General features: G+C 43.4%; 3 protein-coding genes, 1 long non-coding RNA gene and 1 pseudogene across 5 annotated transcripts; all 5 read left to right on the plus strand.

The window, feature by feature from the left end:
• The first annotated feature begins 6,058 nt into the window (after positions 1 to 6,058).
• Positions 6,059 to 8,876, plus strand: LOC127347278 (F-box/FBD/LRR-repeat protein At5g22660). 2 transcript variants are annotated; one of them, XM_071819675.1, is made up of 5 exons: positions 6,059 to 6,182; positions 6,251 to 7,184; positions 7,299 to 7,454; positions 7,549 to 7,724; positions 8,418 to 8,876. In XM_071819675.1, coding segments are annotated over exons 1-5 (1,302 nt in total). In that variant the 5' UTR covers positions 6,059 to 6,147; the 3' UTR covers positions 8,419 to 8,876. The 2 variants fall into 2 exon arrangements, with proteins under 2 accessions (XP_071675776.1, XP_051229445.2); XM_051373485.2 differs by lacking the exon at positions 8,418 to 8,876 and having other exon boundaries at positions 7,549 to 7,826.
• Positions 8,877 to 10,053: 1,177 nt separating this feature from the next.
• LOC127294139 (uncharacterized) lies at positions 10,054 to 34,004 on the plus strand. The gene is made up of 8 exons (XM_071829201.1): positions 10,054 to 10,147; positions 10,235 to 10,725; positions 30,824 to 30,839; positions 31,063 to 31,193; positions 31,611 to 31,766; positions 31,882 to 32,028; positions 32,338 to 32,372; positions 33,516 to 34,004. Exons 2-8 carry the CDS (start codon positions 10,273 to 10,275, stop codon positions 33,595 to 33,597), a joined length of 1,020 nt encoding a protein of 339 aa, XP_071685302.1. The 5' UTR covers positions 10,054 to 10,147; positions 10,235 to 10,272; the 3' UTR covers positions 33,598 to 34,004.
• Positions 34,005 to 37,124: 3,120 nt separating this feature from the next.
• LOC127347280 (uncharacterized) lies at positions 37,125 to 38,871 on the plus strand. The gene is made up of 4 exons (XR_011742874.1): positions 37,125 to 37,762; positions 37,875 to 38,125; positions 38,310 to 38,465; positions 38,585 to 38,871. It is a non-coding gene; the product is annotated as an uncharacterized lncRNA (long non-coding RNA).
• A 9,177-nt stretch (positions 38,872 to 48,048) lies between these two features.
• Positions 48,049 to 50,421, plus strand: LOC127347281 (aspartic proteinase Asp1-like). Its single transcript, XM_051373488.1, has 8 exons — positions 48,049 to 48,143; positions 48,647 to 48,764; positions 48,946 to 49,172; positions 49,262 to 49,498; positions 49,587 to 49,734; positions 49,855 to 50,049; positions 50,141 to 50,213; positions 50,303 to 50,421. Exons 1-8 carry the CDS (start codon positions 48,049 to 48,051, stop codon positions 50,419 to 50,421), a joined length of 1,212 nt encoding a protein of 403 aa, XP_051229448.1.
• A 4,394-nt stretch (positions 50,422 to 54,815) lies between these two features.
• On the plus strand, positions 54,816 to 59,325 carry LOC139839157 (uncharacterized; annotated as a pseudogene).
• Positions 59,326 to 72,089: the final 12,764 nt, after the last annotated feature.

Below are 72,089 nucleotides of genomic sequence, written 5' to 3' on the forward strand. Positions count from 1 at the left end.
AGACAACCCATGGTTTTTACTACAGTACTTTGTTTTTATTTTGTGTCTTGGAAGTTGTTTACTACTGTAGCAACCTCTCCTTATCTTAGTTTAGTGTTTTGTTGTGCCAAGTAAAGTCGTTGATAGTAAAGTTCATACTAAATTTGGATTACTGCGTAGAAACAGATTTCTTTGCTGTCACGAATCTGGGCTGTTTTCTCTGTAGGTAACTCAGAAAATTATGCCAATTTACGTGAGTGATCCTCAGATATGTACGCAACTTTCATTCAATTTGAGCATTTTCATTTGAGCAAGTCTGGGGCCTCGATAAAATTCGTCAATACGAACTATTCTGTTTTGACAGATTCTGCCTTTTATTTCGCATTGCCTCTTTTGCTATGTTGGATGAATTTCTTTGATCCATTAATGTCCAGTAGCTTTATGCAATGTCCAGAAGTGTTAAGAATGATTGTGTCACCTCTGAACATGTTAATTTTATTGTCCACTAACCCTCTAATGAGTTGTTCTAAGTTTGGTGTGGAGGAAGTTTTCAAGGATCAAGAGAGGAGTATGATGCAATATGATCAAGGAGAGTGAAAGCTCTAAGCTTGGGGATGCCCCGGTGGTTCACCCCTGCATATTCTAAGAAGACTCAAGCGTCTAAGCTTGGGGATGCCCAAGGCATCCCCTTCTTCATCGACAACATTATCAGGTTCCTCCCCTGAAACTATATTTTTATTCCATCACATCTTATGTGCTTTTCTTGGAGCGTCGGTTTGTTTTTGTTTTTTGTTTTGTTTGAATAAAATGGATCCTAGCATTCATTGTATGGGAGAGAGACACGCTCCGCTGTAGCATATGGACAAGTATGTCCTCAGTTTCTACTCATAGTATTCATGGCGAAAGTTTCTTCTTCGTTAAATTGTTATATGGTTGGAATTGGAAAATGATACATGTAGTAAATTGCTATAATGTCTTGGATAATGTGATACTTGGCAATTGTTGTGCTCATGTTTAAGCTCTTGCATCATATGCTTTGCACCCATTAATGAAGAAATACATAGAGCATGCTAAAATTTGGTTTGCATATTTGGTCTCTCTAAGGTCTAGATAATTTCTAGTATTGAGTTTGAACAACAAGGAAGACGGTGTAGAGTCTTATAATGTTTTCAATATGTCTTTTATGTGAGTTTTGCTGCACCGGTTCATCCTTGTGTTTGTTTCAAATAGCCTTGCTAGCCTAAACCTTGTATCGAGAGGGATTACTTGTCATGCATCCAAAATCCTTGAGCCAACCACTATGCCATTTGTGTCCACCATACCTACCTACTACATGGTATTTCTCCGCCATTCCAAAGTAAATTGCTTGAGTGCTACCTTTAAAATTTCATCATTCACCTTTGCAATATATAGCTCATGGGACAAATAGCTTAAAAACTATTGTGGTATTGAATATGTACTTATGCACTTTATCTCTTATTAAGTTGCTTATTGTGCGATAACCATGTTTCTGGAGACGCCATCAACTACTCTTTGTTGAATTTCATGTGAGTTGCTATGCATGTTCGTCTTGTCTGAAGTAAGAGAGATCTACCACCTTATGGTTAAGCATGCATATTGTTAGAGAAGAACATTGGGCCGCTAACTAAAGCCATGATCCATGGTGGAAGTTTCAGTTTTGGACAATATCCTCAATCTCATATGAGAAAATTAATTGTTGCCACATGCTTATGCATAAAAGAGGAGTCCATTATCTGTTGTCTATATTGTCCCGGTATGGATGTCTAAGTTGAGAATAATCAATAGCGAGAAATCCAATGCGAGCTTTCTCCTTAGACCTTTGTACAGGCGGCATGGAGGTACCCGATTGTGACACTTGGTTAAAACATGTGCATTGCGATGATCCGGTAGTCCAAGCTAATTAGGACAAGGTGCGGGCACTATTAGTATACTATGCATGAGGCTTGCAACTTGTAAGATATAATTTACATGATACATATGCTTTATTACTACCGTTGACAAAATTGTTTCATGTTTTCAAAATCAAAGCTCTAGCACAAATATAGCAATCGATGCTTTTCCTCTATGGAGGACCATTCTTTTACTCTTTTAGTTGAGTCAGTTCACCTATTTCCCTCCACCTCAAGAAGCAAACACTTGTGTGAACTGTGCATTGATTCCTACATACTTGCTTATTGCACTTATTATATTACTCTATGTTGACAATATCCATGAGATATACATGTTACAAGTTGAAAGCAACCGCTGAAACTTAATCTTCCTTTGTGTTGCTTCAATGCTTCTACTTTGAATTATTGCTTTATGAGTTAACTCTTATGCAAGACTTATTGATGCTTGAAGTACTATTCATGAAAAATCTTTGCTATATGATTCACTTGTTTACTCATGTCATATACATTGTTTTGATCGCTGCATTCACTACATATGCTTTACAAATAGTATGATCAAGGTTATGATGGCATGTCACTCCAGAAATTATCTTTGTTATCGTTTTACCTGCTGGACGGCGAGAACTAAGCTTGGGGATGCTGATACGTCTCCGACGTATCGATAATTTCTTGTGTTCCATGCCACATTATTGATGATATCTACATGTTTTATGCACACTTTATGTCATATTCGTGCATTTTCTGGAACTAACCTATTAACAAGATGCCGAAGTGCGATTCTTGTTTCTGCTGTTTTTGGTTTCAGAAATTCTAGTAACGAAATATTCTCGGAATTGGACGAAATCAACGCCCAGGGTCCTATTTTGCCACGAAGCTTCCAGAAGACCGAAGAGGAGACGAAGTGGGGCCACGAGGCAGCCAAACCCTAGGGCGGCGCGGCCCCTGCCCTGGCCGCGCGGCCCTATGGTGTGGGCCCCTCGTGCCGCCTCCTGACCTGCCCTTCCGCCTACTTAAAGCCTCCGTCGCGAAACCCCCAGTACCGAGAGCCACGATACGGAAAACCTTCATCGAGACGCCGCCGCCGCCAATCCCATCTCGGGGGATTCAGGAGATCGCCTCCGGCACCCTGCCGGAGAGGGGAATCATCTCCCAGGAGGACTCTACGCCGCCATGGTCGCCTCCCGGAGTGATGTGTGAGTAGTCTACCCCTGGACTATGGGTCCATAGCAGTAGCTAGATGGTTGTCTTCTCCCCATTGTGCTTCATTGTTGGATCTTGTGAGCTGCCTAACATGATCAAGATCATCTATCTGTAATTCTATATGTTGCGTTTGTTGGGATCCGATGAATAGAGAATACTTGTTATGTTGATTATCAAAGTTATGTCTATGTGTTGTTTATGATCTTGCATGCTCTCCGTTACTAGTAGATGCTCACGGCCAAGTAGATGCTTGTAACTCCAAGAGGGAGTATTTATGCTCGATAAGCGGGTTCATGTCTCCGTGAATGCAGGGAAGTGACAGAAATCTCTAAGATTATGGATGTGCTGTTGCCACTAGGGATAAAACATTGGTGCTATGTTCGAGGACGTAGTTACTGATTACATTACGCGCAATACTTAATGCAATTGTCTGTTGTTAGCAACTTAATACTGGAGGGGGTTCGGATGATAACCTGAAGGTGGACTTTTTAGGCATAGATGCATGCTGGATAGCGGTCTATGTACTTTGTCGTAATGCCCAATTAAATCTCACAATACTCATCATAATATGTATGTGCATGGTCATGCCCTCTTTATTTGTCAATTGCCCAACTGTAATTTGTTCACCCAACATGCTGTTTATCTTATGGGAGAGACACCTCTAGTGAACTGTGGACCCCGGTCCTATTCTTTACATCGCATACAATCTACTGCAATACTTGTTCTACTGTTTTCTGCAAACAATCATCATCCACACTATACATCTAATCCTTTGTTACAGCAAGCCGGTGAGATTGACAACCTCGCTGTTTCGTTGGGGCAAAGTATTTTGGTTGTGTTGTGCAGGTTCCACGTTGGCGCCGGAATCTCTGGTGTTGCGCCGCACTACATCCCGCCGCCATCAACCTTCAACGTGCTTCTTGGCTCCTACTGGTTCGATAAACCTTGGTTTCATACTGAGGGAAAACTTGCCGCTGTACGCATCACACCTTCCTCTTGGGGTTCCCAACGGACGCGTGCTGTACGCGTATCACGCGTCCCGGCCTCCTCCGCCTGCCCCGCCGCGCCCCGGCCTCCTCCGCATCGGCTCCTAGCCGCCGCCGCCCCGGTCAAGGTATGTTCTTTTTTTTTTCTTTTGTTTCATTTCTTTTGTTTCATTTTGTAGCACTAATTGACGGTTGATTTTTTTGCAGATGGAGATGAACAACGACGTTGTCACGGACTCGATGTCGGATTCGTCGGATTGGTCGACATCCGACGATTCCGACATTGATGAGTTGTTGCAAGACGATGATGTCGAGATGATGAGCCTCCTCGTCGAGGTGCAATCGTTTGAAGACCGCGCGAAGCTGATGGATCAGAGGAGAGGGTCGACGATGGGGCGAACCACCATCTACCGGAACCGCGCTCTCGGACACGAGCATTTGATGGAAGACTACTTCGCCGAGGTACCTACATACCCTCCTCGCCTCTTCCGCAGAAGGTACCGAATGCGCCGTAGTCTATTTGTGAAGATTGTCACCGACTGTGAGGCGGCCTCCACATATTTCAAGCGTCGTAGATCCGCCGCCGGTATCATGGGGTTTAGTGCATACCAAAAGATATCGGCGGCAATGCGGGTACTGGCCTATGGTGTACCTGCGGACTACACGGACGAGTATCTTCGCATTGGGCAAGATACAACCACGGAATCCGTCCGTAGATTTGCTAAGTTAGTTATCCGGTTGTATGGTGAGACATACCTTCGAGCACCAAACGAGGAAGATACAAAAATATTGATGGAAACCAATGAAAAAAGGGGATGGCCGGGGATGCTAGGTAGCCTTGATTGCATGCATTGGACATGGAAAAATTGCCCAAAGGCATGGCATGGAATGTATTGCGGTAAAAGCCGTGATGCTACCATTGTGCTTGAGGCCGTGGCATCGGAGGACACATGGATTTGGCATGCATTCTTTGGGTTGCCGGGAACACTCAATGATATAAATGTGCTCAATAGATCTCCTTTGTTTAAAAGATTAATTTCTGGAGATGCTCCAACTTGCAACTACACAGTCAATGGCAATGACTACTCAATGGGATACTATCTCACCGATGGCATTTATCCCGAATGGGCAACTCTTGTGAAGTCCATCAAGGAGAAAAATGGGGTGCCCTTGTCCAGAAAAGAGGCTCATTTCACAAGGGCACAAGAGGCAGCCCGCAAGGATATAGAGAGAGCTTTTGGTGTCTTGCAAGCAAGGTTTGCCATAGTTCGGGGTCCGGCTCGGTTTTGGGACAAGAAAACCTTGGTGGACATCATGAAGTGTTGTGTGATTCTACACAACATGATCCTAGAAGATGAGAGGGGGTTAAACTTGCCTTGTTTCTATGACAATGTTGGCACACGTGTGCAACCGGAAAGAAACCCTTCTCGTGTAGAAGCTTTTCTTCAAGCACATCGTGAGATTGAAGATGCAGCCACTCATGGTCGTCTCCGTGATGATCTAGTCGAGCACCAGTGGCAGTTGGATGGGCAGCGCCGTGGCGCATGATTTACCTTTGTTCTATTTGATTCGAACAATTATTGTTGTATGGTCCAACATTGTTGTAACAATTTGAATGATTATTGTTTTATGTGCTCAAATGTACTATTTGGTGTTGTAATAATAACTAGAATGATTATTGTTTTATGTAAAATGTGATGATATTTGTGATATGTGAAATGATGATATGTGATGAAAACTGTGATATGGCATATGACAGTTTTAGAGGTTGGGGTTGAGCCAAAGACTAGAACCCTCAAACTGCATTCTTTAGGGGTTTAGGGGTTCTACTCTTTACCCCTGTTTTTCAACCTGTAAAAGTGCACAAAAATGGCTATTTCCAACCTGTAAAACTGCTATAGAGGTTTGAGGGTTTAGGGGCTCTACTAGACATGCTCTTATAATTCTGAATCTTATGGTCCCACTATCCGGTGCCACCAAAACCCAAAGAAGGCAAGGATTCAGAGGTGCACGGTGACGAGCAGAGGTAGTCGTCTTCGTCATTAGATCTTGTTGCGGCCGGCGTACATAGAATGGTAGAAGCTGCGCAGAGGGGAGCCATGTTAAAGTGAGAAGGTTTCCTTTTTCTTCCCGCTCCATTCCCCTTGTCTATATCAACTTATTATCGGTCTGCAGCTCCGGCGCCCCTCACCTGTCCGACGGAATGTCTCACCGGGGCAAGACCGCGAAAGTGTCGCCGCCGAGCAGGGTAGACCACCTCAGCGCACTACCGGATTCCGTACTGCAGTACGTGCTTGGTTTTCTTGAGGCGCGGGAGGCGGTGCGGACGTGCGTGCTCGCCCGGCGCTGGCGTCACCTCTGGAGGTTAATCCCTCGCCTGAGCGTCACGGACGCCGACGCGTTTCGGAGTGTCGAGAAGCTCAATGAGTTCGTGAACCGGCTGCTTCTGCCCCGCGACCAGAGCTCTGTTCTCGACGAGTGCGAGTTCGATCTGCGTGGGTTCTTGCGACTGGATGATGCAAGTGTCGACCTCTGGATCCGGCACGTTTTGATGTGCCATACCCAGGTGCTGCAAGTCCATTTCCATGCTAATCTACAAACTACTCAGGACCAGCCGCTCGTCACACTGGCCAACCAACCGCTCCTATCTCAGCATCTGTGGCGATTAGAGCTCAGCGGTATCTCCTTGGAAAATAGCTTCCTTGATTTTTCGAGCTGCTTGGTGTTGAAACATCTAAAGATCACCAATTGTGTCGTTGATACTGACAAGATCTTGTCCCGGTCCTTGAAACATCTTAGCATCATGGGCTGTGAGCTTTGCTGGCAATTACACCCAACTCTTATATCTGCTCCAAGTCTTATTTCACTGCAACTAGCTGATTATGTTGGTGTGACTCCAATCCTCGGAAGCATGCCATTACTAGAAACTGCATCTGTCAGTCTTGGCCACCAGAATGAGGAATATTGTGATTTCTGTGATAATGGTGGCTCTGAAGACTGTGACTGTGGCATGGTGTATTTGGAGGATGATTGTGCACCTGACGTCTCTGTGCATCTTTTGGGTCTGTCCACTGCTACGTGTTTGGAATTGATAGCTTCCTCTAAAATGGTATGCTTCAAGTTCACTTGATCTTGCATGCTCAAGTTTTATATCCACCACATTACCGTTTCATCTTGCACGAAAATTAAATCTTAAACTGCTCTTACTTTGCACTTTCCACAGGTTACATTCAAAAGGGATCTTCGCTACTGCCTTGAATTTAGTAAGCTAAAATCTTTGTTACTCAGTGACTGGTGTTTGGTAGCTGATTTCCAAACACTATTGTGCTTTCTCCATTACACACCGGCTCTAGAGAAACTCATTCTTCAACTTTGCCAGGTATATATATCTTCTAGTAAGTAATTGTGATGTGTATTGCATTTATAGAACTATGTTGCATGATTGATCTTTTAAAGTATTTTATTTGCTACAGAAACCCAAATCTGAAGAATTGGATGGCAGTGGTTTAATGGAGGAATCACTTACACTGAAGAAGCTTAAGATAGTCGAAATTAAATGTCAAATGATTGATGAACGTGTCCATAATATTTTCAGGATCTTGAGCGACAGCAGCATATCTCTGGAGAAAATTAATGTCCAAAAGCTTTAGTAAGTATGGTGTTACTGTAAATAACTTCACACTCTTCACACTGCTAGTTATACAAAAGCAAGCAATGAAAACCTGCCATAAGTCATAACAACTTGACAAGTATTAGCTAGAAATGTCCAGGTTCGTTCCAAGGTAGAACCCCAACACTTGATAGACTTATTTGGCTGTTGGAATGGTTTTTATGCAACACAGATAGATTGGCAAAACAATTTACAGTTACTTGATTTCAGTTATGGTGTGGATTTCTTTCCTTGTGGGATGCAACCCACACAATTTGAAGATGTTCCATCCTATTTATTGCTGTGTTCAATTCCTAGCATTACTTAGTACCTATTGACAATAGCTACACTGCTAGTACGGCATATTGAGTTGTGCACAACATACTAGAGGATCTCTAGAAGCTCCCTATCTGCAATAGAAGAAATATAAAAACCTCAGCATTAGAGGAAGAAATGCTTTACTAGGGACTATTTATTTCCATAACTAAAGACGAGTTTAATAGATGTCCAATCCCGCAATACAAGATCAAGTTACATGTTTGTTGGTCCGGCTGCCATACCATTTCATTTGACTTAACAAGCTACACTCGTTTATCCTTTTGCATACCAGCTGAACGAAATTTTATATTTTTTTACTATGATATCTCTTCTGAAGACTGAGCTTACAGCATAATACTTGTAATGTTTGGGCAGGTTTCAGTTTCGAGGGATGTGGTAACAAGAACGGTGACTGCTGATGGGACTAACTGCTTGATCACCCAGTAATCTTTCACTTAGGCTTAAGTCTGTAGGCATGCTCACCCAGAAATTAGTGCATGTTTTCATGGGAGCCCCTAAGGCTGCGTTTGACTCTTAGTTCATGTGCAGTTTGCTGGAGGACTTCTGTTATGTCAGTGATAACCTTGCTAGTGCATGTTTTCTTGGGCGCATTGTGGTGGATTATCATAATACTTGCCATGCCGGATTTTAACTATTTTAGTGTTGCTTGACTTGGTTCTGTCTAGTTTTGTGGCAACACAGTTCACCAGTCTCGAACTGAGCAGAGTAAGACACTCCGTTCTCCTTCAACGATTGAGGGAATATAGGACTCATTTTTTGATAGAAAGATGAACGTTCTTGTAAGGAACAAAATTTGAATTGTTGGCTAATTGTAGCGTGTATGTCTCTCTGTTTAAACTAGTGTTAAATACACGCCTTGGTGCACGCCCTAGTTTTGTGTATCTGTTACGGAATCTATCTACAGTTGGTAGCATTACTGTTCACCACCAACTGTACAACCGGGATCAAACCGTTGCTCCTCCCTCTGCCCCCTAACCCTAGCCCCCAACAACCTCCTCCTCCCGCCGGGCAAAGCCCCGGTGGCATGGCGGTGGCGGGGGATCCTCTCCTACTGCGCCGGGTAGCGGCTCGACTTGGTTTCGTTTAGGTTTTTGGGGGACATCGTCGAGATGGTGGAGGCGGCGTCGCGTCGGAATAAGAGGGCTGGAGCTCGATCCCCATCTCGGCAAGGCCACTTGTGGCGGCGTCGGCGAGCTGCTGGCCAGGTTTTCTCTTAGATCTGTGGATCTGGGGAGGGTGGTCTCCCCGGGTGCGGTCGATCTTCGACCCCGCCGTGGGGTTTGTGGAGTCTATTCTGGAGTCGAAGGAGTGCTGATGATGTTGTCTTCCCCTCGGTCGGCCATGGTGGCGAGGGAGAGGAAGGGGATGGCACCACCGTCCTCCTTTTTAGGGTCGTGTGTGCTCTTATGGTGGTATGCGGCTGCAGCGTCTTGCAGCTTCCTCCGGTCGGCCTTGGTGGCGAGGAGAGGAGGCGGCTTGATGCGTCGACGCCTTAACCTGCCAGATGGTGGAGTGTTCTGCTGGTGGCTTGGGTCTACTGCTTGGGGATCTTCGTCTGGAGGTACCGCTGGCTCTTCCCCATCTTCTGCCTGCCCGATGGTCTGGAAAAGATTATTAGCTCTCACCCTCCGGAGTGGGCACTCCTTCGGTTCAAAGCCCAGTGTGGCAACGGTGGCGGCGGTGATACGATGGTGTTGGAAGATGCGCCGCCTCTGGATCCGGTACCTGTACTTGTTTGGTGACGACGAAGACGATAGGTTTGATTGGGACCTGGAAGTATGGTGTGAGGCCATTCTTGTAAAAGACTGAGGTCATTCTTGTAAAAGACTGGAATCATATTGTATTTTCCTTTATTTTTAAAATCGTTTGTAATCGGTTTCCACAATAAATTGCAATTCCATCAGTTGTTATCTAAAAAAGAAAAAGAAAAACTTACAACCGGAAACGACGTTAACTTTCGCCCACGACCACCGGGGCTTCACTCCCGATGTCGACTCTCTTCGTCATCTACTTTTCCCCCACGACCCGATCTTTCTCCATCTCTGCCGCCGCCGCCCGCCGGCGAGTGAAGCTAAGCCGGCAAGGTGACTCGATACTTCTGGTCTCCTTGTGCTCCTTTCTTCTTCTTCCCGCTGCCCATTTAGTTCCTCCTCTCCTCTCCTGTCCTGCAGGCCTCCCTCGTGGTCGCGCCCACCATCTGTTCGACGAAATGTATGACACGCACAGGGCCGAGAAATTGTTGGTACCAAGCGGCACAGACTGGATCAGCGCCCTGCCCGACGGCGTCCCCGTCCACATCCTCGGGTTCCTGCCCGCGGACGAGGCGGTGCGGACGTGCGTGCTCTCCCGGCGCTGGCTCCACCAGTGGAAGTTCATGCGTTGCCTGCGCGTCACCTCCCACAGGGTGTGGGAGAAGAGCGCCGACGAAATCAACAAGTTCATCAGCAGCCTGCTGCTCCTCCGAGACCCGGGTGCCGCGCTAGATGAGGTCGAGCTTGAGTTCACCTACGAGCCATCTGGCAACGACCGTGCGTCGTACCCCAACATCTGGATCCGGCATGCTTTGCTGCGCCAGGCTCGGGCGCTTTCTGTCACTCTGCGTGGCGAGTACAACCTCGTGTTCAACGTCCCTCCTCTGGTCTCCAGACATCTGCGGAAACTTGTAACATCCCAAAAATTTCAAAATAAAACAAATGAATTTCCCTTGTTCCCAATTTTGGAACCAACAAAAACTTTGATTCAATTAAGTTTGATACCTAGTGATCTTGCTTAATTCTTGTGCTATTGCCATGATTGCTTGTTAAAGTATTTAGAAATGATCTTAAATCCTACACCTCACCCCTCTTTTCATCACCCAAGTTAAAATAAAATAAAAGGAAATGAAATAAGAAAAAGGCATATGTGCCTATGGCTATATTTATAAATCTTTACCCTAAGCTCTTCTACTTTGTTAAGAGGTTTGGAAAACCTTCATAAACCTTACCTAGTGCTTATCAAACCAAATCCAAGTGGAAACAAAAGAAAATAAAAAGAAACTAAAAATGCCATAGAGGCATATGAGAGTAAAATAGCAAATTTGTGAATTTAAGAATCTTGACCCTAAGACATGTTGTGAATGTTTGGATCACTCCTCTATACCATTTCAACACTCAACAACACCAATTGGGTCAAGCCAAGTCAAATTAAAAATCAAATGCAACATATGCATAGAGGCATATGTGACACATAGCCATAATACCCAATTCTTGTTCTATGCCCTTAAACCTTGACCAAATGGTGTGAAACCATCTCTAAACCTAATCTAATACTAAATTGACCCTAACCCGTGCCCAAGTAAAGCTAGGGGAACAATTTACAAGATTAAGCAAAATTGACACATCACCTCTTATGTGTTATGGCCATTTTTGCAAATCTTTGAACTAGACCCTTTGGAATGGTTTCAATGATTTAGAAATGTTCCTAAACTAATAAGAATCACATTTGAGTCAAGAAAAGTCAAATCAAATGAAGAGAAATCAAATAGTGAGAAAATCCTATTTTCACTCACATACACACTTAGCCAATTTTGCAAATCTCCAACCAAGGCCACTTTTGCTTGTGCCATTGTTTGTAAAACACTTATATATCAATAACACACCCTTTTGAATCAAAGAAACCCAATTCAAATCAAAGATGAATTCAAATTCAACTTACATATGATAATGGTCATATGGCCACTTTATAAAATCTTCACCACTTTACCCCCCTGGTTTTGACTTTTCTTAAACCAACCTTGACCAACTCTTGCCATGTCATCCAAGACCTCATCAAGATGAACATTTTTCGTGTTGGCCAGTTTGACCAAAGTTTTGACCATTGCTCAAATTAGTCAAGCCAAGATGCAACCTTGAAACAAATTCTAGATTCCCTCCACTATTTGAATTTTCACAAAACCTCTCCAATTTTCAAACCAATGTCACACATAGTTGCCCAACATCATATATAGCACATTCATGCAGCCATTTGTCAAAAATTAAACACAAGAGAAGTCCATACTTTAGAAATGGGTGGTACACATAAAAGAGAATCAAGGTACAACCACTTTACCCATCACTTCCTCACTTTTTTTTCTCTCTCTCTCTCCCTCTTTCCATCCTTGATAGTACACCATGGTACTCTGAAAAGCACATCATGATATGACACCACCTTGGCCATGATCACCATGCTCATGATTGCCACTCATTTGCATGTACCACATATGCTTTTCACTTTAATCAATGGTGCACACCTCTAGCCCTCTCCCACCTTGCACCCTATGTAAAATACCATCATCACACCTCAACCAAGCTTGCAGCACTCATAGACCAAGAAAATGATGCAAAGAGGACCATGCCAAGCCCATGCCATTGATGTAGACCTCACCATGCCACCACTTGTCCTCCTCCTTCTCTGAAGCCTATATAAACCCCGCCCCTCGCCTTGGACAGCCTCACAACACCCAGCAGCATCCCTTTCCTCCTCCTAGCGCCTCCCTCTCGCCCTCCTCGCAGCTCACCGGAGCAAAAGATCACCGGCGGCATCCCTCAAAAACCGCCCAGTTTTTCATCACCATAACCACCGAGCCCTACACCAAAGTTGTAGCCCTTGAAAATACCTTTCCAACGCACCTAACCACGCCTCAATCCGAGCTCCGAGGTGAGAGATATGGCCCCCGCAAGCTTGCAGCATCGGGAGGAAGACGACGGCCCAGCGCCGTCGGATCGTCATCCGACGATCTGCGCGCTCTGTGCGTGCCCGACGTGCATGCGCCATGCACGCCAGGCCCGGGCAGCAGCTGGGCCGGCCCAACTCCGTTCCCGCCCCCATTTGAATTTAAATTCCGTTTTATCTTTTTTCCTTTAATTTTGCATACTGGTGCAGTGCTAGAATGTAAATAGTTTCAAATCTACAAATCCAAATCTTGTGATTCAAAATGTTCAAGAAATCTTATGAAATTATCTAACTAACCTCACTGGTCTCAACCTCATAGCTTTTGTAGATTTTGAATAGCAAAAATAACAAATTAGATACTTTTCAGTTTTCAAGTAAATATTAAAAATCAACCCTTTTGAATTTTGAGGTGATTCCACCTCTCATAATTCTCATTTCACAAACTCTAATTGTTCATGTAAAAATATGATATAGGTACAGTGTATGATCATGGGCTAGAAGCAAAATATTGGCTATGTAGTCAATACTAGTCCATTTAAACTATTTCAAATTTTAGGAAATTAAATCTATGAGGTGTAGCACCTCATTTAAATCATTTTCTCAAGTGTTATGAAGTAATGTGATGACCTCTATTGCTTAGGTTCACACTTGCTTACTGGAGGAACTTAAATCAAAATAGTAGTTAAATTACAATGGTTATTTAAATCACATGAGATGATGAATCTCATTTAAATCATTTTTCTCAAATAATAAGTGTGAAGTGTTGACCTTGGTCAACATGTGATCATACCTGGTTATTTGAGAAGATTAAATCTTAAGAAGATACAGTGAGAGGAAATTATTTTCTCCAAAGAACTACATAGAAACCCTAACTCCAATTTCAATGAGAGGAAATTATTGTCCTATTACTATGTAAGAAACCCTGGCATAATTTGTGAATAAATGTTAAATAGTGATGCTAGATCATTTGTGTGAGCCAATAAGGCTAATTAAGATTACTTAAGTGTTGTTTGGTGATTGTATCCTCGTATTCGTTTATAGACACTAGTACCAGAGGCTATCAAGAGGAAGAGGTCTTATACCAAGAGGAAGAGCCAGAAAACTTTGATCACCTCACCAATGAAGGCAAGCTAGACTAATTGCAAGCTATTTTGTTTGCAAGCTATTATCAATGCAAGGTAGATTTGTGCAAAGCTCTACCAGAGCAAGGCACTATTACTTTTTTACTTTATGATCCTATCCCAAGTTTTTTACTTTACAAGCTTTATTGGATTTCATTTATCAAAGTTACTTTTTGATTTATGATTCACTTGGTTTAGTTATGAAGTAGTACAAGAGCATCACACTTAGCCTAGAAGCAAGGCACACTACTTAGCACCCCTCATGAGTAGTTGCTAGTGCTCAATATTAAAAGTGACTACTCTAGTTGGGAACTTGTGAATTGAATTAACTTTGAAAACCTTGGGATGATGAGCCATTCTATTGAAAGATTTTGAAGGTGAATATGACTGATGAATGACTTGGTGAATTTTACCAAAACTGATGGTTGGGTTCGGATGCGATACCATTCCAATTTTACAAGTACCCCCACAATACTTGAATCTGGGTAAGGCTTAGCTGGAAACTTATGTATTTTAGTATGGGTTCCCTCTGAACAAGCGTCATAGGGGTTATGCCGAGGCTGCCTCCATTGAATGTGAAATGACGTGAAATGAGGTGAATGTACTACCCAAGCCCTGTGCAGTTCCCGGGTTGACGGTTTGTTTTCACCGGGAGGCCAAGCTCATGGGGAGAGGTGCCTATACTAGAGTATGTAAATGAAAGGTTAGGATTGGTATTTCGCGTACTGCGTACGATAAATCAGGGCCATTTACCCCTGACGAACTATTGCAATTGTTGTGGCACAAGTGTACAACCTCTGCAGAGTTTAACTTATTCGAATAGCCGCGTCCGCGGTCATGGACAGTTGGAAAGGCCATACTGTTCCTTCATCAGAACTTTTCTATAAATATGAATGGTGACTTGTGACTTGAATTGAAATGTGACTTTGACTCTGAATCACAACTGAGTTGTGGGAATGACACTAATGTTCCCACTTGAGTTAGTTAAATGAAGAGGCTTTGATTATTAAAGTGCTTATAAAATAAAACTGGCTTTATGCAAATAAAACTAGAGCTTAGAACCCCCTTACTATAGTTGATAGTGTTTACCTTAGTATTAGTTTGCGAGTACTTTAAAGTACTCATGGCTGTGTCCCTGGCTATTCAAATGGCCAGACTATGAAGAGGAGTACCAGAACCCGGAAGAAGGACAGCAGGACGTCTACGACAACTAGGATCACTCCTGACGTCAACAGTTGTCTGTGGAATAGATGGACTACTACTACGCTATTTCGCTTCCGCTATGTGTTATGTAATGGATCAATAGAACTTCTATTATTGTAATGAGACTGGATCATGTGATCCTTTATTTGTAAGACGATTATGTGTTGTAATGAATGATGTGTTGTGATATCAATCTATTATGTCTCGCAAAAACAATATTCCTGGGATTGCGAGGAATGGCATAATAGGCATCTGGACTTAAAAATCCGGGTGTTGACAAGTTGGTATCATAGCCATTGATGACCTTAGGAGACCCTAGTTAGAATGGACGTCTGAAAAATTTAGTTTCAAAACAAATGAAGTGACTATTTAAGAAAACTTATTCTCCCTCTTATCCTTGAGATCTTCTTCGAAATAAGAAAGTTATGCTCTATTCTTCTTATACTATTACATAAAATTTTGACACACTTCTCTAACTTACTCATCAAAATTCTTCAACAGATGGAATACACCTGCAAGTCTTATCAGCTTGGCCAAGGAGGAAACCTCATGTTCGAGAAGGATTTGAAACAACTGGTTGAGTATTTAGGACGCCCGTATCCCGAGTTCTTCGGAATACCCCTCAACAATCCATCAGGAGGACAACCTCGGTGGGAAGTTACTGCAGATCTGAGAGGAAAGCTTGGAACCCCAACATGGGAAACCATCTGGTTTTCTGTAACGGGAAACACTTGGAATGATGGAATAGCCAAAGCCATGCAGGAAGCAATTGCCCGTCTGTGCGGACAGAATGTGAACAAACTCAAGACTACCCGCTTCATTTACTACCCAAGACATGATCCCATGGGAAGACCAATAATCATGCCCCCGCACCCAGAGATGAACCACTATGTTGCCTACCTTGACTACATGCTGTACAAGACCCGCAAGGAGTTGGACAACGCCCTCGCCTTTCGCCAAGCACATTACCCATGAAGACGAAGAATTCCCCCCTGAAGAGTAGTTTCATTTAAAGCACTTTCGTATGTGTGAGTTGTATCAGGATCCCCTTGTATCGTAGAACGAATGAATGGTTCTTCAAACCAACGGTGTGTTAGAATTGTAATGTGTGATGCTTGGTATGAATGAAAAAGTGTTGTTGGTTTTTACCCCCGCAACACTACTCAAGTTTTCAATTTATGAACTTTTAAACTTTAAAAACAAACCATAGAAATTTCCCTCTTATCTTATCATCTACCACAATGTTCAGATGGCCCCACCAACCCGCAGCGCCACCCAGGATGCCATGATGCAACTGCTGCAGACGATGATGGCAGACCGAGAAGCCGAAAGAGCTGAACGCCAAGCAAACATTGCTGCGCTGCAACAGATAGCTCAGAACAATCAAGGCCATGGAAACCACGATCACCCTGGATCGAAGCTGAAGAACTTTCAGAACACCAACCCACCGATATTCAACAAGACTGAAGAGCCCCTAGATGCTGATGACTGGCTCCAGACAATGGAGAACAACCTGGAAGTTGCGGGAGTAGAAGCCGCATAAAAAGTACTGTTCGCCACCCACTATCTGTCAAGACCTGCCAGAGCCTGGTGGACAAGTGCTCGTGCAATGAATGCGGGACAGATGATGACATGGGAAGACTTCAAGCTAAAGTTCAGCAAGTACCATGTGCCCCAAGGACTGATCAAGAACATGAGAGACGAGTTCCGTGAACTCAAGCAAGGAAGGATGTCCGTGGTGGAATACCGCGACAGGTTTCTCACTCTGTCAAGGTACGCCCCAGATGAGACCGACACCAACGAGAAAAGGAAGGAGAGATTTCTGAACGGACTGCACGACGAGATGCAAACTGTGTTGGTGAACATTCCGTTCGCTGACTTAGAAGCCCTGGTAGACTCAGCCATACAGATGGAAGGAAAGCTGCATCAGGCCAATGAGAACCGCAAGCGCGGAATGATGAACCAGAATGGACCCCACCATACCCAGAAGTACCGCAACAACTCCTCTGGAGGATTCACCCCAAGATACAACAAGCCCCCTGCTCAGAGTTATCGCCCCCAACTACACCAACAACAACGGAGGACCCCCGAAGCCCGGAGGCAACAACAACAACCACCACAACAACAACCACCCCAACAGCAATAACAACAATGGAAACAACAACAACACCAATACTGCCCCGAGGACTGGGAACAATGCTACCCCCATCACCCCCAAGGACAAGGCAACAATCAACTGCTATGAATGTGGAGTTGTGGGTCACTACTCCAACGAGTTCCCCAAGAAGCTTGCCAAGATTGCCGCCAATACCGCTGCACCTGCTTAGCAACAGCGCCGCTTTGCAGGAAGAAGGAACCAGAACAACAACAACGGTCGTCTCTACCACATGACTGCCAATGAAGCTCAGGAAGCACCCCAGACCATGCCAAGTATGTCTTCCTGTTAATCAAAATACTCAATCTCTCTTAGGAACCTAACTTTTCTTAAAATCTCGGGACGAGATTTGTTTAAGGGGGAAGGGTTTGTAACATCCCAAAAATTTCAAAATAAAACAAATGAATTTCCCTTGTTCCCAATTTTGGAACCAACAAAAACTTTGATTCAATTAAGTTTGATACCTAGTGATCTTGCTTAATTCTTGTGCTATTGCCATGATTTCTTGTTAAAGTATTTAGAAATGATCTTAAATCCTACACCTCACCCCTCTTTTCATCACCCAAGTTAAAATAAAATAAAAGGAAATGAAATAAGAAAAAGGCATATGTGCCTATGGCTATATTTATAAATCTTTACCCTAAGCTCTTCTACTTTGTTAAGAGGTTTGGAAAACCTTCATAAACCTTACCTAGTGCTTATCAAACCAAATCCAAGTGGAAACAAAAGAAAATAAAAAGAAACTAAAAATGCCATAGAGGCATATGAGAGTAAAATAGCAAATTTGTGAATTTAAGAATCTTGACCCTAATGAAGGAGATATGCCCTAGAGGCAATAATAAAGTGGTTATTATTTATATCTTTATGTTTATGATAAATGTTTATATATCATGCTATAATTGTATTAACCGAAACATTAGTACATGTGTGATATGTAGACAACAAGAAGTCCCTAGTATGCCTCTTAAACTAGCTTGTTGATTAATGGATGATTAGTTTCATAATCATGAACATTGGATGTTATTAATAACAAGGTTATATCATTATATGAATGATGTAATGGACACACCCAATTAAGCGTAGCATAAGATCTCGTCATTAAGTTATTTGCTATAAGCTTTCGATACATAGTTACCTAGTCCTTATGACCATGAGATCATATAAATCACTTATACCGGAAAGGTACTTTGATCACACCAAACGCCACTGCGTAAATGGGTGGTTATAAAGGTGGGATTAAGTATCCGGAAAGTATGAGTTGAGGCATATGGATCAACAGTGGGATTTGTCCATCCCGATGACGGATAGATATACTCTGGGCCCTCTCGGTGGAATGTCGTCTAATGTCTTGCAAGCATATGAATGAGTTCATAAGAGACCACATACCACGGTACGAGTAAAGAGTACTTGTCAGGAAACGAGGTTGAACAAGGTATAGAGTGATACCGAAGATCAAACCTCGGACAAGTAAAATATCGCGAGACAAAGGGAATTGGTATAGTATGTGAATGGTTCATTCGATCACTAAAGTCATCGTTGAATATGTGGGAGCCATTATGGATCTCCAGATCCCGCTATTGGTTATTGGTCAGAGTGAGTACTCAACCATGTCCGCATAGTTCACGAACCGTAGGGTGACACACTTAAAGTTGGATGTTGAAATGGTAGTACTTGAATATGGAATGGAGTTCGAATATTTGTTCGGAGTCCCGGATGAGATCCGGACATCACGAGGAGTTCCGGAATGGTCCGGAGAATAAGATTCATATATGGGAAGTCATTTTATGTGAATTAAAATGATCCAGGAAGGTTCTACGGAAGGTTCTAGAAGGTACTATAAAAGTCCGGAAGAAATAAGGATGGAAGGTGGAGTCCCAAAGGGACTAAACCCACCTTGGCCGTCAAACCTAAGGGAGGAGGAGTCCCAAGTGGACTCCCCACCATGGTGGCCGGCCACCCCACCAAGGAAAGGGGGGAGTCCCACTCCCCCTAGGTTTGGACACTTGGAAGGTTTTGGTTGGGGTCTTATTCGGACTTTTTGACCTAAGCCTTGGGGCTTCCACCTATATAAAGAGGGGGAGAGAGGGGCTGGCCGGCCACTCAAGCCACCATCATGGCCGCACCCCTCAAGGGTGCCCTAGCCGGCGCCCCTCTCCCCAAACCCTAGCGGTCTCTCTCTCCTCCACCATATCCCGCACGCTTAAGCGAAGCTCCGCCGGATTTCTCCACCACCACCGACACCACGCCGTCGTGCTGTCGGATTCAAGAGGAGCTACTACTTCCGCTGCCTGCTGGAACGGGGAGGTGGACGTCGTCTTCATCAACAACCGAACGTGTGACCGAGTACGGAGGTGCTGCCCGTTCGTGGCGCCGGAACCGATCGTGATCAAGATCTTCTACGCGCTTTTGCAAGCGGCAAGTGATCGTCTACCGCAGCAACAAGAGCCTCATCTTGTAGGCTTTGGAATCTCTTCAAGGGTGAGACTCGATACCCCCTCGTTGCTACCGTCTTCTAGATTGCATCTTGGCTTGGATTGCGTGTTCGCGGTAGGAAAATTTTTGTTTTCTATGCAACGTTATCCTACAGTGGTATCAGAGCCGTGTCTATGCATAGATGGTTGCACGAGTAGAACACAATGGTTTTGTGGGCGTTGATGCTCTTGTTATCTTTAGTTTGAGTACTTTGCATCTTTGTGGCATAGTGGGATGAAGCGGCTCGGACTAACTTTACATGACCGCGTTCATGAGACTTGTTCCTCGTTCGACATGCAACTTGTATTGCATAAGAGGCTTTGCGGGTGTCTGTCTCTCCTACTATAGTGAAGATTCAATTTACTCTTCTATTGACAACATTAGTATCACCGTTGTGGTTCATGTTCGTAGGTAGATTAGATCTCTCTCGAAAACCCTAAACCACGTAAAATATGCAAACCAAATTAGAGACGTCTAACTTGTTTTTACAGGGTTTGGTGATGTGATATGGTCATAATGTGATGATGAATATGTATGAGATGATCATTATTGTATTGTGGCAACCGGCAGGAGCCTTATGGTTGTCTTTAAATTTCATGTTGAGTAGTATTTCAAAGTAGTTGTAATAGTTGCTACATGAGGTGAACAACCATGAAGACGGCGCCATGAACCTTGACGCTACGCCGACGATGATGGAGATCATGCCCGAAGATGATGGAGATCATGTCCGTGCTTTGGAGATGAAGATCAAAGGCGCAAAGACAAAAGGGCCATATCATATCACATATGAACTGCATGTGATGTTAATCCTTTTATGCATCTTATTTTGCTTAGATCGCGACGGTAGCATTATAAGATGATCCCTCACATTAATATCAAGATAATAAAGTGTTCTCCCCTCGTATGCACCGTTGTAACAGTTCGTCGTTTCGAAGCATCTCGTGATGATCGGATGTGATAGATTCAACGATTCACATACAACGGGTGTAAGCCATGTTGCACACGCGGAATACTTGGGTTTGCTTGACGAGCCTAGCATGTACAGACATGGCCTCGGGACAACGGAAACCGAAAGGTTGAACACGAGTCATATGGATGATATGATCAACATGTTGATGTTCACCATTGAAGCTACATCATCTCACGTGATGATCGGTTTTGGTGTAGTGGATTTGGATCGTGTACCACTTAACAACTATGAGGGATGTTGTATTAAGTGGGAGTTCATTAGTAATTAGATTAAAACATGAACTAATTATCATAAACATAGTCTGAGTAGTATTTTGAATTAATTTTGTAGTATTGGCATCCGTTTTTCTACCATGCGTTAGTCTTGTAATTGAGATAGAAATACTGTTAAAATCTGATAAGAAACTTTACGGATTGGTACCGTATTGTTAATGAATCAAGAATTGATTAAGTCCTATTGCAAACTTTTAGTAAACCTCACATTGTTGATTCAAAGAGCTATGGTTTCAATTAGTACCTAAAGTTATCTTGTCTCCTTGAAACTTGAAGTTTAAATCTGTTTGAAAAGTAAGGAGCTGAAAATTTAGTTTTCAGAAATAATCAAGGTATGAGATATATGTGATATCTAAGACCTTATTGCAAGATGATAGAATATAATTTGGTGAGACTACATAAACTCATAAGTTTTATGGGAGTGTATGAAGGTTGAAGACGCCAGGCGTCACAATCCTCCAACTATTGGGGCACTAATAATATTCGCATATCCATGAAGTTATAATCCTTAGTATGCACCGTTGCTAAGACTCGTCGTTTCGAAGCATCACGTGATGATCGGGTGTTATAGATTCTACGTGTGCTTACAACGGGTGCAAGCCAGATTTGCACATGCAAATACTAAGGTTAAACTTTATGAGCCTAGCATGTATAGACATGGTCTCAGAAAGTTGTCATGAATTGATGGATAAAATTATGAGTGAAATTGTTCATCATATTACAAAGTTACTAATAGTGAAATCTAGAACACTTGTCATATGATGATCAAATTCAAAATAAGAACCTCAAGGTTATTGGTATTAGACCAACAAACCTAGAAGTTTTTAATGTTGAAGTGTTTTTCTGAATAATGAGGAAAGCTAAAAGAGAAACTGCAAAAGATATTTTGGCAGAAAGAAAGAAAAGACTAGAAAGTCTAGCTCAGGTGTATATAAATGATATACATGTTATGGTTGTATTCCTAGTTAGGTCACACTATGAAATTCTTGGGTATTAGTACTATATTGGTTGGTATGAAGTGTCATACAAAACAACGCAATACAAGAATACAATGGCCTAAGTGACTGACAAGGAATATGATAGAAATGCACGTCTGGAACAAAATAAAGTGTTATTATGTTCGTCGTTGGCATTCTATCTAGCCCTTAGAATTTATAATAAAGAACTTAATAATTGTTATTTTGCTCCGGTCAAATGAAAACAATGAGTTGTTCAAATTATGACATTACTCCATGTACGATGGATAAGTTATTATAAATCTTAATGGTGAAACACACATACATAAAACTGACGCTAAAATGCCATAAGGCAAATGAGTTCAATTCCACTTATTTGTGGAACCGCCATTTAGGTCATGTTAGAAAGGAACGCATGAAGGAACTCCATGCAAATGGATTTTTTGGAGTCATTTGATTTTTGAATCATTTGGCGCTTGCAAATCTTTTCTAAAGAGAATGATTAAAATACCGTTCATAGGCCAAGAGTTGAACGGGCAACAAATTTAGTGGAAAAATACATAATGATGTATATGGTTCACTGAGCATAGTTGTGTGCGGGAGATTCTTCTACTTCATGAAAACTTTCAACAATGAATTGAGTATATATATATGGATATATTCGATAAGGAAGAAGTTTGAAACATTTGAATGGGTTCAAATAAATTTCAACATAAAGTGGAAATCAACGTAATAGAAAAGTCAAATATCTATGATTGGATCATGGTGGAAATATTTGAATTACGAGTTTTAGCGAACATCTAAGAGAGTTATGAAATTGTTCTACAACTCACATTTCTTGGAGTATCATAATGATGATATAGTATTCAAGATATGTATCCAAACCTTGTTGGATTAATGATGAGATAAAAATATTATGACGCCATTATATTTTTGTGGATTATGCTTTAGTGACTACCGCTTTTACACTAAATAGAGCATCATCATGATCCGTTAAAATGACACCATACGAGTTATGGCATAGGTAAGAAACCTGATAGTCTTTTCTTAAATTTTGGTATGCATAGCATAAGTAAATAAGTTTACAACCAAAATCGGATGAATGTCTTTGTTGGTTATCCCAGAGATTTAATTGGGAATTCTTCCCACGAGACAAAGACAAAAGTGTTTGTCAATGTTTCTTATTTCCGAGAAATTGTTTCTAGTGAAGTATTTGAGTGGGAGGACAATATAATTTGATAAGGTTTATGAACCTGAGCATAATGATCAGAGTAGCGCAGCATCGGAATTGGTTTCGGAAACGGCCACAACGATCATGGCTCCCATGACTACAAAGTGTTTTAGTCATGGAGATCGAAGTACATATTGAACATTGTAGGTATGGTTTATTTTGTGATCAAATAAATGATTTGTGGACAAAGGATTGATTTTGATCAATGATAAACCAACTACAAACAAAGAAGTTATGATGGGCCCTGACTCCGTTAAAATGGCCATGCGCCATGAAATCCATAATAGATGAATACTTTTTGAAAGTAAATGGATCTATAGACTTGGATGAAATATCCTTGAAGAAACTCGACTTGTCGAAAAATTGTTTACGACAAAGTTCAAAGAGTTGACTACGATAAGATTAGATCTTCCGTAGAAATGCTTATAGTCTATATGGATTATTCTAGTAGGATGGCAAAATACATTACTTATCAGAAGTATGTATTAAAGGTGTATACAAGATACAACCAAGAGTTTTGCTGGTCCGTGGAATATTAAATAGGTATACAAAACTTCAATTTGATGAAGTGAGTATCGCGGAGTTTGAATCTTCACCAGATGAAATAGTCAAAAAGTTTTTGATTTCATCAGAGACGATGAAGAGGCTTGCATTTGCAAGAAACTAAGTGGGAGCGCTAAGACATATTTATAATACTTTATGTAGGTGACATATAGTTGGTTATAAATAATGTAATTATATACTTGATTAAAAAGGTTTCATTGAGAAATTAACTTCAATGAAAGGATATAGACAGAAACAAATTTTGTGTCAAGATCTATAAAGATAGATTAAAACACATAATATGTTTAAGTCAAAGTACATAGAATAGATATTGAAATAGTTCAATATAGAAAATATTCTTGTCATGTTAAGTTTTAACAAGACTTGAGTGTATCTGACACTCAATGAGTAAAAACACATGAGTGATTATAGATCACGAATAATATGTACACAATCAGATGTCATGTGCTATAAAGTGTTATAAGCATATACCAGAATGATTCATATGATGATCATTGGACGACAGTAAGAATATCCTTGAGTACTTTAGAAGAACCAAGGATATATATATAGTTTTGTATGGAGAAATGACAAACAAATCGCTGTAATGTGATTACACCGATATTTGTTTTGTCACATATAAAAATAGAATTTCAATCTCAAATTAGACTAAGTGTTGTTTTAAAGGTAGCACAATGAGCTAGAAGTTGTCTATGTTAGATTTAGAAGAGTTCTAAATATTGTGACGGATTCTACAAACGAAGGCAGAGTATGTCATTGTTTTGACAAATGACTGAGGATGTTGAGTCAAGAAGTTCTTTGAGAACTTGGTGTAGTTCCGATAGAGTCAGAACTTTGAAGCTATATTGTATGTGACAATATTAGTGACATATTTCAGACCGCGGAATTAAGGTTCCACCAGAAGATCAAACATATTTAATGCCAACTCATTTGGAAATGAGTGATGCGTTGAGACGCAAATGAATTACAAAATACATACGTTTCTGAGCGTGTCAGATCCGTTGACTAAAACCTCTCCCGTGAGCAAAACATGATAAAGCACCAGAAGGCCAAGGTGTTATATCTTTACAAATGTAAACTAGATTATTGACTCTAGTGCAAGTGGGAGACTGAAGGAGATATGCCCTAGAGGCAATAATAAAGTGGTTATTATTTATATCTTTATGTTTATGATAAATGTTTATATATCATGCTATAATTGTATTAACCGAAACATTAGTACATGTGTGATATGTAGACAACAAGAAGTCCCTAGTATGCCTCTTAAACTAGCTTGTTGATTAATGGATGATTAGTTTCATAATCATGAACATTGGATGTTATTAATAACAAGGTTATATCATTATATGAATGATGTAATGGACACACCCAATTAAGCGTAGCATAAGATCTCGTCATTAAGTTATTTGCTATAAGCTTTCGATACATAGTTACCTAGTCCTTATGACCATGAGATCATATAAATCACTTATACCGGAAAGGTACTTTGATCACACCAAACGCCACTGCGTAAATGGGTGGTTATAAAGGTGGGATTAAGTATCCGGAAAGTATGAGTTGAGGCATATGGATCAACAGTGGGATTTGTCCATCCCGATGACGGATAGATATACTCTGGGCCCTCTCGGTGGAATGTCGTCTAATGTCTTGCAAGCATATGAATGAGTTCATAAGAGACCACATACCACGGTACGAGTAAAGAGTACTTGTCAGGAAACGAGGTTGAACAAGGTATAGAGTGATACCGAAGATCAAACCTCGGACAAGTAAAATATCGCGAGACAAAGGGAATTGGTATAGTATGTGAATGGTTCATTCGATCACTAAAGTCATCGTTGAATATGTGGGAGCCATTATGGATCTTGAGATCCCGCTATTGGTTATTGGTCAGAGTGAGTACTCAACCATGTCCGCATAGTTCACGAACCGTAGGGTGACACACTTAAAGTTGGATGTTGAAATGGTAGTACTTGAATATGGAATGGAGTTCGAATATTTGTTCGGAGTCCCGGATGAGATCCCGGACATCACGAGGAGTTCCGGAATGGTCCGGAGAATAAGATTCATATATGGGAAGTCATTTTATGTGAATTAAAATGATCCGGAAGGTTCTACGGAAGGTTCTAGAAGGTTCTAGAAAAGTCCGGAAGAAATAAGGATGGAAGGTGGAGTCCCAAAGGGACTCCACCCACCTTGGCCGGCCAACCTAAGGGAGGAGGAGTCCCAAGTGGACTCCCCACCATGGTGGCCGGCCACCCCACCAAGGAAAGGGGGGAGTCCCACTCCCCCTAGGTTTGGACACTTGGAAGGTTTTGGTTGGGGTCTTATTCGGACTTTTTGACCTAAGCCTTGGGGCTTCCACCTATATAAAGAGGGGGAGAGAGGGGCTGGCCGGCCACTCAAGCCACCACCATGGCCGCACCCCTCAAGGGTGCCCTAGCCGGCGCCCCTCTCCCCAAACCCTAGCGGTCTCTCTCTCCTCCACCATATCCCGCACGCTTAAGCGAAGCTCCGCCGGATTTCTCCACCACCACCGACACCACGCCGTCGTGCTGTCGGATTCAAGAGGAGCTACTACTTCCGCTGCCCGCTGGAACGGGGAGGTGGACGTCGTCTTCATCAACAACCGAACGTGTGACCGAGTACGGAGGTGCTGCCCGTTCGTGGCGCCGGAACCGATCGTGATCAAGATCTTCTACGCGCTTTTGCAAGCGGCAAGTGATCGTCTACCGCAGCAACAAGAGCCTCATCTTGTAGGCTTTGGAATCTCTTCAAGGGTGAGACTCGATACCCCCTCGTTGCTACCGTCTTCTAGATTGCATCTTGGCTTGGATTGCGTGTTCGCGGTAGGAAAATTTTTGTTTTCTATGCAACGTTATCCTACACCTAAGACATGTTGTGAATGTTTGGATCACTCCTCTATACCATTTCAACACTCAACAACACCAATTGGGTCAAGCCAAGTCAAATTAAAAATCAAATGCAACATATGCATAGAGGCATATGTGACACATAGCCATAATACCCAATTCTTGTTCTATGCCCTTAAACCTTGACCAAATGGTGTGAAACCATCTCTAAACCTAATCTAATACTAAATTGACCCTAACCCGTGCCCAAGTAAAGCAAGGGGAACAATTTACAAGATTAAGTAAAATTGACACATCACCTCTTATGTGTTATGGCCATTTTTGCAAATCTTTGAACTAGACCCTTTGGAATGGTTTCAATGATTTAGAAATGTTCCTAAACTAATAAGAATCACATTTGAGTCAAGAAAAGTCAAATCAAATGAAGAGAAATCAAATAGTGAGAAAATCCTATTTTCACTCACATACACACTTAGCCAATTTTGCAAATCTCCAACCAAGGCCACTTTTGCTTGTGCCATTGTTTGTAAAACACTTATATATCAATAACACACCCTTTTGAATCAAAGAAACCCAATTCAAATCAAAGATGAATTCAAATTCAACTTACATATGATAATGGTCATATGGCCACTTTATAAAATCTTCACCACTTTACCCCCCTGGTTTTGACTTTTCTTAAACCAACCTTGACCAACTCTTGCCATGTCATCCAAGACCTCATCAAGATGAACATTTTTCGTGTTGACCACTTTGACCAAAGTTTTGACCATTGCTCAAATTAGTCAATCCAAGATGCAACCTTGAAACAAATTCTAGATTCCCTCCACTATTTGAATTTTCACAAAACCTCTCCAATTTTCAAACCAATTTCACACATAGTTGCCCAACATCATATAGAGCACATTCATGCAGCCATTTGTCAAAAATTAAACACAAGAGAAGTCCATACTTTAGAAATGGGTGGTACACATAAAAGAGAATCAAGGTACAACCACTTTACCCATCACTTCCTCACTTTCTCTCTCTCTCTCTCTCTCTCTCTTTCCATCCTTGATAGTACACCATGGTACTCTGAAAAGCACATCATGATATGACACCACCTTGGCCATGATCACCATGCTTATGATTGCCACTCATTTGCATGTACCACATATGCTTTTCACTTTAATCAATGGTGCACACCTCTAGCCCTCTCCCACCTTGCACCCTATGTCAAATACCATCATCACACCTCAACCAAGCTTGCAGCACTCATAGACCAAGAAAATGATGCAAAGAGGACCATCCCAAGCCCATGCCATTGATGTAGACCTCACCATGCCACCACTTGTCCTCCTCCTTCTCTGAAGCCTATATAAACCCCGCCCCTCGCCTTGGACAGCCTCACAACACCCAGCAGCATCCCTTTCCTCCTCCTAGCGCCTCCCTCTCGCCCTCCTCGCTGCTCACCGGAGCAAAAGCTCACCGGCGGCATCCCTCAAAAACCGCCCAGTTTTTCATCACCATAGCCACCGAGCCCTACACCAAAGTTGTAGCCCTTGAAAATACCTTTCCAACGCACCTAACCACGCCTCAATCCGAGCTCCGAGGTGAGAGATATGGCTCCCGCAAGCTTGCAGCATCAGGAGGAAGACGACGGCCCATCGCCGTCGGATCGTCATCCGACGATCTGCGCGCTCCGTGCGTGCCCGACGTGCATGCGCCATGCACGCCAGGCCCGGGCAGCAGCTGGGCCGGCCCAACTCCGTTCCCGCCCCCGTTTGAATTTAAATTCCGTTTTATCTTTTTTCATTTAATTTTGCATACTGGTGCAGTGCTAGAATATAAATAGTTTCAAATCTAAAAATCCAAATCTTGTGATTCAAAATTTCCTAGAAAGCTTATGAAATTATCTAACTAACCTCACTGGTCTCAACCTCATAGCTTTTGTAGATTTTGAATAGCAAAAATAACAAATCAGATACTTTTCAGTTTTCAAATAAATATTAAAAATCAACCCTTTTGAATTTTGAGGTCATTCCACCTCTCATAATTCACATTTCACAAACTCTAATTGTTGATGTAAAAATATGATATAGGTACTGTGTATGATCATGGGCTAGAAGCAAAATATTGGCTATGTAGTCAATACTAGTCCATTTAAACTATTTCAAATTTTAGGAAATTAAATCTATGAGGTGTAGCACCTCATTTAAATCATTTTCTAAAGTGTTATGAAGTAATGTGATGACATCTATTGCTTAGGTTCACACTTGCTCACTTGAGGAACTTAAATCAAAATAGTAGTTAAATTACAATGGTTATTTAAATCACATGAGATGATGAATCTCATTTAAATCATTTTTCTCAAATAATAAGTGTGAAGTGTTGACCTTGGTCAACATGTGATCATACCTGGTTATTTGAGAAGATTAAATCTTAAGAAGATTCAATGAGAGTAAATTATTTTCTCCAAAGAACTACATAAAAACCCTAACTCCAATTTCAATGAGAGGAAATTATTGTCCTATTACTATGTAAGAAACCCTAGCATAATTTGTGAATAAATGTTAAATAGTGATGCTAGATCATTTGTGTGAGCCAATAAGGCTAATTAAGATTACTTAAGTGTTGTTTGTTGATCGTATCCTCGTATTCGTTTATAGACGCTAGTACCGGATGCTATCAAGAGGAAGAGGTCTTCTACCAAGAGGAAGAGCCAGAAAACTTTGATCACCTCACCAATCAAGGCAAGCTAGACTAATGCAAGCTATTTTGTTTGCAAGCTATTAGCAATGCAAGGTAGATTTGTGCAAAGCTCTACCAGAGCAAGGCACTATTACTTTTTACTTTATGATCCTATCCCAAGTTTTTACTTTACAAGCTTTATTGGATTTTATTTATCAAAGTTACTTTTTGATTTATGATTCACTTGGTTTAGTTATGGAGTAGTACAAGAGCATCACACTTAGCCTAGAAGCAAGGCAAACTACTTAGCACCCCTCATGACTAGTTTCTAGTGCTCAACATTAAAAGTGACTACTCTAGTTGGGAACTTGTGAATTGAATTAACTTTGAAAACCCTGGGATGATGAGACATTCTATTGAAAGATTTTGAAGGTGAATATGACTGGTGAATGACTTGGTGAATTTTACCAAAACTGATGGTTGGGTTCGGATGCGATACCATTCCAATTTTACAAGTACCCCCACAATACCTGAATCTGGGTAAGGCTTAGCTGGAAACTTATGTGTTTTAGTATGGGTTCCCACTGAACAAGCGTCATAGGGGTTATGCCGAGGCTGCCTCCATTGAATGTGAAATGACGTGAAATGAGGTGAATGTACTACCAAGCCCTGTGCAGTTCCCGGGTTGACGGTTTGTTTTCACCGGGAGGCCAAGCTCATGGGGAGAGGTGCCTATACGAGTATGTAAATGAAAGGTTAGGATTGGTAGTTCGCGTACTGCGTACGATAAATCAGGGCCAGTTACCCCTAACGAACTATTGCAATTGTTGTGGCACAAGTGTACAACCTCTGCAGAGTTTAACCTATTCGAATAGCCGCGTCTGCGGTCATGGACAGTTGGAAAGGCCATACTGTTCCGTCATCAGAACTTTTCTATAAATATGAATGGTGACTTGTGACTTGAATTGAAAGGCGACTTTGACTCTGAATCACAACTGAGTTGTGGGAATGACACTAATGTTCCCACTTGAGTTAGTTAAATGAAGAGGCTTTGATTATTAAAGTGCTTATAAAATAAAACTGGCTTTATGCAAATAAAACTAGAGCTTAGAACCCCCTTACTATAGTTGATAGTGTTTACTTTAGTATTAGTTTGCGAGTACTTTAAAGTACTCATGGCTGTGTCCCTGGCTATTTAAATGGCCAGACTATGAAGAGGAGTACCAGAACCAGGAAGAAGGACAGCAGGACGTCTACGACAACTAGGATCACTCCTGACGTCAACAGTTGCCTGTGGAATAGATGGACTACTACTACGCTATTTCGCTTCCGCTATGTGTTATGTAATGGATCAATAGAACTTCTATTATTGTAATGAGACTGGATCATGTGATCCTTTATTTGTAAGACGATTATGTGTTGTAATGAATGATGTGTTGTGATATCAATCTATTATGTCTCGCAAAAACAATATTCCTGGGATTGCGAGGAATGGCATAATAGGCATCTGGACTTAAAAATCCGGGTGTTGACAAAACTCGAGCTCAGCTATCTGGACTTCAACGGCAACGTTCTTGATTTCTCAAGCTGTCCGTCCCTGGAGGTTCTGGACATGACGGAATGCATCATAGGAACCAGCAAGATTTCGTCCCATTCCGTCAAGCGACTGCGCATGCAATATTGCTCTTTCTACAATGATGATGTCCGGACTCGTATCTCTGTCCCGAGTCTCGCTGACCTGCAGCTCGAGTCTTTCCATGGCATAGCTCCAATGCTTGAAACCAACACATCATTAAAAACCGCATTTGTCTCTCCTTGCTCTGTAGATGAACGCTGTCGAGAAGGCGATTCTAACGAATGTTGTGGTGATGATGATGACCATCGCAACGGCTGTGTGCTTCTTGGAGGTTTATCCAGCGCAACACATTTGAAGTTGATAACAGAATCTCCTGGACAGGTACATCTTCCATCTAAATTCTTAGTAATTCCAAGTCTACTTTGTCTTCCACTTTCTCTTTTCAGCTATGCCCATCTTTACGTGTCAATTCATGATTGGGGTTGGAGTTTATTCAGATCTATTGCCGCTGGAATTAGGCAGGCATTTGGAGATTCTTGATATAGGATGCACGTCATGTTCTTAGTTCTGCTGTCAGAAATCAAATTGAGAATGTCATGTGATCTTGAGAGTAAATCCATCACTATTTCTGTTGTAACGTAGAGGTACTAGTAAATATAATGTTACTATAATTATCTCTGTTGCATCATGAGGGATGATGGGTAATAAATGTCTATCCAAAGGTTAAATGCACTTAAGTACAATTGGATCGTGTACCATAATATTAGACATTGAACTGTTACTTTTCTCTCTGTTCAGTTTATTTTCAGAAGGGATTTGAAATGGTGCCCCACATTTGTTAAGTTGAAGAAACTATTTCTGGATGATTGGTGTGTGGAAGCTGACCTCCATGCACTAGTTTGCATGCTTGAGCATTCACCAATCCTTGAGCAGCTGACACTTCAATTGAGTAAGGTATAATTTTGCAATGATGAAAAATTATATAATTCTGTAAATACATAATAGTGAATTTTGCATGCATAATTGATATCTTATGGTTGTTGGGGGAAATGCTTTTTGTCTACTGCAGGGACCTGAGCGTACTTTGGAAAGGGAGCAAAAATATGGTCTGATGGAGAAATCAACCTCTGTATCACAGCACCTTAAGATGGTCAATGTGAAATGTCACGAGGTTGATCAGAGAGTCTCCAAAATTTTGAAGTTCTTGAGTACATTTGACATTGTTATAATTTAGATGCACAATAAAGGAAGAACGAAAAGTAAAACACTGCAGGGGACACGAGATTTTAATGTGGAAAACCCTTGCAACACACAAGGGAAAAACCACGGGCGCCAGCCAGCAAAACTTCACCAATTCGGTGGTGTTTACAAACGCCGTGGGTGTACAATGATGCGATGAAACCCTAGCGGCGGCTTACAGGGAATATATATAGACGATGGCAACGATCCGTACCGCGGGGGGCCTCGCTCCGCTCGTCAGAAGTTAGCGTCCCTTTAGAATATGAATTTGGATCACAATATAACAGACATAGATATTACCATCGAAAAGAATGGACAAATGTAAGCTAACTATTGATTCACTTCACACTTTGTGTATCTTGAAAGTATTTTTAGCGATGTTTGAGTGAAAATGTTTCCGAGATTATGAATAGAAAATATCATGTTTACTTGCATTTTGGTAAACTATACATAGTGGGTTTACAACGAAGATATAATACTCTTTCTTTTGGAAAGTGTTATATAATGAGGATGTGCATTGAACATTTATTTTGAGCCAGTGCATTGAACATTAAGTTATTTGTTTTCTTTTGGTAATTTTCTTAGCTTTTTGGTTCCTTTTCTGTTCTGTAGCCTTCTAGTGTTAGATAGATATTTTCTTCTTGAGCTTTGCGGTTTGGCTTTAGGTTTGGTTTGTATGTGTTATCTTGACGCACTCAACGGTATGCAATATGCATTCCTATTTTTTCCTTCAGCCCTTCTTGCGAAAGATGATACCGTTTCACAAGGACATACCAAGTGCATCCTTCAACAAGGCCAAATTTTGGAGTGGCATTTTGTTGGAACCAACCAGTGAAAAAAATTCACGATACAAAATTAATCTTCTTGTTGTTTTGTTAGACTCTGTATGTAACTTACATAGTAGTGCTTTTTATGAGTATTTCTCTGGTTATTCCCTTTTCCCTCTCTTCTTATTTCCATGTTGTTTGTTGTGTGATTAATGATGACAGTCTTGTACTTGACCACACTGTTGTGGTTTAGAAAGCTGTACACTCTGTGTTCCCGCATGTTTAATCATCTCATTGCTTATTTCATTTCCATTCTTTCAATATTTCATCTCATCTCCATGCCCACTTTGTTTTTCTTCCTTTCCTCACTAGTTGATGTCCATGTGAACTGAAGTGTCTATACTATTGCTTGTTTTGAAATATTAAATTGTGATGGGAAGAGCTGTTGTTGTGGGACAGGTTGGCCTGATGCATTGGTAATGGTCCAGTGTCATAGCTGGAAAACCACTTGTAAAGTAATATTGCAAAGCCTTGAGTAAACTTCATATTTAATAGTTCATACTATAACTCTGAGTGCATCCTAACTGAACTGAATTTCCACATTCACTAGAGTCTGGTCCTGTATTATTCCTTTGTCAAGTAGAACAAGCTTATTATTCCAGGTGACTCTCTCTTAACATTTTACATACTTGTGCAGTATTCCGTTTGAAGAGGTGGTGACAAACTTTGGGCTGTCGTTGGACGTACCACCCCATGACCAGTCAGGAGTGCAAGGCTGAAGCTTGCTGCTGTCTTTTGTCCACAGCAAACTCACAAATGACAATGCAAATCAATTCGGCCTGGAATAATAGCATTACTTTGAATGCAGTTTTCTTGAAGGTAGAATGGGTGAAAAGTGATCCTCATTTCCTACTATGTCTGGGTTATTGCAACTCGTAGTTTCATACACAGATTGATTGAAAGCATGTCAGGTTGCATTATTGGAGAAGTGAAATAAAATAAAAGACGTGTTGCAATGAGATTGCATATGTTTGATCTAGTTCCATCCAGGTAAAAGTTAACATGGATGATACCTTCCTATGATGTTAGTTGGAGAAATGTCTGTGCATGCGCTGTACTACTCTTTTGATAGTTTCTGGTTGAAGATCTGAAACAAACATGCATATGTTGGTTTATGTTGCAATACACAAACTGTGGCGACAAATTGCCATTTTGTTAATCATTGTGTATCATGTTATTAATGTTATTGATGTTAAATTACTCTTATGTCTCATGTTTTATTTTGATATGTGGAACTTTACAATGGAGCAATTTTACGGTCGCAACGAGTTAGCATATATATTATCTCACACTGGCAGTTTTTGGGATAAGATAATCTTGAGAATCCGGTAGAGTTGCTCCTAGTTCCGCTTCTCTGTTTCCATGTGGACTGTTCCGATTCTATGGATCCATGTTCCATGGAAAGCTCCTTACACACATCGCTCCGGGGATAGCTCCTTGTGGAGCAAGGCACACCATCCCCAGTCCCCGCTGTTGGCCGCCCCCAATGAACTTTTTTATGTCAAAAAAAAAAGATACTGCAGCTGCTATTCCATTTTTGGCTATGCGTTTTAAACAATTGACATGGGTTCGGAGCTGGTCATTTAGGGATGAACCGACTGTGTGAAGTTGAATAACTAGGAGAAGCAATCATGTTCGGGGATAGGCAAAACCCACAAACGTCTTTGCCTTAGGGAGCTGGCCATTTAGGGGTGCACCCATCGTGTCCAGTTGGAAATGTAGGGGAAGAAATTGTGCTGCATTTGGAATAAGCAAAACCTATAACGGTCCGCTTGGATTGGCATTTTAATTACTGTCAAGATCCGGAAATTACGGAGCATGGCCAAATTTTAGTGTGACCTCTTTGGGCGCGCTTGGTAGACTGGGCCGGAATCCTGCACCACTAGCGCAGCGAGATGAGTGTCCCTGCGCGTCGCGAACGGGCCACGAGCCACTTAAGGTCCATCGTTGCACCGGCCCGAACAGAAGTGCACATTGTTTGAATGCCTGGATACAGCGCTCCATCTCTGTTCAGCCACAACACATGTGTTTGGTTGCTATTTTGGGCATCATTGCAACAACTTCTCCTCGCCACATTCAAATATGGTGACATTACCATCACGTAACGACACACAAAGAGCTCAAACACGATCATAAGTACAACACACATTATACACAACAAACAGAGTACTTAATAGTTCCTAATCTAGTGTCATAGTGATAAGAAGCGCGTCTAAACCTGGGGGCAGACTACCCAGTTCAAAAGCATTGTTCAAGAGCCTCTATAGGCCAACATGAGATATGCACAAAAGCAAGTGTTTAACAGCCTCCTAGAGGCCAACACAACTACATGATCAGACATAAACAAAGACAACGATGGAGCAGTAACATCTTAACGGTGAGGATCAACATAAAAGGGTCCTCGCGGTGTCTCTTGCAGCCAAAGACGCTGGAGCAGGATGTCTCCTTCCTGAAAACGTCGACCTTAAAGCTGTTGTCCTGAGGGGTGAACGAATTAATCTCGTGCACACCTGTGCGTGCAGGCTCTTTTAGCGGAGCAACATGACGCAGTCTGGATCGGGCCGGACTCCGTCCTTTGTTCCTCCACTGCACCAAAAAGTCCATCAAGGCCACGTCTGAAACAAAAAAGAAAATAATTCTCCGGACTTTCCTTGACCAATTTGACGAAAACTCTAGAAAAAGGCCAACCTTCGTGAATGGAAGATAAATCGCTCCGCTCGCGACAAGTGACGAGCTGTGGTGCCAGAAAATCCTTGGGAAGTGGTCTCCCTGCTCGACACGTGTCGCAAGGAGAAGCAAAGTGGGGATGAGGGAGGAGAGAGAAGACAGAGGGGCTGCGTTTTTCCCTTTATTTTCTAGATTCGTTTCTTCAAAATAAAATATCTCGAGAAACGTAAGTCCAAATTATGAGCCGTTTTCACTTTTGAGATCCTCGCGTCGAGATCTTCAAAACTAGATCCCATGTTGATAGGTTTCAAGATACTTTTTTTCCGTACTTCCAACATCAATAAGGCTGTAATCGTGTTGTGTACCTAACTGTACTTGTGTTTCAACTGATAAGTACTTTTGTTTTTAGTGTATTTGGTGCAGTTTTTTCCCTTTACTCGGTAACTATACTTACTTGTGTATGCGAACCTGTACTTACTCGTGTGCTTGTATTTGTACCTGCTCGTGTCTGCATTACACTGCTTCGGTAATGCGTATATTGTACTTGTGTAGATGTACTTGCTCGTGTGCGTGATTGTGCCTGCTCGTGTGCTTGATTGTACTTGTATTCGTTCGCGTGTGCAATTGTACTCCTGTGTTATAAGCAACTGTACTCGTGTGTTGTACATAACTATACTCGTGTGTTCTACTTGCTCGTGCGCGTGTGCACGACTGTACCTGCTCGTATGCGCAACTGAACCTACTCGTATGTGTGGCTGTACTTGTACTCGCCAACGTGTGCAACTGTACTCGTGTTTGTACGCAATTGTAGTCGTGTGTTGCTCGTGCGCGATGCCAAAACTCATTAGCTAGCTAGATTTTGTGTGCGTGTCATCTTGATCGATTTTAGCTAGGCTAAAAAAGCAATCGATTTACAATGCAGCTAGGCGCTGCATGCAGGTACTCGGTACGCTCGCCTCGCGCGTACGCGCGTACGTGCACACCGGTGGATCAGGTACTTTCCTCGCGCGTACACGCGCCTGGTTCGTCGGACGGAGCGAGCGCGGGTACTTCTCAGTTCTCGGGATGTGGTCAACACGTGTCGCCTTCTCGTACGGTTGCAGTAGGCCTAGTTTCCCTTTACTAAGGTTGGTCTTAGCTAGTGGTACCCCCAACCTTTACCGTTCGTCGTCGCTCTTTGGGTCCTGTGTGAACGCGAACTGTATCTCGACGCTTCTCTTCTTTTCCGAAAGTTCACCACAGGCCTGCGCATCGTCGAGTCCGGGATCTAGTATTCAGGATGCCCGGGATTTCGTGGACTAATTACTAAGTAAACCTGGATAGAGATCAGCATTTTCGTCAGGACGGCCGGACTGCCCGGACTCTCTTCCCCCAGGACACGATCTATCTCCATTTCTGCAGGCGGCGGCAAGTGAAGCTAAGCCCTGCCGGCAAGGTGAGTCCCATGCTTCTAGTCTTCTTACTTTTGCTCTTCTCTTCTTCTTCCCTCGCGCTGCCCACTTAGTTCCTCCTCTCCCGGCGCTGGCTCCACCAGTGGAAATTCATGCCTCGCCTGCGCATCACCTCCCACACCCGAGATTAACAAGTTCATCACCAGCCTGCTGCTCCTCCGAGACCCGGGCCAAACGCTAGATGAGTTCGAGCTTGACTTTAACTACGGGCCATCCGATGACGACGACGACGACGAAGACAATGATGACGACGACGTTGCGTACCCGAACATTTGGATCCGACATGCTTTGCTGTGCCGGGCTCGGGTGCTTTCTATCACACTGTTTGCCGAATTCAAGCTCGTGTTCAACGTCCCTCCTCTGGTCTCCAGGCATTTGACAATACTGGAGCTCGCTTTCCTGGACTTGGGCGGCAACATTCTTCATTTTTCAAGCTGTCCATCCTTGGAGGTTCTGGACCTAGAAGACTGCATCATCAGAACCGGCAAGATTTCGTCCCATTCAGTTAAACGTCTGAGCGTCCAAGATTGCAATTTCTGCCATGATACCCGGACTCGTATCTCTGTCCCAGGTCTCGCCAACCTGCAACTTGTGGATTTCACTGGTAAAGCTCCATTGCTTGAAAGCAACACATCATTAAAAACTGCGATTCTCTATCCTTGCTCGGATGAATGCTGCGATGAAGGTGATTCTGGGGAATGTTGTGCTACTTGTGCAAAATGCTGTGGTGATGATGACCATAAAAGTGGTTGTCTGCTTCTTGGAGGTTTGTCCAGTGCTACATATTTGAAGTTGATAACTTTTTCTCCTGAACAGGTACATCTTCTATCTAAATTCTAAAGTCCAACTCTTCTTTGTCTTCCACTTTCTCTTTTCAGCTATGCCCATCTTTACATGTCAATTGATGATAGCACTAGAGTGTATTCAGATGTATACCACTGGGTGATCTTTAAATTATTATACTTCATTGGGCACGCATTGGAAATTCTTGATATCGTATATTTAAACTACTGCATGTGGTGTTCTGAGTTCTGTCAGAAATCAGATTGAGATTGTCATGTGATGTTGAGAGTAAGCGTTCAACCACCTTTTCATGGTGTGAATTTCTGGACGACTTCAGCCACATATGGTAAATCCATCAATATTTCTATGGTAACGTAGATGGAATAGTAAATATGGTGTTATAATTATCTCTGTTGCTTGAGCATGATGAAGTGATGAGTAATAGATGTCTTTCCAAAGGTTAAGTGCACTTAAGTATAATTGCATTACTGTAAATTTAGATATTGAACTGTACTGTTCGCTTTGTTCAGATTACTTTCAGAAGGGATTTGAAATGGTGCCCCACATTTATTAAGTTGAAGAAACTATTTCTGGATGATTGGTGCGTGGGAGCTGACCTCCGTGGACTAGTTTGCATGCTTGAGCATTCACCGATTCTCGAGAAGCTGACACTTCAATTGCGTAAGGTATATTTTTGTAATGCTAAAATATTCCATACGATCTATAAATAGCCACTGCTGTAGTGATTTTTTCACGCATGATTGATATCTTATGCATGTTGGGGAAATACTTTTGACTACTACAGGGACCTGAACGCACTTTGGAAAGGGAGGAGAATTATGGTCTGATGGAGAAATCAGCCTCTGTATCAGAGCACCTTAAGATGATCACTGTGAAAAGGTTGATCAGAGAGTCTCCAGAATTTTGAAGTTCTTGAGTACATTTGGCATAGATATTACTATCAAAAGGAATGGAGAGATGTAAGCTAACTATTGACTCTCTTCACAGTTTGTGTATTTTGAAATTAACTTTATATATGTTTGAGTGAAAATATTTCCTAAATTATGAATAGAAATATTATGTTCAGTTTTTTTTAGAAAAAAAAATATATGTATCTAGTGGCCCTAAAGGGCGACGACCGCGAGGCGGCGAGGGCGGCCGTCGCCGAGCTGTGCGGCCACGCCGCGCCCTTCAGCGGCGTCCGCCGGTTCCCTGCAGGCGAGGTCGCCGAGCTGCGGCCACGCTGCGCCCTTCAGCGGCGTCGGCATTTGACCGAACACCCTAAGGGCGTCGGCGTTCAGCAGGCGGCAACGGCGAGGCGGCGTCGCGTCTGGTCGTCTGGGCGTCTAGCTGGGCGTCGCGTCTGCGCGAGGCGGCGTCGGCGAGGCTCGGCGAGGCGGTGTCGGCAAAGCGGCGTCGGCGAGGCGGCCTCGGTGAGGGCGCGCGTCGGCGAGGGCGGCATCGGCGAGCGGAGGGAGCGGAGGAAAAAAGGCCGGGGGGCGGAGGACTTACCTACGGCGGCGGCGGCGGCTGCGACGGCGGCTGCGACGGCGAGGCTGCGAACGGCGAGGTCGCGCGCGAGGCTGCGGCTATGCGAACGGCGAGGTGGCGCGCGGAAGACGAAGAAGAATGGGGGAAATTTTGCCCCGCGCCGGTAAGTTCTACTAGGATAGCCCTTTGGTACCGGTTGGTACCACCAACCGGTACGAACCAACCGGTACCAAAGGTATTTTTGTTGTTTTCTTTTTCTTTTGCTGTTTTCTTTTCTTTTGCTGTTTTCTTTTCTGTTTCTTTTTTACTTTTCTGTTTCTTTTTTACTTTTCTGTTTCTTTTTCTTTTCTTTTCTTTTCTTTCCTTTTCTTTTCTATTTTTTTTCTTTCCTTTTCTTTTCTATTTCTTTTTTTACTTTTCTGTTTCTTTTTACTTTTCTGTTTCTTTTTCTTTTATTTTCTATTTCTTTTCTTTTTATTATTTTCTATTGCTTTTCTTTTTCTTTTCTATTTTTTTCTTTCCTTTCTTTTTCTGTTTCTTTTTTACTTTTCTGTTTCTTTTTACTTTTCTGTTTCTTTTTCTTTTCTTTTCTTTCCTTTACTCCCGCCACGACGCCGTCCGCGCGGGAAAGTTTCCCGCCACGTACGACGTCGCGCGGGAAACTTTCCCGCCACGACGACGCGCGTGGGAGAAAAAAGGCGGGAAAGAAAGGGTGGGAATAAAATTTTATTACGAGTGAATTCGAATTAAAAGTACATAGCTTAACTGAAAATTAAAGATACATGGCCAAATTCTACTGTTGGAGTCATTCAGTCATACTCGTGCCTAGCCCTGTAGTAGTCGCCATTGTAGTCGTCGTAGTCGCCGTCATCATCGTCGCTGGCATCGGGGTCGCGGTACTCGAACGTCGGCGGGTGAGCACGCGTGGGCTGGGACTGAGGGTAGCGCAGGCGGGGGCCACGGTAGGCCATGACGCCCTGGAGAGTCCGGCCGCGCCACCACAGCCGACGGCCGGCCTCGTTGAAGTTCGGAGGAGGCGGGCCGCCCTCCTCGTGCCTGGCAAGCGCCCTCTCACGCCGATTGATGAAGAAGCTTTCCCAAGTTGGGCTGTAGTCGGGATGCCACTGGGGATTCCTCCGCTGCTCTGGCGTGAGCTCGAAGTAGTAGTGGTTCGTGATGGCCATCTCGCGCGCCACACCTAGAGGGACTGGAGGGACCGGTACGCCTCCGACGCTTAGCAACCAGCCGGTCGGGACGCGGTAGCCCGGCGGGCAGGGGTAGTTCGAGGCGCAAAGCGCCTCCGCCTCCTGGGGGTTAGAGATGCGATGGAAGCCATGGGAGAGAATGATGAGGTTTGCAGATATGAGTCTAGATGTGATATGTAAATGGTGGCCAAGCCTACATATATATAGTGAAAAAATGGCGGGAAGACAAAGGCGGGAACCGGTGGAAAGCGCGGGAAGAAAATAGGCGGGAAGACAGAGGCAAACCTTTAGTACCGGTTGGTGGGTGCAACCGGTACTAAAGCTGTCGGCAGGATAAGGACGCCCTGCTCGATGAGATAAAGTATGTAGCGCACGACGCCCTATCGGTGGGATAAGGACGCGTGGGTAACCTTTAGTACCGGTTGGTGGGTGCAACCGGTACTAAAGCTGTCGGCAGGATAAGGACGCCCTGCTCGATGAGATAAAGTATGTAGCGCACGACGCCCTGTCGGTGGGATAAGGACGCGTGGGTAACCTTTAGTACCGGTTGGTGGGTGCAACCGATACTAAAGCTGTCGGCGGGATAAGGACGCTCTGCTCGATGAGCTAAAGTATGTAGCGCACGACGCCCTGTCGGTGGGATAAGGACGCGTGGGTAACCTTTAGTACCGGTTGGTGGGTGCAACCGGTACTAAAGCTGTCGGCAGGATAAGGACGCTCTGCCTATAAAAGGAGCATCGATACACCATGGGAAGCAGCTCAACAAGCCAACATGGATGGAGAGTTTCATCACCATGGATGGAGGAAAGGGTTGGGAAATCTCCCGTGGCGGAACTTGTCGAAGATGCCCTTGGTGCACACGCCCTATGGCATCTTCGGAAGTTCCGCCTCGGAAAAATTTCCCTGCAAGCCCGTGGAAGACTCCATCTCCTCTAACAATGTTGGGGAAAGGGTTGGGAAATCTCCCGTGGCGGAACTTGTCGAAGATGCCCTTGGTGCACACGCCCTATGGCATCTTCGGATGTTCCGCCTCGGAAAAATTTCCCTGCAAGCCCGTGGAAGACTCCATCTCCTCTGACAATGTTGGGGAAAGGGTTGGGAAATCTCCCGTGGCGGAACTTGTCGAAGATGCCCTTGGTGCACACGCCCTATGGCATCTTCGGAAGTTCCGCCTCGAAATTTTTTTCCTGCAAGCCCGTGGAAGACTCCATCTCCTCTAACAATGTTGCGGAAAGGGTTGGGAAATCTCCCGTGGCGGAACTTCTCGAATATGCCCTTGGTGCACATGCCCTATATATGGCATATTCGGAAGTTCCGCCTCGGAAAAATTTCCCTGCAAGCCCGTGAAAGCTACTTAACTAGTAAAACAAGCCAACCATCTCCATTGTTAATATCTTACATACAGTAACATCATTACACAAAAGTGATTTCCATATTGAGATACACAAGTTATGATCCCTATATGTAGCTAGCTAGTCTTCTGAGTTTTCTTCGTCCGTTTCCCTTTCTTCTTACTGCGACGCAACCATGGACAATCTTCATTGTTTAAGATGATGCTTGGGTCAATTTTTACCTTGAAGGGTGGAATATCGTCAAACTTATTATAATCTTCTGACATGTCTGTCTTGTCCTCTATTCCCACGATGTTTCTTTTTCCTGAAAGAACTATGTGCCGCTTTGGCTCATCGTATGATGTGTCCTCTTGCCTTTCTTTTCTTTTTTTCGGTTTGCTAGACATATCCTTCACATAAAAAACCTGAGCCACTTCACTGGCTAGGACGAATGGTTCGGTGTCGTACCCTAGATTCTTGAAATCCACTATAGTCATTCCGTACTGCGGGTCTACCTGTACCCTGTCTTTCAGGTTGAACCATTTGCACCGGAACAAAGGGACCTTGAAATTAGGTCCATAGTCAAGTTCCCATATCTCCTCTATGTACCCATAATATGTGACCTTGTTCCCATTGCCATCTTCTGCATCAAAGCGGACACCACTGTTTTGGTTGGTGCTCTTTTTGTCTTGGGCGAAAGTGTAAAATGTGTTCCCATTAATCTCGTACCCTTGAAAAGTCGATATAGTAGAAGATGGTTGCTTGGCCAACAAGTACAGCTGCTCGTCATCGGTGACATTCATGAGACGTGTTTGCAACCAACCGCCGAAAGTCTTCATGTGTTCTCCATCAATCCAATCTTCACGTTGCTCCGGGTATTTAGAGCGTAAGATCTCCTTGTGTTCCTCTTTGTACGGAGCCACCAAGATGGAATTATGTAGAACTGTGTAGTGTGCTTGAGTGAAAGAATGCCCGTCCATACACGTTGCTGATTTCTTTCCTAGCGTGCCTTTTCCACGCAGTCTCCCCTCATAGCGCGATTCAGGAACACCGATCGGCTTAAGGTCATGAATAAAGTCAACACAAAACTCAATGACCTCCTCTGTTCCATAGCCCTTGGAGATGCTTCCTTCTGGCCTAGCACGGTTATGAACGTACTTCTTTAAGACTCCCATGAATCTCTCAAAGGGGAACATGTTGTGTAGAAATACAGGACCGAGAACGCCAATCTCTTCGACCAGGTGAACTAGGAGATGTGTCATAATATTGAAGAAGGATGGTGGGAACACCAACTCAAAGCTGACTAGACATTGGACCACATCCTTCTGTAAATTTTGTAGAGTAAGTGGATTGATCACCTTCTGAGAAATTGCATTGAGGAACGCACATAGCTTCACAATGGGTACTCGAACATTTTCCGGCAGAAGCCCCCTCAATGCAACCGGAAGTAATTGTGTCATAATCACGTGGCAGTCATGAGACTTAAGGTTTTGAAACTTTTTCTCCGACATGTTTATTATTCCCTTTATATTCGACGAGAAGCCAGACGGGACCTTGATGCTACTCAGGACTTCAAAAAAGATCTCCTTCTCCTCTTTGGTAAGAGCGTGGTAGCGGGACCTTGATACTTCTCTGGATTCAGGTTGTTTCCTTCGTGGATACTTTGCTGGTCCTGCCGTGCGTCCGGTGTATCTTTTGTCTTCCCATACACGCCCAAGAAGTTTAGCAGGTTCACGCAAAGATTTTTCGTCACGTGCATCACGTCGATTGCAGAGTGAACCTCTAAGAATTTCCAGTAGGGTAGCTCCCAAAATATCGACTTCTTCTTACACATGGGTACGTGTCCGTCAACATCATGCGGAACAGATTGTCCGCCGGGACCCTTTCCAAAGATCACTTTTAAATCCTTGACCATATCATATATAACTTCCCCCGATGGGCGGGTAGGCTTCGTTCGGTTATCCGCCTCACCTCCGAAATGCTTTCCTCTCTTTCTTACGTGATGTTGTTTTGGAAGAAATCGACGATGCCCTGTACACATTCTTGTTTCCCAAATAATTAATCAGGTCTCACCTAAACAAAGGTGTGCATGCATTGTATCCCTTGTTTGACTGCCCTATGTTACCAAGAGCAGGCCAATCATTGATGGTTACAAATAACAACGCTCGTAGGTTAAATTCCTTTTGTTCGTGCTCATCCCACACAGGTACACCTTCGTCACGCCACAACTCTAAAAGTTCTTCAACCAATGGCCTCAGGTACACATCAATGTCGTTGCCGGGTTGCTTCGGGCCCTGGATGAGCACTGGCATCATAATGAACTTCCGCTTCATGCACAACCAAGGAGGAAGGTGATAGATACATAGAGTCACTGGCCAGTGCTATGGACTGAGCTCTGCTCCCGAAAGGATTAAAGCCATCTGTACTTAGACCAAATCTTAAGTTCCTTGCGTCATCTGAAAATGACTTGAACTCTCTGTCGATTTTTCTCCACTGCGACCCGTCAGCGGGGTGTCTCAGCATCACATCTTTCTTACGATCCTCTTTGTGCCATCGCAACAACTTGGCATGCTCTTTGTTCTGGAACAAACGTTTCAACCGTGGTATTATAGGAGCATACCACATCACCTTCGCAGGAACCCTCTTCCTGGGGGTGGACTCACCCTCAACATCGCCAGGGTCATCTCGCCTGATCTTATACCTCAATGCACTACATACCGGGCATGCATTCAAATTCTCGTACTCCCCGCGGTAGAGGATGCAGTCATTGATGCATGCATGTATCTTCTGCACCTCTAATCCTAGAGGGCAGACAACCTTCTTTGCTTCGTACGTGCTAGAGGGCAACACGTTCTCCCCACGAAGCATCTTCTTTATTATTTTCAGCAACTTTTCAAATCCCTTGTCAGAAGTACCATTCTCTGCCTTCCACTGCAGCAATTCCAGCGTGGTACCCAACTTTTTCTGACCATTTTCGCAATTTGGGTACAATAGTTTGTTGTGATCCTCTAACATTTTCTCCAACTTCAACCTCTCCTTTTCATTTCCGCAGTTCATCTTCGCATCAAGAATGGCCCGACCCAAATCGTCATCCGGGTCATCAAAAATCGGCTCATCGAAAATGTGCTCTTCTTTAGCTTCGTCTTCCCCCATTCTACTACCACCGTCTTCAGTGAATAAGGAATAGTTGTCACTATCATCTTCTTCTTCGTTGTCTTCCAATATAACCCCTTTTTCTCCGTGCTTGGTCCAACAATTATAGCTGGGCATGAAACCGTTCTCCAGCAGGTGGACGTGAAGGGTCTTCGAGGTAGAGTAATCCTTCATATTCTTACAGGAACTACATGGACAATACATGAAACCATTCGACCTTTGTTTGCCTCAGCCACGTTGAGAAAATAATGCATGCCATTAATGAACTCGGGATGGCACCGGTCACCGTACATCCATTGTCGACTCATCTGCATTTTATATGTATATCAAAAATCATTAAATACACAACATCATGGATATATGAGTGACCAACTTAATTAATATTCAAGTTCATCACATAAAACTAATTGTTTTTTTATAAAAAAGAAGAGGGGCTCACCGAGGTGGTACCGTGCCGGCTAGGGGACGAAGCTGGCGATCAACAGCGGTAAGGACGGGGATGATACTAATTAAAACCTACAAAACATACCATAATTTCAGCTCAAATTGCATATAAAAAAATAAAATCACTAACTTAGGCATTTCATCGAACACCTTGCTTGCACTAGAAAAATAGTACGAGTTAAAACTACCAAAGAAATGAGCTAAATTAGGAACGCCAGAAGGAAGGATGATATTGCTAACCCTTGGATAGATGTATGCCGTTAATCTTGTTAAAATGGTGGAGAAAAATGAAGATTATTGGAGTGTGAGAGGTGCAAAATATTTGGAAATGTGAGAGGAGGAGAAGGAGAATGAGATGTGCAGGGGGTCGGGCGCGCGGCTGCGTGTTCATATAGGGCACAGACCCTTTAGTACCGGTTCCTTACCCGAACCGGTACTAAAGGTGAAACCCTGGCCCCACCACCGCCTGGAATCTGGGCTCAAACCCTTTAATACCGGTTCGTGTTACCAACCGGTATTAAAGGTCCATAACGAACCGGTATTGATGTCCCACGCACGGAACCGGTATTAATGCCGCCTTTAGTACCGGTTCGTAAGGGAACCGGTACTAAAGACTTAGATGGATGAGAGGTTTTCTACTAGTGGTGGAGCCAAAAAAACTCCAGAAAATCTTCGGTCTGGGTTGGTGTCTCCAACCGAAACTAAAGAAGGACTAAAGAGGACTAAAGGATAGACCTTTAGTCCTGATTGGGAACACCAACCGAGAGTAAATATGCTTGCACTGAGGGGGTCTACTGCAACCCCTTTAATTTCGGTTGGTCTCTCTAACCAGAACTAAAGATCCCGTTTAAACTCGAACTAAAGCCGTGCGGCCGTTGGAACAGAAATTATTACGTACACTAATATCTATTCCAAACATGGTCGAGACTAATACCCGAGCAGTTTCGAACAAAAGACCTATTTTTTAATGCTGACACTTTGTTAGGGCAACCAGGAAACGGGATCGCCTGCTCCTGTCCGGCCATGGCAGCCGGGATCAAGTGAGCCGCTGCGGCAAGGGGAATTGGGAAAAGCTTGGAAGGGCCGTATAAAACTCCAATGTGGAAAACCAGTATTTTTTTTCTTTCTCAAAACAGCGGCGCAACAAGGCGTGCAACGAGATGTATGGGCTCCACACTCCACTGGTTGGACTTACCACAAGCCGACACCCAAAGATCGTATGGTTTGCTCTCTGCGTCTCACTCTATTTAAGCCACTTGTCAGAGGAAATCCAACTATATATCGATATCATCCGACTTCTTTTTGAACAACAATATCATCCGATTGCACTTCTCTTAAAAAAGGCATTTGCATCTGACATCTGCGACAACATGGTATCAATAGACAATAGCTTGTCGAAATGAGCATGAAGCAACAACATGTCTAGTATCTATCTCTACCTCTATATCTACTACCTAAAAAGAACGAGAGGGGTCCATTTTCCGCCACTACGTTTGCTCCTTCAACCGTCGTCCTTTGCTTCTTGCGCTTTCTTGGTGAAACCTTTCATTCTCCCTCAGACCCACCCACCCCACACGACAGCATCCTCTCTCAGTCATGTCCTCTCTTCCCAGCACCACCGCTGCCACCCCGTCAATGTCCATCTCCACAGCCGCCCCCCTCGATCCGCAACACCACCGCCGCCACCCTTTCAATCTCCATCTCCACCACCGCCATTTCGATCCGTAGCACCACCGCTACCCCTTTGATCCGTAGCACCACCGCCGCCACCCCCCATCAATCTAAATCTCCACCAGAGTCCCGTCGGTCGGCAACACCACCGACGCCCCTGCAGCACCACCACGGCTTAGACTAAACCCTTGTACCCCCTTACCACTACCGCCACCCCCTCAATTACCATCTCCACCGACACCCCCTCGATCTGCAACACTACCGCTCCCTAGACTGAGTCCATGTACAACCGTTGCCGTCCCGCTTTTCAAATCATCTGTGCAGACATTGGCACCGGTCGGGTCTTGGGCCTCCTACCGCCCCAGCTTCTGCCCACCCATGTTTCATATCATATTCTTGGTAACTCTAAGTCCTACTAAGAGCTTGCAGGATTCCCTCCAAAGTACTGACCGGTACCTAGTAAGCGTCCATTAGATCTCCGACTGCCGGTGAGCCCTTATTTTCACAGCCACCTCTTAAACATGTCCGCAATGTAGGTTACCACTGACCGAATTTCGCTTGTCGAATATACATAGTCATTCCTATCCAATACGCTATGACAGGCTCATAACCTGCAGTAGTCTGCGTGGTATGTGTTGGGCTTGGGAGATAGACTTAATTTCTGGGTGGATCGTTTTCATCGCGGCCAGCGGGCAATGTGGTGAGATGGACATGTAAGGAAAACATTTAGATGTGGCTACACGGTAGGTCCCTCATGTAAGAAACTAGTCAAACCAGACGGCAGTGAAGCTCATGCAACAAGAGAACAGAACCAGCAAGGGGAAACCTAGTCACGCAAAATGTACATTGTAGACACTAGGCAGTGAAACTCCCACGGAAAGGTTATAAACCTGAGGCTCACACCATCCAAAGACAGAGAGATTGAGACTACAGTTTGGTCTACAGCTGTACCTTCTTCCTCCACCATGGCTACGATGTGGGCTCTGGTAATTGCCCACCTCCTTGTACTGCTCCCACTCCTGCAGGCCTCCGTCGAGTTCGAGCTCCACGGCAACGTCTACCCTGATGGGTACGCAGTTCTTGTCCCATTATATTGTTAGATTAGATGACGTAAGAAACTCAGTCCTTGAGTTCCATGATACACATGTCCACCCTCCTAACTTGGATCACTACCTCTTTTTTTTTTGTCTTCACAAGCGTTTCTGCAGAGGATCATCCATCCTCATTGAACGAAATAATAACCGTTTCCTCCATTGTCTTCTAATAATGCGCGTACGCATTAATGTGTGAAAAAATATAGGCTGCGGTTTTGACCCTTATCCATGACTTATATGAACTCTCCTTTCATCAATTGATTTGCATGCAAGTCTCAGCATTTTTTTCTTGAATTCGTATGCAAGTTACAAGTCTTTTCCTCTAACTCTGATCTTGCTGCCTCTCATCGTTTTAATTCCCAATTTCTTCCGAGAATTGCATTTTTTGTTGTGCATGCAAGTTCTGTGCATCAACTTCCACTAATGCCGCATCTGACACGCTTTTGCTGCCTGTGGCTGTGTATGTATGTACGTGTAGCTACTTCTACGTTGTCATGAACGTTGGGGAACCCGCGAAGCCCTACTTCCTGGACGTCGACACTGGCAGCCCCGTCACATGGCTGGAGTGTGACTTCCCCTGCCAGAGCCCCAAACATGTACTCTAGCTAAGTCATTACATTTCAAATCTTAGAATCTCACCCAGTTAACATGACTTATCACCTTTTCGCGCAAAACAAAAAAGACTTATCACCTTCTGAACGTAGCTCTTTGTATATATCCCAACGTATTAGCTGCAGTTCCACTTTTTGGTCCTCACATGAAATCGACTTGTTACAGGGGCCAAACGACATGTACAAGCCAGGACCGAGCAACATGGTGTCCTGTGAAGACGACCGCTGCGTCGCGGTGCACAAGGACCTGCGCGTCGTGCACGACTGCAGTAAGAACCCAGATCGATGCGACTACAAGGTACGATATGTGGAGGAGTCATCCACAGGCGTGCTCCTCGCAGACAAGTTCTCCCTCCCAACAAGCATTGAGAACCGACCCAACCTCGCGTTCGGGTAGGCGATCGAGCCCATGTCACGCGATTGCCTTCCTGCGTTCAAGCGTATATTAACATTGTGTTGCATGATTCGGTTCTTGGGTGCAGCTGTGGTTACAACCAAAAAGGTGGCCAAGATCAGGCGATCCCGTTGGACGGTGTCCTCGGCATCTCCGGGGGAACGGGTGACTTCACCTCGCAGCTAAAGCAGCAAGGGATTATCACCGAGAATGTCGTGGGCCATTGCATCAGCATCTATGGCGGTGGCTTCCTCTTCTTTGGGGGCGACAGCAACATGGTGCCCACTTCCGGTATAACCTGGCTTCCCATGGCTCAGAGAACCGGGTAACTCAGCATAACACTCAAGTACGTATAAAGGGGTATCTGGCTTCACACATTTCATGGCAATACATTTCCTTCATTTCCCTTTCAGGACTTACTACACACCTGGCGAAGCAACACTGAACCTCAATGTGCAACAGGAATACCCGGTGAGCATGAAACCAATGAGGACAATCTTTGACAGCGGTACCACATATACCTACGTGCATATGACCACATACGCTCGCCTTATTAACGCGGTATGTTTCACTTCACAGCTAGCGCACATATGCCAATGCCCCTACATTTGAATAGAGTGGTTACAACACCAGAATGAACATAGAAACTAGCAAACTAGACATGTCATTTGGATCATGCAGGTTGGGATCACTCTCCAGAGTTCGTCACTTAAAAGAGTGTATGATACTGCGCTGCCTGTATGCTGGAAAGACATAGAGCCAATTCGATCCATTGACGACGTCAAGAATAAATTCCAGCCACTTGATCTGACCTTTGGCCATGGTGACAACCAGGTCACCCTGGAGATCCCTCCAGAAAACTATATTATTGTCTCGGTAAACCTTGGAGCGGTGACTCCACACAGACTATTAGAGTGAATCGACGGAAGATCATTTTGCTAATATATCCACATTTTTTATATTGTAGGAAAGCGGGAATGTGTGCTTGGGCATCCTCAATGGATCACAGAAAGGTCTGCAGGAACTGAACCTAATTGGAGGTCTGAAGTTCAGATAAAGATTTTCCCTAAGAAAACTGTGAGTCCATGCTTCTTTTTAATGATTCCCTCATCGGTTTTCTGTTCTTCAGGTATTGCAATGCAAAATCATATAGTGATATATGATAATGAGAGAGAACATATCGGGTGGGTCCGCTCGTCATGCGATGGAATGCCGGGTCATGCGCCTCTCATCGGGTCACGTCTCTGAATGAAGTTTGCGTTGAGATGCTGTGGGATATAGAAGATAGATGGAAGTAGAACTGAGATAATACCTTCACGAGAATTAAGAGCTTTCATCAGAGTGTTTTTCACGCGTGTTCCAGCCAGGGATTTGGTTACCGGATGAAATACCGCGGTTACCGGCCGGTAACCGGAATTCTCAGTCCCCTCCGGTAAATGCACTTATCGGCCAAAAAATCTCGATCTACTTAAATTTGGTTTTAATTTAGATTGGTTGGTTAATCCGACCTGAACCGTACGTGTTCCTTCTCCACTATAACAACATGCCTCAACTTATTTGTCCGATTCACTTCCTTCTCCTCTAAATCTTATTTTTAAAATATTTAGATATTTTTCAGTTTGAAAGTCAAATTTTGTTTGAGAATCTCGTTCGGTATTTGACCGGTTATCTCCGGTTACCAAAAATCTCAGTCCCCTCCGAGATTTGTTTTTTAAACCGGTATCCAAAACCTTGGTTCCAGCCAAGTTACTCCGTGAATGTTGTGGTGTAAGTAGCAAATACACACGCTATATGACAGTGCATGACCATAACATTAGTAAATGGACATCACAAACGCATTCACTCAAACCTCAGCACAAAACAGGAAAAAAGAGAAGCGCAAGTCAACGCACAGATTTACATCTATATATATATATAATTTCCGTGGTTAGCAGTCGTTGTTCCTCAAATAATATCCCAAAGTCAGCTAAGACGCTTCTTTGTTTTGCCTATTCCACATCATGGTTTCTTCTCCTACATGATTAACTGGACATAGTTGGTGCACCCCTAAGAGGCCAGCTCCAAACTAATGTCCAATGTCTACAATGCATAGCCAAAAAATACTCCAAAGGCTACAATACCCTGTTGCGGAGCGTGGCAACCTCCAAGGGCAGGTCGTTGGGAGGCAGGCGACAGCGGGACAGGGGATGGCCTTGCTCCACACGGAGCTATCCTGGCATCGGCATGTGTATAAAGCTTGCCAGGGGTCCACTCATCCCATCTAGGGAATGGGGCATTTCCCATTTCGTCAAACACCTAGCGCATGGTGATCGGCACAAACCGATGTGAGGTTGGAGTTGTGAACTTGCGATGCACTGAACTACTGAAGCGTTGTGGACAGTGGGTAATCCAGAGGGACGGACGTACACCGCCGGCAAAATGACGTGGAGCCTCCGAGAGGTTCTCGGGGCACCCACTTGCAGCAGCGTGTCCCCTTCATGGAGAACGGATGTAACCGGCATCCCACCATTGGCATTGCCGGAAAAGGATTACTGCTCGTCGGCTATGACCAGGGCATACAGAAATGGCGGAGCCCCACATGACAAGCAGCGCAAAGCACATTTCTGAAAATTAGAGAACCTCTAGCAGATTCGTGAAAATTATCTTATCCTACAAATTGCCAGTATAAGGCCGATCGAGCATAGCGCAAACTGGCCAGCATCGAAGGCTCGAAGCACAAACTGCTGCTGCATGACCAGCATAGCTGCTAACAAATCCGTGCCAAGCGAGATACCATTGCCAATGTTTAAGGCTATATATAAGCCATATGTGTGAAAAACAAAACTTACTAATGTAAGAGACCTGGCAAAATAAACTAGCATATGGATGCTTGCTTTGGATCTTCCACCAGAAACTGTCACAAGAATAGTGCAGGGCATGTACATCCATTGGTCCAACTAACTACATCGGAAGGTATAATCCACATTAACTTTTGCCTGGTTGAAACTAGACGGAAGATATGCAATCCCATTGCAAATCTTCTGTTAGTATATTTCACTTCTCCAATCATACCACTTGGTGTGCTTCCAATGAATCTTCGTATGAAATTAAGACATGAAATCCCAGACATCAAAGTAGAGTAATTATTCCAGCCTTAATAAATTTGCATCGGCAAAGTTTCCTGTGCACAAGACAGCAACAAGCTTCAGCCTTGCACTCCTGACTGCTCACACAGTGTAGTACATCTATCAACAGTCATAAGTTCCTTGCCACCTCTTCAAGCAGAATACTTGTTGACAGGGACGAAGCTAGAAAAATAATCTGCTGGTGTCAGCCTTTGTATCACTGGTGTCATCCTTATTGACAAACAAGAATTACTTCAAAATTAATGAAGGATTTTCACATTTCATTGGTGTCAGCTGACACCACTACCATGCATGTAGCTCCATCCCTGCTTGTTGAACACTGGACATGTTTCTGGCCCAAGCCCATGTATGTGCTGACCTATAAAAGGAGGGAGCTGGAGGAGAGCTAACCCTAAGAGAGAAGAAACCACACCAGCCGCCAGGGACCAAAAAAGATGAGGTGAGCTGCTGCTCCAACATGGTAACAGAGCAAGGCGACAGTTGGGCCTGAAGAGAAGCCGGTTCAGGCAGGGAACACCAGTGGTTCTGCGCGGTGGAGAGGAGACGAGGTGGTGCTGCGTGCAAGGGGAAGGAGAAGGACAAGCTGGACTGTGGTTCTTGTTGCTGCGTGCAGCTGCTTGTCCAGGAGTGAAGCAGGGGTGGTGGTTTCTCAAGTTGTGTGTGCCTGCTGCTGGTGAAAGGAGGTTGCTGGTAAGCATGCCCCGAAGTTGTTTGTTGTTTTTGCTGGGTGAATGTGAGAGTGAAGATGGGTGAGTCCAAAGGCCTTGCGGAGGCTCTCGAGAATCTAACGCTATTTCTCTCAAAAGGGGTGGCTCTGAGGCCATTGTTCCCCGACAAGAAGTGGTTCAGAAGATTGACCTGTCACCCACGGACATCAAGCTAGAGGGGGTTAATGTAACACCCCAAATTTCAAAACAAAGAGAAAATGAATTTCCTTTTTCCAAAAATGAGAACCAACAAAAACTTTTCTTAAATAGAGTGCTATGCTTAGTGCTCATACCTATTCCTTGTGTTTTTGCCATGATGAGTGTTATTATGCTTATGTGATAAAATCTAAAACCCTAAAGTGATCAAGTGAAGATCACAAACCAAATAAAATTAAAAGAGAAAGAAATCAAATAAGAAAAACCCTAAATCTTAACCTTCTCAAAAATCATGTAGATCTATTTTGAGAAACCCAAAATAAAAGAAAAGACATATGTGGGCATGTAGCCCCAATGTGTAAATTTTGAACTCTACCTTTCTTACTTTGCTAAATGGTGGTGAACCATTGCAAAACTTACTAAACCCTAAACCTCATCCCTCTTGTCATCAATCTTTGAAAAAAAACAAAATAAAAGGAAAAGATCTTATTTAAGAAAAAGGCATATGCAAGCCTATGGCTACTTTTTGAAAATGATGAGCTTTGCTTTGTCTACCTTGAGTAGATGAATTGAAATACCTCCACACACTCAACAAAGCACTTACCAACCAATTCAAGTAAGAAACAAAATAAAATCAAACATATGCATAGAGGCATATGTGGCACTTAGCCAAATTATCAAATCTTGACCTAGCCACTTCCATTGCCTCAAAATGGTTTGAACCTTTCACCTAACTCAATCTAACACCAAATAAACCTCACTCTTGTCAAAATTAAGCAAAGAAAAATAAAAGATTAAAAGTTATAATTTCACAAAACCCTCACATATGGTTTATGCCATTTTTCTAAATCTTTGACCTAGACCATTTTGGTCTTCACCATTAGTTGTAATATGATACTATACACTTATTACAACTTTTGGAATCAAAGAAACACAATTCAAATCATTTTCAAACTCAAATTTTGATCACATGTGATAATGGTCAAATCTGCCATTTATATTCTGGTCACTACTTTGAGCCTCTCTATTTCAAATTTTTCAAACTAAACTTTGCCAAATCTTTGCACCTCATCCAAGAGCACATCAAGGTGAACAACTTTTGTAAAGACCACCATGTCAAATCCATCCTAGATCAAATTCTATGCTCCTCCAAAGTTGGAACTTTTTATCATATGCAACAATCTCACACTTAGCAAATTTTGCAATACTTCGAATTTGGAAATTCCACCACCACCTCTCATCTTCTCTGGTCATTTACAACAAAACTAAACACACACATTTCAAATTGTGCAACCTTTTGAACTCACTCAAAATTGGACAAAATATACAAAATTTCAATTATGGAACTATTTGACACTATTTCAAATAGTGTCCTATCTAACCCTAACCTGCCCCAAATCTCTCTCTCTGGTCCCCTTGACTTCTCTCACCCTAGCCCATGCATAGCAACCCTAAGAGGGGGGCCAAAACCACCATGGACATGGCCATGCCGGCCATGCCACACATGGCACTCCCCTCTCCCTTCTCTTCCTCCCCAGCCCTGTCCACCATGCCCATTGGCGCCACCTAGCTCCTCTACACACGCCTACACCAGCCCTGGTCGAGGAAGAGGCCGACAGCCGCCAGAACACGCACGCTCAGGAACGGCCACGGCATGCCGAGGACGTCGCCCGTGGACATGCCCTGGCCACGCGCCGCCCCATCCCTCTGCGCCACCCCCGGACCCCCAGGCTACACGTCGAGCATCGCCACCATCCCTGCAACCCGCCAGACACGCTCCAAGGCTCGCGCAAGCTCTGTCGCCGACAACCACCTCGCCGTTTCTTTCGCGCCCGTGCCGCCAGGACTCGTCGTCGCGCTAGCTCGCCAGGCCGTCCCCCACCTCATTCTCTAGCTCCCTAGCACCGCCTGGACGCCGCCTAGCTCGCGCTGACGTCGCCGACCCACTTCCTTCGCCGGAGTTGCCGTGCCACTGTCACCCTCGCCGCACACCCCACGGCCACCTCGCGTCCTATAAATACAACCTTCCCCGTGCCCAACTCTTCACACCAACATTGCTCCCCTCTCTCTTCTCAAGCTCCTCGTCCACTCCTCTCACTCGATTAGCCACCGGAGTCGTCCAATTTCGTCACCCGAGCCCGCGGGGGTGCTGAGATCACCGCCGTCGAATTAGGCCACCATCGGAGACGCCGCCGGTACCAGCTGCTTCCCCTTCCTCGACAACATCGTCGTCGCACGTCGCCGACCCTCGCCGGAGCTCCAGCTCGCCGCCGACCCCCTACCTCCGCCGCGGTAGCAAGCCCTTCTCCTCGACGGAGACGACACGCCTCGACCGTCCGATCGCCAGCTAATCCTACGCCCTCTTTAAATCATATCGTTTCGGTAAGTACCCTCACTGACATGCGGGCCCCTCTGTCAGGAGGCCCGTGGCGTGTGAAACGTTACTGGGCTGGCCCCCTGGCGTTTTAAACATTTTGGCCCACTCCATTTCCCGCCTAAGCCCATCTATTCAAATCTGGTTAAATAATTTGGCAGAAATTTAAATACTTGTCCTGTTTTAGAAATTAAATAGTTTCAATTCTACCCTACCAAATTTGATGAATTTTAGGTTTTTGGAAAGCTTGTAAAAATATCTATCCAACCCCACTGGTCCCACTTCAAAAATCTGTTGTAGAATTAATCTGATAAAAAGAAGAAGGCAGGGACTTTTCCATATTCAAATAATTACTAAAAATCAACCAAAATAGATATTAAGTTAATTCCAACTCCAATAGCTCACATTTGACTTACACTATTTGTTTCTGCAAGAAAAGGATGTGGTCATTTTTCATGATCATGCCCTAGTTTAATTAATGGGCAATATGGCTAGTTTATTTAAGTGATATTGTCCAAAACTATTATGTAAATTATATGAAGTGTTTCACTTCATTTAAATCTTGTCCCAAATACTTTCATATGAAGTATTGACCCCTGGTCAAATACTCTCAAATGAAATGCTTGGTGAATTTAAATCATAATAGGCATTATTAAATGGTATGAGGTATTCCTCATTTAAATCAATTCCTCAAATGATGATGATGAATGGTTGACTTATGTCAACATGATTTCATGTATAATTGTTTGAGGAAATTAAATCTTAAGAAGATTCAATGAGAGGAAATTATTTCTCAAAAACTATATGGAAACTATCATTTACATATATAAGGAGAGAAGTTATTCTCTAACACTAAGTAAGAAACCCTAGATTAATTTTAAGTAGCAATGTTAAGTAATGATGCTAGATCATTTGGAGTGAGCCATTAAGGCTAATTAAGGATACTTAAGTATTGTTTGGTGATTGTATCCTCGTATTCGTATATAGACGCTAGTGCCGGAGAATACCAGGAAGAGGAAGGATTCTACCCAGAAGAAGAAGAGCACTTTGACCACCTCAACAACCAAGGCAAGCTAACACCAATGCAAGCTAGACTATTGCAAGTTATAATGTTGCAAGCTAATATTCTTGCAAAGTGCAAAGCCCTTTGGGGCAAGGCACCATAGTCTTACCTTTTCTTACCCTAAGCCTATCCCAAGTTTCTACATTACAAGTTTTACTTGTTGTTTTCCAAGAGTTACTTTTATAGTTAACTTTGGTCAAAGTAAAGAAGTTTACTAGAGTAGTAAAGTTAGTCTCAATCTAGCAAAGCAAGATAGCACCCCTCATGATTAGAGCTAGCGCTAATGAATTAAAACTTGACTACTCTAGATGGGAACAAGGTGACTTGAACTGAAATTTGAAACCTTGGAATGATGAAGCATTCCATTGAATGATTTTTGAAGGTGAATATGATAAAGAGAAGATGGTGATTTTTGATAAAACTGATATTGGTTTGAATGCGATACCTTTCCAATATTGACTACCCCCACAATACCTGATTATGGGTAGGGCTTAACTGGAAGTTTATGCATCTTAGTATGGGTTCCCTCTGAACACACATCATAGGGGTTATGCTTGAGGCTGCCTCCGTTGTTGAGAAAAGATGTGAATTGAGGTGAATTGTACGGCCAAGCCCTGTGCAGTTTCCAGGTTGACAGTTGGTCTTCACTGGGAGGCCAAGCTCATGGGGAGAGGTGCTCATACTAGGATTTGTAAGTGAAAGGTTATGGTTGATGATCCGCGTACTGTGTTACGATGATTCAGGGTAATCCCGACGGATGAAATCAAATGTTGTGGCACAAGTGTGCAACCTCTGCAGAGTTTCAATCTATTCGAATAGCCGCGTCCACTTCAAGCATGTGACGGTTGGAAAGGCCATACAGTTTCTGATGTCAAATTCTTGAAAATGATGTTGAAATGAAATGGGTGAAATGAATGGTGAAGTGGTGAATTGAATTGAAATCACCACTTGAATGGTGGGAATGACACTAATGTTCCCACTTGAGTTAGTTAGCACTTGAATAAGGTTTTACTCAAATACTTGTGAACGAAAATTGGCTTTATGCAAATAAACTAGGGCTTAGCACCCCCTTACTAGAATTGTTGGCACTCACATTAGTATTAGTTTGCGAGTACTTTAAAGTACTCACGGCTTTGTCCCTGGCTATTCAAATGGCCAGACTACGAAGAGGAGCAGAACTATCAAGATGATGGCAACCAGGACGTCTACGAAAACTAGGGAATCTTCTGACGTCAGACGTTGGCCTGTGGACTAGAGAGTCCCTTCTACTTACGCTTCCGCTATGAAACTATGAACTTTGTGTCCGTTGATCAATAGATCAACTATTTGTGTAATATTGGATCATGTGATCCCTATCTATAAGACGACTATGGTATGTAATGAATGATGACTTATGATATTCAACTGTTATGTCTCGCAACAACAATATTCCTGGGATTGCGATGTATGGCATAACAGGCATCTGGACTTAAAAATCCGGGTGTTGACAGTTACCAACTATCTAAGTTGGTCTCAGAGGGCAATGTTGGTTGTGGATCAGAAAGATCTTTATGGGTACTTATTGGGGACTGTCAAAAAACCAGGAGACAAGACTAGTGCTGAGGGAAAGAAGTGGAAAACCGTCAACTCTCTGCTTATTGGGTGGCTGTTGAACTCGGTGGTGCCCTCCATTGGGCGTTCCGTGGAGGGTTTGTCCACAACTACTGAAATATGGAAGACCTTGTCTATCCATATTACTCTGATAAGGGAAATATCATGCTCATTGCTCATATTGATGGGAAGATTCGCCATCTCCGCCAGGGGGACATGACAGTGATGGCATATGTGCCAAAGCTGCAAGCCTTATGGGCTGATTAGGATAACTGTGACCCTCTCGAACTCTATGATGCAGCCTCCATCGAGTCAGGGCACAAGTGGATAGCACGCAGGCGTGTGCTAAAGTTTTTGGAGGGGCTAAGTAAGTGTTATGATGGCAAAAAGGCATCTCTACTGCACTACACCTCCTTGCCCACTCTTGACGAGGCCATTGCAACAATGGCTCAAGAGGAGGTGCGGCTCTCTCTGGAACCAGCTCCAACGTTTGCCGTGACCGAGCGTAGAGAGTGGAAAGATACTAGGGACTGTTTCATTTGTGGGGAGACTAGTCACCTGAAGTGGTACTGCCAAACTCGTGGTAGAGGCAGGGGATATAATAGAGGGGGAAGTAGCAGGATGACAGGGTATAGAGGTGAATACTCAGGACGTCAAACTTCTAGAGGTAGAGAAGGACACACCGGAAACTTCGGTGGTCAGAGTGCACACATGGCGACTGAAGTGGACAATGAGACGTCAAAGGATGCAAAAGTGGATGGTGCTGCCTATGGAAACTTTGCTAACTTGGTCTCCACGGATGAAGGTAATTCTGAAAAGGCATCCCTTGCTACTAATGAGAATGATACAGAATGGATTCTAGACCCTGGCGCATCTAAGCATGTTGCGGATAAATTTGGTGTGTTTGAGTCTTACATTAAGCATCCTCCTACTCACAAAGGAACCATTCAAACTGCTCATGGTACAAAACAACCTGCTGTTGAAGAAGGCACACTAAAGTGCACTTCAAACATCTCTTTGTCATCTGTTTTACACGTCCCAGTGTTTCCTGTTAATTTGCTCTCTCTGAGTGCTCTCATTTATGACATAGACTGTAGTGTGACTCTGAACAAGTTTGGTGTCGTGATTCGGGAGTGAAAGACGAGGCAGATGCTTGGGACTGGCACCAGGCGTAAGGGGCTCTGGTATCTGGAAAAGGGGGTGCAGCCAGAGTTGGTGTATGCTGCAACCATGGATGACAAGGAAATAAAGGCTATGATCCATCACTGTAGGATGGCGCATGTGTCTTTTGATAAGATGAGTAGAATATTTCCTGATATTATGTGTGGAATAAGCAAGGGCAAGTTAACATGTGATGCTTGTCACATAGGTATGCCAAATAGGCATGCCAAATAAAGCACCCGGGTTATCTGGAGAAGACGTGAGGCCCACGACCCGAAACTTTGGAGGCCCAGAAGCCCAGAGAATTTCGGGTAAGGAAAATAGAGTTGTATTAGGAATAATTGTCAACACCCGGATTTTTAAGTCCAGATGCCTATTATGCCATTCATCGCAATCCCAGGAATATTGTTTTTGCGAGACATAATAGATTGATATCACAGAACATCATTCATTACAACATCATAATAGTCTTACAAATAAAAGGGATCACATGATCCAGTCTCATTACAATAATAGTTGATCTATTAATCAATTACAAAACACATAGCGGAAGCGAAGTAGCGGTTGTGGTCCATCTGTTCCACATGCAACTGTTGACGTCAGGAGTGGTCCTAGTTGTCGTAGACGTCCTGCTGTCCTTCATAGTCTGGCCATTTGAATAGCCAGGGGCACAGCCATGAGTACTTTAAAGTACTCTCAAACTAATACTAGTGTAAGCACTGTCAACTATAGTAAGGTGGTTCTAGCTCTGGGTTCATTTGCATAAAGCCAGTTTTATTTCATCAACATTAAATAAACAAAGACTCTTCATTTTCCTAACTTAACTCAAGTGGGAACATTAGTGTCATTCCCACAACCCTGTTGTGATTCAAAGTCAAAGTCACCTTTCAATTCAAGTCACAAGTCACCATTCATATTTTGGAAAAGTTCTGATGACGGAACAGTATGACCTTTCCAACTGTCCATGACCGTGGACGTGGCTATTCGAATAGGTTTACACTCTATAGAGGTTGCACACTTGTGCCACAACATTTTATTGCATCCGTCAGGGATAACCCTGAATAATCATAACTCAGTATGTGGATCATCAACCATTAACCTTTCACTTACACACCCTAGTATAGGCACCTCTCCCCATGAGCTTGGCCTCCCGGTGATAGCCAACTGTTATCCCGGGAACTGCACAGGGCTTGGGTCGTACATTCACCTCATTTCACAACATTTCACTTTTAACGGAGGCAGCCTCGGCATAACCTCTATGACGCTTATTTAGAGGGAACCTATACTAAGACACATAAATTTCCAGCTAAAGCCTTACCCATAATCAGGTATTGTGGGGGTACTTGTAAATTGGAATGGTATCGCATCCGAACCCAACCATCAGTTTTTTTCAAAATCATCATGTCATTCAAGTCATATTCACCGTCAAAATCTTTCAAAGTCATTTCATGTCACATGTTCCCAGCTAGAGTAGTCACTTTTATTTGTTAGCACTAGCAACTAGTCATGAGGGGTGTTAACTAGCTTTGATTGCTCTAGACTAAATTTGATGCTCTTGTACTACTCTAGACCAAGTGAATCATGAATCAAAAAAATAACTTTGATAAATCAAACTCAATAAAGCTTGTAAAGTAACAACTTGGGATGGGACCATTAAGCATAAAGTAAAATGGGGTGATGCCTTGCTCTTGTAGAGCTTTGCACTTTGCAAGAATATTAGCTTGCCTTGATTGGGGTAGTGATCAAAGTTTTCTTCTTCTTCCCCTTGGTAGAAGACCTCCTCCTCCTGATAGTCTCCGATACTAGCGTCTATAAACGAATACGAGGATACAATCATCAAACAATACTTAAGTAGAATAATTAGCCTTAATGGCTCACACAAGATGATCTAGCATCATCCCAACCATTACTCAACATTAGACTAGGGGTTCTTCCTTAGGGTGTGAAAAATAACTTCATCTCATTTAAAAATTCTATTAGGGTTTCTATTTAGTTCTTTGGGGAAATAATTTCCCCTCATTGAATGTTGTTAAGATTTAATCTCCTAAAATGATAGGATATGAGCACATGTTGACCAAGGTCAACACTTCATATTTACCATTTGGGGAAAATGACTTAAATGAGATACTATACCTCATGCACTTTAACTAACTATTTGATTTAAGATCCTCAAGTGAGCAAGTATGAGACCATGCAACAAGGGTCATCACATTACTTCATACTACTTGGGAAGATGATTTAAATGAGGTGTTACACCTCATAGATTTAAATTCCTAAATTTGAAAATAATTTAAATGGGCTAGTATTGACTACATAGCCAATTTTTGATTCTAGCCCATGATCATATGAAGCAACCATATGATATTTTTACATAAACTATTAGAGTATTTGAAATGTGAATCATAGCAATTGGATTCACCTCAAAATTCATTATGGTTGATTTTATAAATTTATTTGAATTCTGAAAAATCTCTGTCTTGTTATTTTTGCTCCTTTAATTCTACAAAAGATCTAGGGTTGAAACCAGTGAGGTTGGACAGATATTTTCATAAGCTTTCCAAAAATATAAATTTCAGCAAATTTGGTTCAGTGGATTTAAAGTTATTTAATTTTGAATTGGGCATCAGTAAAGAATTTTAGTGAAACAATTTAACTCGAATTTGAATTATATGGGCTAGGCGGGAAACTTAATGTAACATCCCAAAAATTCAATAAAGAAAGAAAGAGAGTTTCCAAAAATGCAAATTTTAGAACCAACAAAAACTTTTTCAATACACAAGTACTATGCATATAACCCACCTTTTAATTATGTTAATGTGCCTTTTGCCATGATGATTGCTTGTGTGATTGCCATTGTACTAAAACCCTAACCAATGATCTCTTGATCACCCAATTGGAAGGAAAAAGAAAAGAGAAATGAAAATGGAAAAATCAAATCAACACTCACATATGGCTTATGCCATTTTTGCAAATTCTTAACCTAGACCATTTTGGCTTGCACCATTGGTTGGAAATGGTTACTAAACACTTATAAACACTTTTGGAATCAAAGAAACTCAATTCAAAATGAAAACAAATTGAATTTCCAACTCACATGCAATATGGTCAAATTTGACAATCTTAGCCTGATGCCATCTTTGAGCCCCTGGTTTGGAAGTTTTTTCAAACTAAAGTTTGCCAACTCTTTGCACCTCATCCAAGACAACATCAAGGTGAACAACTTTGCCCAAAACAACCCCTGCAAATTCTTTCTCTAATTCAAATGGTGATCAAGAAAAGTTGGAACCATAATGCAAAATGAAGATCATAGGCATTTTGGGATTTTGCATTTCAACACCATTTTGACCACCACCACCTCCATTCTACTTCAATTAATATATGATTACAATCCACCAAAAATCTTTCCAAAATTCAAAATAATTTTCTTGCGGCCATATCATCAAACACCTTGCAGGCAGGATCAAATCTTTAGCCCATACTGATTTTCAGCTTGGACCAAGTCCAACCCTGGCCACCTCTGCTGCTCTGGAACCTCACCACACCTCTCAGCACCAGTACTAGCCCCTGCAAGCACTGGACCTTGGTCACCATGACCAAAACCAGCCCATGCCCATGCTCACCATGCACCACCATGCCACCCTTCTCTCTGGTCACCTCAGCCCTGCACCACCTTGTCTTTCAGCTTCCTCTCAACCTACTGATCGTGCCAGACACGAGCCTCGACGAATTCGTGCACCGCATTGACCAGAACGAGCCACGCCCAGACGTGCCCAGTGACGCGCACGCGCACGCCAGAACGCGCGCGGCGAACGCCACGGGCACGCCAGGACATGACGTCGCCCGACGCTCCACGCCACCAGGAGACGCCTAGACACGACCGTTGGACCGCGGGAGCGCTGTGGCCGTCGTCACCGTCGACGAGACCCGCCACTGCCCTGCAAGCTCCCGTCAAGCTCACGCACGCGCCAGTGCCTCATTTTCCCCGCAATCAAGCTTCGCGTCATTGCCAGGACGTCGCATGCCCGCGTGCATCATCGCCCGTGCCTCTGCGCCGCTGTAGCGCCGACGCCATGAATGACTTCATCTCAGACCCGCGGCACTGCCTCGCCGCTATAAAAGGAGCCCTCCTCTCTTCGAATTCGCCACACCACCACTCCTCCCTATCACCACTGATCCTTCCTAGCCTCTCCCTCATCCACATTAGCCACTCCCTCGCCGGAATTGGAAGATCGGTGCCCGCCGGAGTCCAGCAAAGGGGAGGAGCCGTTGCAGTGCACCCTAGGCGCCGCCGCTGCTTCCATCTGCTTCCCCATTGTCGACAACCTCTCTGCCGCTCGTCACCGACCATCACCGCGCCGCCGGTGAGTCTCCGACCCCCCACCGTCGCCGCGCCAGTGGCCATCTCTCGTCGGAGACAACAACACTCGTCGTCCGTCCGATCCGCGTCTAATCCAACGTCGCGGAGAGAAGCGTACCGCTTCGCCTGTTAAGTCCCGCTGACGCGTGGACCCCACGCTGTCAGGCGGCCCGTTTTCCTCTCCCTCTGCGTAGCCCGTTAATTCTCCCGCCAGCCCATTTCGTTTGAATTTTGATTTTTAGTTTAAATTAATTTGCAAACTGATGCCTTATTCAAAATTAAATAGGGACCAATCTACTTGGCCAAATTTCACAAATTTTATATTGTTGGAAAGCTGAGCAAATTATCTACACAACTACACTGGTCTCAACCCTAGATTTTGTGTAGAATTAAAGTGACAAAATAAACAAGGCAGGGCCTTTTGTAACTTCAAACAATTGTTAAAAATCAACCAATAATGTTTTTGAGTTGATTCCAACTCTCAAAAATCAGATTTCATATTGTCTATAAGAATATGCAAAAACATCACATAGTTGTTTGTATGATCTTGGCCTAGTCTGAAAAAATGGCTCTATGGCTATTTCTAGTCCATTTTAAATGGTGCCAAATTATTTATAAATAGTATGGGAGTGTTGCTCTCATTTAAATCTTGTCACAAACAATTCAAAATGAGATAGAGACCATGGTCTATTAAACCTCATGTGAAATTGTTTGATGATTTAAATCATTGCTAGGTGGTATTAAATTGCATGAGGTGCTCTACCTCATTTAAATCATTTTCCTAAATGATGAATATGAAGAGGTTGACTTTCGTCAACCTAGGTCATATATTAGTCATTAAGGAAATTAAATCTTAATAAGATAATGAGAGGAAATTATTTCTCTAAGGAATTACAAGAAACACCTCAAGTAGTATTTATAATGAGAGGAAATTATTTTTCTTATATAAGAAAACAAAGTCCACCAACCTAATATTAAGGTGTGATGCTAGCTTAAGTTGTGTGACTCATGTGTGTGCTTAGTCTAGTACTTAAGTTTGGTATGATGATTGTATACCTCGTATTCGATTTTAGACGCTAGTACCGAGGAGTATCAAGAGGAGGATGAGGTCTACTTCCAAGGAGAAGAAGACCACTTTGACCAATTCCCCAACCAAGGCAAGCTAATACTCTTGCAAAGTGCAAAGCTCACCATGAGAAAGGCCTGACCCATTTTTTTTCTTTATGCTTAATGATCCTACCCCAAGGTTTTACCTTACAAGCTTTATTGAAATTGTTTTACCAAAGTTACTTTTTGATTCATGATTCACTTGGTTAGTAGTGGTTTGGTACAAGAGCATCAAAGTTAGCCTAGAAGCAAAGTAAACTACTTAGCACCCCTCATACCTAGTTGCTGGTGCTAAATTAAAATTGACTACTCTAGATGGGAACATGTGTTTTTGAAATGGTGATGAAAACCTTGGAATGATGAGTCATTTCCATTGAAAGATTTTGAAGGTGAATATGACATTGAATTTGACTTGGTGAACTGATAAAAACTGATGATTGAGTTGGATGCGATACCATTCCAATTTCTGAGTACCCCCACAATACCTGATTATGGGTAAGGCTTAGCTGGAAATTTATGTGTATTAGTATGGGTTCCCTCTAAACAAGCGTCATAGAGGTTATGCCGAGGCTGCCTCCGTTGAATGTGAAATGACGTGAAATGAGGTGAATGTATGACCCAAGCCCTGTGCAGTTCCCGGGATAACAGTTGGCTATCACCGGGAGGCCAAGCTCATGGGGAGAGGTGCCTATACTAGGGTGTGTAAGTGAAAGGTTAACGGTTGATGATCCGCGTACTGAGTTACGATTATTCAACGTTATCCTTGACGGATGTAACCAAATGTTGTGGCACAAGTGTGCAACCTCTGCAGAGTGTAAACCTATTCGAATAGCCGCGTCCGCGGTCATGGACAGTTGGAAAGGCCATATTGTTTCCGTCATCAGAAATTTATATCTTTTATGACTTGTGAATTGAACTTGAAAGGTGACTTTGAATTTGAATCACAACAGAGTTGTGGGAATGACACTAATGTTCCCACTTGAGTTAGTTAGCATATGAGGTGGCTTTATTAAAAATGTTTATGAACTAAAATTGGCTTTATGCAAACAACCCTAGAGCTTAGAACACTCTCAGTAGCAATGTTAGTACTTACACTAGTATTAGTTTGCGAGTACTTGAAAGTACTCACAGCTTTGTCCCTGGCTATTCAAATGGCCAGACTATGAAGCTGAATAGAAATATGAAGATGACGGCCAGCAGGACGTATACGACAACTAGGAGCTTCTAACGTCAAGCGTTGCCTGTGGAATAGATAGTCCACTACTACTTCGCTTCCGCAACGTATTTGTGTAATGATCAATAGATCAAGTGTTGTAATGAGACTGGATCATGTGATCCTATTTGTGTAATGACTATGTTGGTATTGTAATGAATGATGACTCTATGATATTCAACTGTTATGTCTCGCAAAAACAATCTTCCTGGGATTGCGATGTATGGCATAATAGGCATCTGGACTTAAAAATCCGGGTGTTGACAAGTTGGTATCAGAGACATTGTTTGACCTTAGGAGACCCTAGTTAGAAATGGACGTTCTGAAAAATTTAGTTTCAAAAACAAATGAAGTGAGTATTTCTGAAAAACTAAGTCTTTTTCTTCTCCTTGAGTTCTTTTGAAAATAAGAAGTCATGCTCTTCCTTAGAAATATACCTAAAATTTTCCCACACTTGTTCACTTCTCTAACTTAATCATCCACTTCACTTTCAGATGGAGCCCGTCAACAGGAAGTTTTACCAGCTGGGGAATGGCGGAAGTTTGATCTTCGAAAGGGACCTCAACGCCCTGTCGGATCACCTTGACCGCCCTCACCCGGAGTTCCACGGAGTCGAGGTCAATGACCAGCCGGGAGGAGAGCTGCAGTGGATCATCACCGCTGACTTGAGGGGCAAGATGGAGCCTCCTACTTCTGAGAGGATCCTCTTCTCCTTCAGGGAGATCAACTGGCTGGACGGACTCGCCCGCGCTCTGCAGGAAGGACTTGCACGCTTGTGCGGGATGAGTGGGGAGGCCCTCAAGGACCCTCGCTTTTCTCACCTTGCAAGGCGTAACTTCGCTGGAGAGCCCATGGACATGCAGCCCCACCCCGAGCTGAAGCACCATGTGGAGCATCTAGACTTCATACTGTACCAGACACAGAAGGAGCTAGACAACACTCGTGAATACGCCAACCAAACTCACGCCCACATCGCCAAGTAGGGTGAAGCCATCAAGATGCTCGCCAAGGACCGCAGGACCCTCCGCCAGCAGCGTACCAAGAAGGACGCTACCATTACGTGCCTCCGCGCGAAGATAGCATCCTTGGAGGCCACTGTCAAGGCCCAAGAGGAGCAGATGAAGAAGATGGAGGAAGATGGAGAAGACATTCAGGGAGGAGGAGCCTTCCTGAGTGATGACGACGACTTCGAGGAGGACGAGTTCACTGAGGAGGAGGACTACGAGTTCCTGGACGCCGGGGAAGATGACTACATCCCCATAGATGTAGATGAGGAGTAGATTCACCTGTTCACTTGCGTAGGTGTGAGTTGTATCCCGCCCCATGTATCGTAGCTTGAAGAAGAAGGGTTCTTAAAACCCTTAGTGTGTTATCTTGTAATGTGTGCTGTTTGCTATGAATGAATGTATGTTTGTTTCAACATGACAAGTCTTCAAGTTTTAAACTTTTAAATTAAGCACAAAACAAGCCATAGAGAATTTCCTTCTTATCTCATGATCTATCTCAATGTTCAGATGGCCCCTCCAACCCGTAGCGCGAATCAAGATGCCATGATGCAGATGTTGCAAGTCATGCTGGAAGATAGAGAGGCTGAACGAGCTGAACGACAAGCCAACCTTGCAGCATTTCAACAGCTTGCCAACAACAATCATGGTCATGGCAATCATGATCACCCAGGGTCTAAGCTCAAGAATTTCCAAAACACAAACCCTCCAGTGTTCAGCAAGACCGAGGAACCCCTCGATGCGGATGATTGGCTCCAAACCATGGAGAACAATCTAGAAGTAGCCGGAGTGGATACCAATGAGAAAGTGCTGTTTGCCACGCACTACTTAGCATGACCAGCAAGAGCTTGGTGGACAAGCACCCGTGCCATGAACGCGGGACAATTCATGACTTGGGCAGATTTTAAGCTCAAGTTCAGCAAGTACCATGTGCCCCGGGTCTGATAAAGAAGATGAGGGATGAGTTCCGTGAACTGAAACAAGGCAGGATGTCCGTGGTGGAATACTGCGACAGGTTTCTGACTCTATCAAGGTACGCCGTGGATGAGACAGATACCACCAAGAAGAGGAAGGAAAGGTTCCTGAACGGCCTGCATGATGAAATGCAGACTGTGTTGGTCAACATCCCCTTCGCCGACCTTGAAGCCCTTGTAGACTTCGCCATCCAGATGGAGGGCAAACTGCATCAAGCCAATGAGAACCGCAAGCGCCGCATGATGAATCAGAGTGGGCCCAGCAATACCCCAAGGTATCGCCCCAGCTCAAGCGGAGGCTTCGCCTCAAGAAACAACAAGCCCAATGCACATATGTCACGTCCGGGTTTTCAGAATCGGAGTGGAGGAAACCCCAGGCCAGGAGTCCACCACAACAACAACAACAACAACAACAACAACAACTTCAACCGCGCTCCGCCCAGAGCCCCCAACAACAACAACAACGACACGAACACCGCTCCGAGGACTGGGAGCAACGCCATCCCCGTCACCACCAAGGACAAGGCCACAATCACCTGCTATGAATGTGGAGTTGTGGGACACTACTCAAATGAGTGCCCCCCCAAAAGGTTAGCCAAGATCGCCGCCAACACCGCTGCCCCTGCTCAGCAGCAACGCCGTGTCTCCACCGACAAGAAGTTCACCCCCAACAACCCGAACAACCGTGGAGGCCGCCTCTTCCACATGAACGCCGAGGAAGCCCAGGAAGCGCCAGATGTGGTGCTGGGTATGTTCTCTATTAACTCAATACCCGCAAGAGTGTTGTTTGATTCCGGAACATCGCATTCGTTTGTTACAGAAGATTTTGTTTGCACTAGTAAGATTCAACCAATCAGTTTGAAACATGTCATGATAGTTCAAATACCTGGTTCAACCACCAAAGCTAGAAAATTTTGCAAAGATGTACCCATCAGAATTCATGAAATAGATTTTTATGCCAATTTGATTGCTCTGGGAACAAAATGTTTGGAAGTAGTATTGGGTATGGATTGGATGTCGAAACATCATGGATTGATTGACTGTGCCAAGAAGGCCATCACCATGACTAGTAGCACGGGAATACTAATAGAACATGTGTCTGAAAGGCTACCCAAAAAATTCACCAGCAACCAGAGTTTAGCCAAGCCAACCTTGGATCAGATCAGGGTCGTTTGTCGATACCCCGATGTGTTTCCTGAGGATCTACCCGGTATGCCCCCAGATCGGAATATCGAGTTCATCATCGAGTTAATCCCTGGAACAGGACCTATAGCCCAGAGAGCCTATAGCATGAACCCCGCTGAGTTAGTTGAACTGAAGAAGCAACTGGATGATATGCTGTACAAAGGTCTGATTCGACCAAGTGCGTCGCCTTGGAGATCCCCAGTTTTGTTTGTGGATAAGAAAGACGGTGCTACTCGTTTATGTATGGATTACCGTAAGCTTAACGATTTCACCATCAAAAACAAATACCCCTTGCCAAAGATAGAAGACCTGTTTAACCAGCTGACCTGTGCCCGAGTGTTCTCTAAGATTGATCTTAGGACAGGTTACCATCAACTGAAGATCCGTGCAACCGATATTCCTAAGACTGCCTTTACCACCAGATATGGATTGTATGAGTACAATGTCATGTCATTTGGATTAACCAATGCCCATGCTTATTTCATGAACCTCATGAATAAGATCTTTATGGACTTTTTGGATAAGTTTGTTGTTGTCTTCATTGATGACATTCTTATCTACTCCAAATCCGAAGAAGAACATGAGCAACATTTGGAAGTTGTCCTAGAAACCCTTAGGCAGCACAAGTTGTACGCCAAGTTTAGCAAATGTGAGTTTTGGTTGAAGGAAGTAGGATTCCTGGGACACATCTTGTCTGCAGGAGGAATTGCCGTAGATCCCGCTAAAATCAAAACTGTTGAGGAATGGAAAGCCCCAACCACCCAGACTGAAGTCCGTGCATTTTTGGGATTAGCGGGATATTACCGCAGGTTCGTTGAGGATTTTCCAGCATCGCAAGACCAATGACTCAACTGCTGAAGAAGGACAAGAAGTTTGATTGGAATGACAAATGTGAAGAAAGTTTCCAGGAACTCAAGCGCAGATTAACCACAGCCCCAATTTTGATCATGCCCGATGTCACCAAGCCATTCGACGTCTATTGTGATGCATCCAAGATTGGTCTTGGATGTGTGTTGATGCAAGGAGGCAAGGTGATATCATACCTATCAAGGCAACTGAAGCAACATGAGCAGAACAATCCAACCCATGACATGGAGTTAGCAGCCGTAGTCTTAGCCCTGAAAGTTTGGCGTCATTACTGTAACACCCCAACTTTGACAACCTTGATTAATGTCCTTAATGCAAAAATTAGGGGGAACAAAAACTTTTTCTATAAACTAATTAGATGAATTGCCTTGATCTGTCTGTTAAGATGAACTAGCAAAGTGGCCCTCGCAAATGCGAGGGCATCATCTGAGATTGTCCAAAGTATGAAGTTTTTATTCTTAAGTAGCCTTTTTTTCTACTCCTACTTATACTATTCATTGCAAATATACAACGTTTTATACATGGATAAATATCTAATAAATGTGTTACTTTGAACATTAGTTCTTATATGCTTGTGTTGCTAAGATTCACCAATGAGATATTTCTACTCCCACCGTTCCTAAAAAAGCTTCATAACTTTTTTCTAGATACAAATAAATCTATAGCTAAAACATGTATACATACTTCTGTATTTAGACAAAGTTGGAAAGCTTTTTTTAGAAACAGAGGAAGTAGTATCTGTTGCATGCAGTCATGATAATCGCTCCATTCTCCAGTCTAGGTCCTAGAAATTTTTGTTGAGACCGCCATTAGACCTATTGATGGAGTAAAATGAAGAAAGTGTTATTATTTAGTTTATGAACGTCCAATGCATTAATTTTTCTTCTTGAACATCTAAAAATCCCGAGACATCCTCTGAATACTGTTTGATACGGTTGTAACAAAGACTGAACACTGTTTGTTCTTTTGCTAGTACATTTGGCAATTTATTCTTGCAGAGAAGAACAAAAAGAGTAAGGTTAGATCTGTGATGTCTACCTTATGTTAATTTAAATATATACCCATGTACGGAGTAGAAAATTATATCCATGGGATGGTAATGGCGGTAGGAAGTTGCACAACTCGCCTCAACCCTTCATCCTTGATATTCACCATCGTCTTCCCTGTGGTTCCATCATACATTGCAGCATCATGGGAGCACATATGAACTTCAACACCTCACGAATTGTTCAGGGCATGTATACATGTATATTATCACAGGAATTTTGAATGTATTATAGAAAATAATATGCTATTATTGAACACTTTAAAAAAAAGCTTAAATATAATAATTCAACATCGTGCATGTCAACATAGTTAAATAGTTCCTCTCGCAAATCACAATCTGGATTGGTTAATTTATATCATCTAGGTATTGTATAATCCATAATGGACTCTCGACAGCTCTCCTTTTCTGGTTCTGTAAGCTAGCAGATTTGGTTGCCCGCCCATCAATTTAGACGTGCTGTCTGACAGAGCTGCCACCCTAGTAATGCACAAATAGTATGCATTGGATAAATAAACTGTAATTTGCGGTGCCAGTTGCGTCAGTTGTAACTTGTAAGTCAGATTGATAGTGATAAAATATATGGGTTTTAGATCTCTGCTGACCTGAAATCATCTCTTCTAAGGGCAGCCGCGGAGAGTGTCAAATGCATGAGGATCGATGAAGAGTCACTGCATAGGTTGTCTGACTCTGCGTCGTCATTGCATGTGACTCGGGATAAGGTAAAAAATAATTGCAATATACATAGTGTGATGCAATCATCGAATGAAATAACGAGCCCCTTCCTTTTGCTTCAAAATGTGGTGCAGCAAACAGAGGATGGACATATATCGCTTGATGAACAAATAAAGACTGGGCAGTCTAATACTACTACTGTGCATACTTCAGATGTGGCAAAAACAAATGTGAAGTTTGTAGCCAAGAGTACGGAGAATGAGGATGATGTTCACAAAAACGTACAGTCTGGTACGTCCCATTTTTTTGGTTT

The sequence above is a fragment of the Lolium perenne genome, chromosome 4 (assembly GCF_019359855.2).
Source record: "Lolium perenne isolate Kyuss_39 chromosome 4, Kyuss_2.0, whole genome shotgun sequence".
Taxonomy (NCBI): Eukaryota; Viridiplantae; Streptophyta; class Magnoliopsida; order Poales; family Poaceae; genus Lolium; species Lolium perenne.

What these genes read in the sequence shown, in the direction of transcription:
- LOC127347278 (XM_071819675.1), top strand. Translation starts at nt 6,148, where the DNA reads ATGGTAGAAGCTGCGCAGAGGGGAGCCATGTTAAA. An exon ending in TGATAGCTTCCTCTAAAATG is followed by an intron (nt 7,185 to 7,298) that starts GTATGCTTCAAG and finishes CACTTTCCACAG; the next exon opens with GTTACATTCAAAAGGGATCT. An exon ending in TCATTCTTCAACTTTGCCAG is followed by an intron (nt 7,455 to 7,548) that starts GTATATATATCT and finishes TATTTGCTACAG; the next exon opens with AAACCCAAATCTGAAGAATT.
- LOC127294139 (XM_071829201.1), top strand. Translation starts at nt 10,273, where the DNA reads ATGTATGACACGCACAGGGCCGAGAAATTGTTGGTACCAAGCGGCACA. An exon ending in TAACAGAATCTCCTGGACAG is followed by an intron (nt 31,194 to 31,610) that starts GTACATCTTCCA and finishes CTCTCTGTTCAG; the next exon opens with TTTATTTTCAGAAGGGATTT. An exon ending in ATCGAAAAGAATGGACAAAT is followed by an intron (nt 32,373 to 33,515) that starts GTAAGCTAACTA and finishes ATACTTGTGCAG; the next exon opens with TATTCCGTTTGAAGAGGTGG.
- LOC127347281 (XM_051373488.1), top strand. Translation starts at nt 48,049, where the DNA reads ATGTGGGCTCTGGTAATTGCCCACCTCCTTGTACTGCTCCCACTCCTG. An exon ending in GGCAACGTCTACCCTGATGG is followed by an intron (nt 48,144 to 48,646) that starts GTACGCAGTTCT and finishes ATGTACGTGTAG; the next exon opens with CTACTTCTACGTTGTCATGA. An exon ending in CCCATGGCTCAGAGAACCGG is followed by an intron (nt 49,499 to 49,586) that starts GTAACTCAGCAT and finishes TTTCCCTTTCAG; the next exon opens with GACTTACTACACACCTGGCG.